Consider the following 72,089-nt stretch of genomic DNA (forward strand, 5'->3'; position numbering starts at 1 on the left):
GAACATTGTCTATAAAATTACTACAACTTTTATAAATGAACTAAATTGGTTACTTTGGAAGGTCTTCACTTTGCAATAATGTAAAACAATGACAACATATTGATCCTCTCTAGTAGCAAGAAATGCATTTAACATATCAACATATTGACCAAATAAAGTACACTCTAGTCGATAACTATTGAATGATGTAAAAATTCGTTAGATAAGATTAATGTTAAACATCATATAAGAGAAGAACAATGCTCTTACCCATCAGATTCAATAAGGATGACATTCATCTTGGTCTTTTTACCACCTTTCTCTAACTCTCTCTCTGTTCCAACACCAATAAACATTCCAATGACATCTACAGAAAAATAAACAATAACCAAATAAAGCATTAATGAATAGTTAAACGAAAAGAAGAAGAAAAAGAAAAGAAGATACTTACTAACTAAGTAATCTGTGTCAAAACCAGGAGCAGTGATGGTTGAAAAAGGGGTGTAGGCAGTACTAATTTTTGGAACTAAGTTAAATTCGACCAAATTGACATTGGTTCCAAATTGGAAGTTGATCTTACAGGCGTGATTTGTAGTTCTATAAGAACCACCATTACATGAAACACTAAAAGATTGAATGGCGTAAACCTTATCCTCTTTGATTTCATATTGGAATTTGTATATCAGTGTGCGTCTAACAGATGCATGAATTAGGACACCCTTCATAAATAGTTCCATATATCAAATAACAATATCATATTGTAACTAAAACACTAAGGAAAAGTAAGAAAATAAAGTGCATTGGGTAGTACCTCTTTGTCTTGAAGAACAATCTCCATGGAAAATGGAGATTTTCCTTTTGTGTAATCCTCAACAAACCATAACCTTACAACTCTTGCAACGATATTCCAGCTTTCCTTCTCCGGGTTCAGTTCTTGTAATGACTGAGTTTATTTTTGCAAAGCAGACATGGTGTAAGGAAAACGGGGAATTAGACAATAATAAAAAAAAGGAAGGTCTGGATAGATGTATATGTAGAGAACTTAAAAAAATAAGAATGGTCTGATGTATTTGTAGAGATCATACATAAAAAATAAAACCAGATGCATGCTGTGATTTATGTTTCACAAATTAAGTAAAAATGGGGAAAAGAAAAAACACCTTTTTACACATGCCTAAACAATCAGCTTTTTCTTTTGGTCCAACAATGCATACAAAATTGTAAGATAACATGGATTTGGCAATTCTCGAAAAACTTAACGCTGATATCTTTCTTGGGTATTTAATTTTCAATGGTAGAAGAATCAATAAAGGACAAATGGAGATCTCATTAACTTGTAAGCTATTGAAAAAGTGACAGCAATATGATGTTAATAGAAATATATACTTTTCATCTACAAAAGCAGCTTTGATACTAACATGTTTTGGTGAAAACTGGAAATATCAGGTATTCATGTCAGAACCAATGTAGATCTCTAGTCCGCCAAAAGTAATACAACAAAAATAATGCTGAACAGAAAGCATGTAAAAGATTACTTAAAAGTATATACATAATATCCAGTCAATCTATTCCGCAGATAAACATTAATTATAACACTAATGTGGAAACAATGCAGATCTACAAATACATATTTGCGTATAAAACATTAAAAAAAAGAATTGAGGAGAGAAGATGTTATCTCAGAATTGAACAAAAGAAGGACAAACTCTAATAAAGAACAACAAATGAAGTCAATACCTTGGTTATTGATAAGTAATCTGGCTGAAAACTTGTGCATAAAAGATTTATCGTCAAAAAAGCAAATAAGATTTCAATAAGGATACAAACTTGCTGAAGAAGCAAACTACAAATGGGCTCCAATTCGTTTAATTTATTAGACTAATAACATGGGTTTCGAAATTTGTTTTGTAAAACAATGCCTAACATGGATTTCAAAATTTCCAATAAACTTAACACTCATATACAGATGAACTCATAGGAAGATGAAGTGCGTACCTTGCGATTGTTAAGAAATTTGGTAGAAAACTTGTGCATACAAAGATTGTGGTGAACAAAACATATCAGATTTCAATTTCAATACTGATAAAAACTTCATGGGGAAGCAAAGTAAAGATCTGATGGAATAAATTTAATACTTTATTTTATTAAAACTATATGATGTGTTGATATGCATTAATTATGAGCAGTGAAAGATCTGCACGAATATATACAAAATATATCGAGAAGTACAAACAATAATAACATTACACAGTTTTAAGACTAGAGTTTACAAATTATTAAAATTGAAAAGACGACGGAGAGTTTGGACGGTTGAGTATGGCATTAAGTAACTGCAAAAGTGTCTTGAATAGCACAAAAAATGAAAAAAATATTACAAGTCATTTTAATCAACAGTTAAAAAATCAAATTTAAAATTAAAAAATCATTTAAAAAAAATACTAACTGATAAGACATTTTGGTGTCTGACATTAAATAAATGGCAAAGATATTTAATTGTGGAAAAAGATATGAAGCAGTGTTGAATTAAATGACAACTTTTTAAACTGGCAATAATATAGTTGAAAATGAACAGCATAAAACATATATATAAAACATCATAAAATAAAATAAAAATTCATACGAACAGTAAATGGATGTTCAGTCGCGATGATAATATTCATCTATATTAAATAGAACAATGACATCCTAGTTTCTGTTTTCACCGTCAACCTCAAAGATAACTATGTCTCTTTCCTCTAGTCCATGAACATCACAAAATTTTTTCCATCCACTGCCGATCTTGACAGACTTAGCCCTTATCAACAACTTGCATTGAACTTGTGCTTTTGGACCATGAAGGACAATATCTGACAATTGACTATTGCAAAAATATTTACATAAGTCTGAATTCAAATCCTGTAGAACAAAATAAGAAGAATTAATATAAAATCAAAATAAGGTATTAATAGAGAATATTAGGAGAGAAAACAACAAGTTTGGTCATGAAACCTTACCAAAAAACTTGATTTGCAGTTTGTTTTAGATAGTCTGAACTCAAAATGAATTAAGTTGGACCTTGTAAGAGGAGCATTTGTTCGAACATGACTTTAAATTTTTTGAACATTTGACTCTGAACAATGTTGGTAAAGGTATATTTCAAAAGTCGAATTTCTAGTGTGTCTTAAATAACAAAGTTTGGGTGGTTGTAAATGATAAAAATTTCTTAGTTCACACCACCCTTCAGTAATCCTTGGATTATAAATATCCATGTTGAAGGTAACATGGTGAACATTACCCTTGTTATCGGAAATAGTCTAACGTTGACCGAGTTCATGGCGTAAACAAACGGTTCACGAACCCCAAATCCTTGTCAAAACAGGAAGACCATCAAAACAAAACAAAAGAAAATCATATAAGAATGGTAGTCAAAATTGGAATATGTGAAATATTACACAAACCTGTTCTTCGAGGAAAATAACAAAGAAACCACCCTTCCACTTGGCAGAAAGAATGGAACTTTCACCAAGTATGCATTGTTTAGTGGTCATCTGTTAACCTAAAAATGAAATGGAGAAGAAGATGGTATTAGGTAATGTATTCTTATATTTGGTGATTAGGACATGCGTACCTTTATGTAATGGAGAAGAAGTTGAAAAAAGACAGGGTGTAAAGTGAAATGTTGAAACGATTGATGAGAAACGATGATCATGAAACATAGAAGATAAAAAGAGTGTTGGTGAAAGAAATCTTGAATAAGAACATACATACCTTTCTAAAATGTAGAAGATAAAAGCTTGTTGTAGATGATGATAAAAGAAGACGATGTAGAAACGAAGAAGATAAGAGCCAGATAAGAGAAGTGAACTGAAAAGACGTAATGGTGATCAAAGAGACTTCTGATAAAAATATGAAAGAGAGCAATTGAGATATCTTGAAATTCGAATGATGATTTTATTGAGAAGTAAAACCTCCACACTGATCAACCATCGTAATTATTATTCATTAGTAGATAATTTAAAGGTTGTGAAAGAAAGAAGTTCAGAATTTTGAAATGTGAAAAGACGTAATGGTGAGCAAAGACGGTGTTGATTAAAATATGAAAGAGAGCAGTTGAGAATTTTGAGATTGCAATCATGATTTTATTGAGAATTGAACACCAGTTGAAAACCTGCACCATGATCAAGAATCTGAATCAGTTCAATAATGAAAATGTGTGGAAGATGAAGCAGCAAATTAAATACATATAACACTGGTTCAATAATCATTACCTCGAGCAGTGCGAATATTAATGACTCTGAATATTGATTGACACTGTAATATTATTTAAATTATTTTATATAAAAAAATTAAATATTAAAGGATTAGGTTAAATTCGAATGATGTAGGCAACCGAATGTTCTGAGAATTAAAATTTCATGTTTACGTTAAACTCTTTTTTAAAAAAGAATAAATAATATTTAATGTTTGGACTGCTGTTTTAATTTTGAATTTAGATGGCATGATAATTAATTTGATTATTTCAAATTATAATTATCATTTATTGAGATTAGTTTCTAAAATCTGATTTCATATTTTTTATCAAAGAACTGCGAAATTAAAATAACAAAATTAAAAAATATACAAAATATATAGCGATAAAAAGAAAAAACACATAACTTGATATATCAAGTTTAAATTACAAAATATACATCCACATACATAAACATATTAAAGTTCAGTTTAAATTTAAAAACACATAACTGCAAAATATATATATATATATATATATATATATAAGAAGTTCCAAAACAAAATAGCTTAGTAAATGTTCAACTTTTAAACCAAATTAAAGGATAATGAACTTTGATATGAATGTTTGGTTTATCGCTTTCAACTTTAAAAAAGAGTTTCACTATGATCCTCTGCAGATAGTTCATGAAGAGCACAAAAATTCTTCCAACCAACTCCTAACTTTACAGACCGACATCTTATGATCAATTTACATTCAACTTGGCACCTTGGTCTGTGTAGAACAACAGATGAAAGTCCACTATTTTGAAAATAACTCGCAAATTCTTTTTTCAAATACTGGAAACATAATGTGAAGGCATATTACTTATTAAGGCTTAATAAGAAGGAATGTAAACAAATAATTAAAAAAAAAATTAAAACTAACCAAGTGGCTGGCTTTAGAGTAGTATCTAGATAGTTGAACTTGAAAATGAATTAAATTTGACATACTGAGAGGACGACAAATGCAAATATGGTTTAGGAAATTCGCTCGGAGTAGTGAGTCTGTAGAACGCTTAGAGACGTGGAGTTGGAAAGAAGAATTTCTGACGTATTTGAACAAAACCAATTTGTCAGACTTATCTGCATAGAAAGATATTAAATCATTCCAACCTTCGGTAATCAGTGGAGTGTGAATATCCATGTTGTAGGTAACATGGTGAACATTACTTTCGTAATCAACAACGGTTCACTCTGAACCAATGTCCTTCCCATATCGTATTATGAACAGTTGGTCGACGTGTCCAAAAGCCTTCACAGATTAGCAAGGGAAGAATAAAGAAATCAAAATAAAGATAAAAAATAAATGTCAAGGAATAAAAAAGAAACCTTGTCCTTAAGAAACATAGTAAGGAATCCGCCAATAAGTTTTGCAGACAGTATAGATTGTGGGGTCGCGATGGATGTCATTGCCATTGCACGATAATAGATTGGTGATGAAGAAGATTAGTAAAAGAATATAATAGTTAAGAGAAGAAAAAGAAGATTTGTCACTCGGTAGTTGGTAATGCGTAACACAGGTTGGGAATATATATAAAGAGAATATGATAAGTCATAGCTGTTCGAAGAGTCCGTACTTACTGGATAGATTGCTTCATAATTAATGCAGTCGCTTGGGAATAAAAAAATTAAAATGAATTACAAATTAAAAAAATATTAATTATAGAATGATAATTATAAAATGATAATTCGTAAAATGATAATTAACTTTTAAGAAGTTAATAAGATTAAGAATAAATAAAATTCGACTTGTTGAAAAAAAAAATAAAACAAAAAAAAGCGTTAACAAAAAAAAAATCGCGGTAATAAAGATAGAAGACTGGTAGCAATTTCTCTGGGGGCAATTTCTCTTCAGGTAGGGTCCGCCACACTCGTAGCAAGTGGGACCCTGAGATGCCTATGGTCAGTTTTAAGGCTTCTTCATGTGCCTCGCCTCTACGACATTCCTCTAATGTTGGATAACCGGACTAGGGCCTTTCTCCAGGTGTTCGGCACTCTTGGCCTGTTCCACCAAGACTGGGAATCTCCTCTCCCTCAAAGGTGTTACCACCTTCTTCAACTCATGTTTGAGTCCCCGCTCAAACTTCAAACACCTCCACTCTTCTTAATATTCTGTGAATAGTATCTCGCCAGATGCTAAAATTTATTCACGTACTCTTGCACTGTCATATCTCCCTGCTGCAATGCGAGGAACTCTGCCTCCCTGTCCTGTCTGGCTGTGTCGGGGAAATATTTCTCCAGGAACCGCGTCCTAAAGCTAATCCACTCCACCTGTTCACCTCGGGTCTGCATCTGCTATTGCATTCCCGTCCACCAATACTCCGCGGCATCATTCAACAGATAAGTGGCGAAAAGTAACTTCTGCTCATCAGGGCAATTCATCACTTTAAAAATCTTCTCACACTTGCGGAGCCAAGCATCTGTTGCATCCGGAGAGACCTTGCCATTGAACTCCGCTGGTTTGTGGCGCAAGAAGTCCTCCACAGTCGGCACCCTGACAGGTGCAATGGCTGTTCTAGGCTGCGCTACCGCAAGTGTTTGCATCGCATCCACCATCCGGTGAATAGCCTCCGCGATGTCGTCAGCGCCACTACTCCTTCTCCTCCTGTTAGCAACCGTAGCCTGGATACGCCACATTCAACTGTTAAAAATCAGTCACTTAGTCAAACAAAACCACTCACACCTTTTCAACATTCAACACAAACACACAACAAACAACCACATCAATAAGCTCACTCCCCACTAGCCCCAAAATATTTAAAAATATTTTCAAAACTTTTGCTCTGATACCACTTGTAACATCCCTAAGGAATATTACGAACTTTTAATAAATAGAAAAGAAAATTAAACACCTCATTTAATATACTGTCATTTCCCAAAACATGGGAAATTTAAACAAAATTATAACTGTAACGTAATCCAAATGTTCACAATTATTCTATTACAAAATTTACCAAAGTTCAACATAATTAAAGTTACATCAAAATCTTAAAACAAAAAAAATGCTTTCAAAAGCCCAGGTAGCCCCTACTCTCCGCCTCTAGACATCTCCTGGCCCACCTGTCAAATCATCTGCTCCCGGATAACGAGTTACCCGATCATCGCCACACACACACAGAAAGGGTGAGCTATGCACAATATATAAACCGATACATGAAATAAATATGACACCCAACCCAAAATAAAGTGACTAAATATGTCATTTTTTCCAAATTACCCAACCATGATCTCATAGTCCTTCATGAGTCATATGCATGAACTAGATCTTGGGACTTCACTATGCTCCCACGAAACTAACTCATTCGTGGTCCAACCCTATGAGCCTATCTCGCTCATTGTCCTGCCCTACAGACTCCTCGTCTGTAGTAAAACATCCAAGTCTTCTCAACTTGGACCCTGACACACACGCAATCACCATATTATGGACTCCTCGCCCAATAGTAGCCGATGGGAACATAATAGTTCCTTGCCCATCATGCGCCCGACACATGTAATCACCATACCAAGGACTCCTCACCCATTAGTAGCCGACGGAAACTCAACCAGTTCCATGCCCATCATGTGTCCAACCATCCAACACATCCCAGACCACTATTGGACTTAGTCCTTCAAGCCCAAACACCACCCCACATGCATATACTTCCTATACTTAGGATAAAACAACCAAATCACACATACAAGCACACATAAACATGAAAATTTGCATAAACTTGCTTAAGCTAGGGACTCTCGCCCAAGCTAAGCCCTCAGCCTCGCTTAGGCTAGTTCACCTTGCCTGAGCGAGCTTAAGACAATGGCTTCTCCACGTTATCTCGCTTAAGAGGCAATTTACTTACGATACTTAGTTGACATTCAAAAAAAGTATCTAATGATTTATGAATTCAATACATCCTGTTTAGTAGAAAGACGTATATTCCTTGCTAATTATCAGACAATTACTTATTCACACACCTTGTGGGGGGCTAATAGTTTGCATTTCCCATCTCATGGAAAACCCTTTTCGCTCTGCTTAGCCCTACCTCCCCCTAGTAGGGGTATTTTAGTGATAGGTTCTATAGGAACTGGACGATCCTATTTGGTCAAATACCTAGCGACAAACTCCTAAAGTTCCTGGATAACAAACGGACTTTGTGAACTCGCTTAGGCGAGCCACTCTCACCTATGTGAGAGTGTCCTTAGCTCATAACTCAAACTTCTCGCCTGGACGAGAAGTTGCACTCAAAATGGCCCAAATTTCGCAGTCTCTGTCGCTCAACTTCAACACAGGTCACCTAAATGCACATTTTGTGATAACCATTATAATCTTATGACTATATTATCACTCACCATTCACAATTACATTACCAAAACAAAATAATAATAAATCAAATGACACATAATTGGCATACATAAGACTTGAACCCAAGTCCTTTGACACAATCAAAGTACTCTCAACCACATGAGCAAACACTTTTCCACATCACATCAAACAATATTTAATGCCATAAAGGCTCTTTCTTCCCACATTTATTAATTAATTAATTTTCACGGGTCTTACACTTTTCGATGGACTAAGAAAGAGCAACAAAAATCAGAAGAAAGTCGTGCAAGAGAATGAGAAAGTGAGAATGAGAAGAATATGAAGCGAGAATGAGAAATGAAAAGTCAGAAAGAGAGAGAAGAGGTTTAAGAGAGAGAATTGAATATGGAATTTGAAAGTGGAGAGAGAGGAAAAAGAAGCGGTGGGATACGTGGAGAAAGTGGAAAGAGAGATAATTGATTTTGTTTTTGAATATTTTTTCCAAGTGTAAAAAAAGGAGAGCGTGACACGTAAGCGTTTTTTCTTTTTTAGATAAAATTTTTTGAATTGAAGTGTGTGATATATAGTATTTAATTGAAAAGGTTGCTATTTGTTAGTTCCCATTTGTATATTGATATAGATTCAATAGAACCAAAACTATACAATAAAGAAAATGATATCATGCTTCTAATATAATTATTTTCATATCATGGATTTAAATATAATTATTTTCTTATAATAAAATATTCATCCTCATTACTAAAATCATTTCAACGAATATAATAAAACAACGTCAATAAAATAAAATATATTAAAGTGTTAATAAGGAGACCACATGCAATAAAATAAAATATACTTTGATCATAATACTAAGAGAACTACTTTTAGTTATTTTAATAGAAGATAAAATATCCATAGTAAGGATTTTTTTCGTTTTTTTTTAAATTACTAAAATGGATAAATTTGAAAAAAAAATATGAAAGTGGATAAGTCATATCAAGATAACACAATTTCAATATGAAGAAGTTGTGTCAAGGTAGTACGACTTTAGTTCAAAACATTTTTAAAGTTGAATTCATGGTAAGTTGACGCAACTTTAGTTCAAAGTATTTTAAACTAAAGTTATGTCATCTTGGCACAACTTCTACCAAAATCAAACTAAGTCATGCAAACTTAGCACTAGGGATATTAATAGGGCGAGTATGGTACGAGTAGTAGCTCTCTTGTACCCTACCCGCTCAATAAATATTTGCCTCATACTTATCCCCATATCATTGTGGGTATCCATTATACGGGTACTCATATATTTTTTTAATATTCACGGACACCTATGGATATTTACAAAAAAAAATATATTTAACAACATATTTTAACCATATATTCAAATAAAATATAGTACCTAACATTCATAAATTTCAAACAAAGTTCAAATAACCAATTTTGGTTAAAATACTTCGTTAGTTCTCGTTTTTGTACCAAAATCTCAATTTGGTCCTCGTATTTTTATTAGTCTCAATTAGGTCTACATTTTTATAAATTAGTATCAATTAGGTACTTTCTGTTAGTATAGAACTAACACCGTTAAGTAGGTGTCACGTGTCAGCTTCTCGTTTTTTTGAATTTTTTGAATTTTTTTTTTAAATATTTATGCCACATGTCACGCCTATAGTGTGCCACATGTCAATCTAATATGGTGACACATGTCAAATTATTGTATGGATCTCAATTTGGTCCTCATATTTGTTAATTTGATTTGATTTGAGTCCCAAATATTTTTAAAAATTTTCAATTTCAGACGCTCCAAATTTAGACCAAATTTTACTTTTATATGATGTTATGATTATTTTTATTAAAATTGATATTTTTATTAAATATTTTAATAATATTAATTGTATTTAATATTAAAATTTTTAATATATTTATTTTAATTTGTTATAAAATTGTTTTAAAACTTTACATTTGAATTTATAAAATTATTATTTTTAAGCCAACTCTAAAATATTGTTGATATAGAATGTTATACAAATATTTCGAATATAAATTTATTAATCTATATATTTATAATTTTAAAATAAAGTTTGAATAAAGTTTAATGTAAAATATAAATAATGACTGCGTATTTTTGCCCTCATTTAATGTTTAATTATGGGGATTTAATTGAATTTGTGTGCTTAAAGAGTGATTTAATTGACAATTCTGATAATTAGGCTTTTTGAGCTTGTGTGATAAAAATGTCTTAAAAAATGATTTTTAGCTGCATAAATTATTTTTGGATATTTTAACGTTTGTTGATGCATCTGAAGTTAAGATTAAGCTCATTCAAAGTGGGAAAATAAATTGATTGAAGAGATTAAGCTCATTCAAAGTGGGAAAATAAATTGATTGAAGTTACAAACCACCTTTAAATAAGGTTGAAATTAGCAAGTTATGGAAAAATCACTTTTGCACCCCCTAAATTACATATACACTCCCCTTTTCCAAATAAGCTGTAAAAAATCTACTTCTACACTCCTATCTTTTTCTATTTTCACCCCTCTTACCACTTAAACTCCATTCACTCAGATGTTGCCATGTGACAATCCTCAACTTTTAAAATTAGCCAACCAGAACAAGCCACGTGGCATTAATCCTTGCAAACACATCTATACCAATGAAACACTGCCATGTCATCATCTTCCTCCATCTCCCAAAATGGAACCCTAACCCTAATTTTCCTCCTCTCCTACCATCACCATGGCAGCTGCCAGCCACCATTCACGGACCTCGCCGGCAGACACCACACACCATCACCATCACGCTTTTTCATCTCTGCAGCAACCAATTCGGCCACGGCAACCACCATCTTCACTGCTAAAGATTTGCACAAACTCCATTGCAGCACCTGCGACTCCAACCATGTCCACCATAAACGCATCAGCAGCGTTCACGCACCTTTAAGCAGGCACGCCGAAAATGAAATGGCAGCAGCCACTGTGAAACCACCATCCTTCACGTTAGCAAGTATGTTGCAGCAGCAAACCCTAAGTGAGGAGAGAGAATTGGCCTGATGTGAGAGAAGAAGGAGATGCCATGTGTCAGCTTCTCAATGGACAGCCAAATGGTCAACTAGTCAAATTCTGGTTAAATATTCAAATCTGGTCAAAGACTGGTCAAAGAAGGGGGTTTAAATGCAAATATTCATCTTTTTGGATTTCCCAGCAAATTTGGACTACAGGATTGAAAATGGGTTATTTAGAAAATTAATAAAAATATTATTTGGTGATAATTTATCAGATATCTTTAAATAATTTATTTATTTAATTATATCATAAATTATTAACCAACTATATTTGTCAAATAGTTTATATCTCTCCAAATATCTTTGAATATTTATCTTTATCTTTATTTTAAAAGATATTTGAGAGGTTTTAGCAACAGAAAAACCCAGTCCAATTCCTATATAAAGAGACTGGGGGAGAAGCAGAAAAAAACAAGCTCGGGACTTCGGAGTCTTGGAACCCTTAGGGGTGCCTAATTTCATTTCCTTTCTCTCTCTTTTCTTCTCTCTATTCTTCTCTCTTTATTTTGCATTCATGGAGTTCTAAACTTCTTGGGTTGATTCAATTGTAATTTCTTAATTGGATTCTTTGTTCTTTTTATTGTTGTTGAGGTTTTCATTCATCTATGTCTTTTATCTTTAAATCACGTAAGAAGTAATGATTTTAAATCTATATGTATGTTGGTCATATGAGTCCAAGGGTTTTTAAATTGAATTGAGACTTTACTTTGATTTTATTTAGAAACTTTCATATGATTAAATGAGTTTTTACCAATAATTGAGACTTTACTTTGGTTAAAGGTATTTACTCTAACTACAATTAATTGAGACTTTACTTTGATTAATTAAGCTTTTTATTTGGTGAGGAGATAAAAGAATAGACATGATTAGGCATAGTAAATTTGATTGAGATTGTACTTTGGTTGAATTTACTGTGGATAATCTAAAAGTTCTCACTTTTAATTGAGACTGTACTTTGGTTAAAAGTGAGAACGCCAACAAATTAATTGAGACTTTACATTGATTAATTTGTAAATATATAACAATAATTAATTGAGCAATAATCTTTAGATAACCGATCATGAATCTATTTTGAAAAAACAATGGAATCAATATATTTTCTTTACTATTGTTTTTTATCTCTTTTTATCTTTTAAATTTTATTTCTATCTTTGTTTATCTTAATCCCCTATATTTTTTATTTTATTTGACTAACTCATTTGTATAGTTTTATAAGAACTAATTTGTTAAAAATCAATTCCGTGTTCGTTGGGAGACGACTTAGGGTTACTTTACCCTTTCTATTTTCTTGACTACTATCTTAGCAATACTGAAGTTGCTATAGTTTAGTAGTATTAATTTGATCACGTCAACGACAGCGTTATCAATAAATTTAAATAAATTAAATATTGTTAAAAATATGTAATAGAAATGTCACTTGTAATAAAAGTATCATCATTACATTTATATAAAAATTAAATTTGGTCCAAATTTGGAGAACATGAAATTAATTTTTTGTTAAAAAATTTGGGACTGAAATCAAATCAAATTAACAAATATGAGGACCAAATTGAGATTCATATAATAATTTGACACGTGTCACCATATTAGATTGACACGTGACATAGTACAAACGTGACATGTGGCATAAATATTTTTAAAAAAAAATTAAAAAAAATTAAAAAAAAATTAAAAAATTAAAACAAACGAGGAGCTCACACGTGGCACCTACTTAACGGTGTTAGTTCTATACCAACGGAAAGGACCTAATTGATACTAATTTACAAAAATGTAGATCTAATTGAGACTAATAAAAATACGAGGACCAAACTGAGATTTTGGTACAAAAACGAGAACCAACGGAGTATTTTAACCACCAATTTTTATAGTGTTTAATGACAATTTACAAAAAAATGAAATATTTTAAAACTAATTGATAAAAAATAACCCATTCAAAATCAATGTATTAATATTTTAATAATTTTTTTTAATTTAAATTAGAATATAGCGGGTACGGATATCCACAGGTACATATACTATGATACGCGTACTTGATCCATTAACACGCGGGTATAAAAAATACACGTACCCGTTACCCGCTGGTATCCATTTATAAGATCAATTTTTTATCCGTTGCGAGTTTTATCCGCAAATACTCGTAGGTACGAATTTTTTTGACATCGCTACTTAGCACAGTTTAAACTGTATTGAACTAAAGTCATGCTAACTTAGTACAACTTCAACTTAAAAATACTTTACACCAAAGTCTTGCCAACTTGAGAGGACTCATTCACAATGAAGTCGTACCAAGTTAGCCCAACTTGCCCATTTCATAATTTTTTTGAAATATGCCTTTTTCGATGATTTTGAAAAAAATAATTGCATCCTTTTAGTGCTTTTGCCCTATAGTAATCACTTGAATTTTTTTTTCTAACTGTCGCAACCGAAATCGCAACGGTACGACGAACCAAAAGTTAAATTTGAAAAAAAAAAGAGTATTGGAGTCGCCACCATAGTTATTATAGGAAAATATGAAAAACCATAAAAAAAAGAGCAAGGTATGCGAAAAACCAGATTTTGGGTCCGAGAGTCGATTACGTGTGGGGAAGGTATTAGCACCCTACAACGCTCGTCCTAAGATGATACCTTTAATTAAACGTGCAAAAAGGATGTGGTTTTCAAAATATTTAATTTTCCCCAAAAGTAACAACAAAAGGATGTACAAAATAAACAAAAATAATTTTTTTGGTTTTTTTGGGCCTGACAAGGATTAATCCTCGCTCCTACGTATCTCCATTCACAATGGAGAATCATGGTTACGTATTTCTTTATGAAAAACTATTTGGAAAATTATTTGATAAAAAATTTAATTTGTTTTATAATTTTGAAAACTTTTTTATTTAAATTTTAGTATTATTTTAAAATTGGTGTCACGTGACGCGAGCGGCAAGACAAACACTTGAAATAAATTCTTTTTTCTAATCTTTTATTTTTTTAATCATTTATAAATTTTTAATATTTTTTTAAAATTATTTTAAAGTAGTTGTGGATGTCATTATGACGTGAGCAACCAAATAAACATAAAAGAGTAAACAAAGAAAATTATTTTTTATTTTTAGATCATTTGTATATATTTTTTAGAAAAAACAAAAGTCTAAATTGGATGTCATGCGACGCGAGCGGTCGGGCAAGCACTAAAGAAAAGGGAAAAAATATTTTTTATGATTAAAAAAAAAGAATGAAAATTAAGAAAAACTAAATCAAAAGAGGAATGAACTGAAAGTGACGTACCTTAAAAAAAAATCAATATCTCCTCACCATTTCTCTTTTCTTTTTTCTTTCTTCCTTTTCTAATATTTTCGTGTTTGTTTTTCCAATAGAAATAAAAATTAGAGGTGTCTATGTGAGTGGTGATGAGAGAAAGAATTAGAAAAGTGTAGAGAATCTATTTTTTTGGTCATGACAGAGTGCATATTTATACTCACACCTTGCAATATCAATGCAATCTCAGCCTTAATTGTAATGAACAATATAAGGAAGGAATTGGTTATGATAGCAGCTCATTATAGAGATCAAATCATAGCAAATCAGAGCACAAAATCAATCAAGATCAATAATATTGATTCTAACCGTTAACAAATCAGAGCACAAAAATCAATCCCAATTAGTAATAGTGATTCTAATTATATGAAGAGATATTGCTTTTAATTATTAGAATCATATCACTAATTTCTCTATCAGAACAAAGGTAAAGATATGTTGAGTTGTTAGGCTCATGAAGAAGGGTGTGATAACAAATTAGGCTCTTCCTTCCTTTTTCCTTTTTTTTTTCATCTCTCTTTTTTTTTCTAAAATTAAAGTTTGAAAATCTTTGAAGAAAATTTTGTTTCACATTTTTTTTTTATTTTCTATTAACTAAAAAACTTTATTTTATTTTATTTTTTATATTTTTTTTTGAAAATAAATTTATTCACCCGGACGAAATTGGGTGTTGACACTAACATAACACTATTTGTTATGTTTTTCACCCAAGTAGCACACTATAGCTTATATTTATATTTACTTGCATAACACACTTTTTTTCACTTGTCAAAATTAGGGGATCCAAATTCTAAACCTAGTTCGTGATTTGTTTCATCCCATTACTAGTCAGAATTTGATTCCTGAGTTGGAATTTATAATTTTACTTTGTTTTTGCGAGTTTAATAAAAATAGAAGGTTGAAAAGAAAAATCAAGAAAATATAAAATAAAATAAAATTAATATAGTAATATTTTATAATTGTGGTAATATTTTTAGAAAATAAATTAAGAAAATGCATAAGGATATGGTTAAACAATTTAAGTTAATAATTATTTTGATGTTAAAATTAGGAAATTAAATTGAATTGATAGGTTAATAATTGTATTTAAATGTAAAGATATTGTTCTAGCCAAACAGGGGTAGGACTAGTAAGCCAGAAGAATTTAGTGAATATGTCTTGTTGCTCATACCTTTCCCCATTCTTAACCACCTCTTTTCCTACCTTTCCTTTTCCCTCCTAGAATTGCCTCATAATGGCCTTCTACTCTCTACATCTTTGGCAATTCAATGCCACCTATCATTATTAGTCATAAGCAAGCTTAAATTCCTTGATACCTACCCACTTTAAACAAATGGAACAACCCTTATCTTATGAGTGGTCAAATCGTACATTGGGCCTATCAATGGTCATATCGGTCATTGGCCCTATAATAAAAAACATAATTTTTAAATATTTTATTATTTTTCTTAATAATTTTTATGTGAAGAATGAAATTATTTGTATTTGATTATATAAATAAATTTTTAAGTGGTTGTAGGCCTGTATATTGTGGTGGTAGGCCCAATGGTCGATCTCCCCATTGGCCTAATTGCAAATCTCCCCAATTGGCATCATAGAAAGGCTCAAGGGGACACAAGTCAAGGACCTAGCCATTATGCAAAATTATTGCCCATTAAAGGAGGCATGATGTTATGGAGTTGAAGGAACGTAAAATAAAGACACAAAGGAAGGAGTTCCTAAATAGAGAAGACAAAAGGCCCTAGAGAGAGGTTAAAAAGGGATCCAAAGTCAGGGAAAAGGCAGATGAACAATTCAATGCATTTCCAAGTGTGGGTATATAGTACAAATTGGTATAGACGTTGAATTTTTTTCTAACGGTTGATCATCTGTGCAACATCAATATCATGTTTGATTTCAATCCTTTAATGAACAAGGTGGTTATTAACTACCCTTACTAGATGATGGTAGTTGATTTCAGTAACTCTTCTACAGACTCTATAATGTAGTTTTTGGGTTATTTTTTCGTGGAGTTCATTAAACGTGCAATTGCGTTAGATTGACATGGTTCCGTGGGTGTTTGATGAGAATGTGAGACTATAACCACATGGACTTTCCATGATGCTTGACTTTTTGAGAGGTCCTCCAAAATAAATTATTACTAGTGAACACAAGATGGGGTTTGGGTTTTTGGAAGAGGCTAAGGGAGTTGGTTTTAAAAGAGAAAGTATTTCTTTAATTGACCTTGTAAAGGTAGCATACAATTCAATTATTATGTTAATGGGAATTTGAGACTTACAAATAATCATTTGTAAGATGTCACAATCTATTACTATTTGAGCTGCATCATACATACTGACTCTTTGTTAATTCATTGTGAGCCTTTGGAAGTACAATTTGTTGATGGATATGTTGGTTGGAGTTTGTAGAGTTGTGCACATTTTTCCTTAAGGAGGTTGAATGTGTAATTGTATGGTATGCGAAAGAGTTTTAGACGTTCACATTGGAAATGCACATTATCTTCACATTTTATGATTTCCCTATTTGCAAATATAGTAAACATTCGCTTAAGTCCGCATTTTGATCTTGAAAGTTTGATGCAGACTTAATTGGGATGCAGACTTATGAAATTTTAAAAGTCGTATTACAATATAGAATATTAGGTGTCATATAAATACAATATGAAATATTACAAGGGTTGAGAATTTGTAGGGATTGTAAAAATATGAGAGATATAAAAGGATATGATACAGAAGAAACTAGTTATTTTGTTTTATTCATATATTTTCTTTCTATATATATATATATATATATATATATATATATATATATATATATATATATATATAACAAAATGTAACATAATATAAATTCAAATGACTTTATGTGATTTTTTGTGAAGATAAAGTCTTAAAATTATTAATCCAAAAATTTTCCCTTTTCAAATGTGGATTTGTACGGAATGCGGACTTAAATGAGCGTGGACTTAAGCGAATGTTTATTGTAAGGTCGCAAGGTAGGAATTTGAATAGTTATCTGCCTTGTTGATACCAAAGTTCTCCTTATATTGATGTTTAAAGAGAGAAGACACTAGTTAAGTTTATTTGCCAAAGTAAAAGTATGATAGTTTATGGTTGGATTGTGTTGTATGATGTTGGTATTTATAGGGGAAGTATTTTAGTGTTTGTGAGGTTGGGTTTTTGAAGTTGTTTGGCACGTTGACCCAATAAAGTTGAGAAGTCTTTTCTTGTTGACATAGTACATGTGAAGTTATTGATTGAAATACTGAGTTTGTCCATCATCTAATAAACGTCACATTGAAGTTACTAAAAGCTAATTTGTTTGGTAGGCTTACCCAATAAAGTTTAGATGTCTTGCTTCCTGGCAGAGTGCATGTTAAATTACTGATTGAAATACTACTAATTCAGCTCATCTACTAATACACATCAGACTAAATTACACTAAAACCTAACATCTCTTTGGCACGCTTACCAAATAGAGCTAAGAAGTCTTGTCTACACGACAATGTATGTAAATTTTGTTATTCTAATATTGAGTCAGTTTATCTCTCAATACACGTTAGATTTAAGTGTACTAAAAGCTCACACACGTTTGGCATGCTTACCCAATAAAGTTGAGAAATCTTGTCTTCCTAGCAAAGGGCAAGTGAAATTATTGATTCAAATACCAAGTCAGTCCATCTCTCATTACACGTCAAATTGAAGGGTGATAAAAGTTAACGTTGTCTGGCACATTTACCTAATAAAAGTGAGAAGTCTTGTCTTGATAACAGAGTGCATGTGAAATTAATGACTGAAATACTAAGACAACCCATCTCTCAACACATGTTAGATTGAATTATGATCAAAGTTGTCATTATTTGGCACGCTTACCCAATAAAGTTGAGAAATTAAGTCCGATAAAGGTGGTAGTAAAGTTTAATCAAACATTGAATTGTGTGTGGAATGATTTTCAAACAAGGGTCAGAAGGGTTGTCATGGTTGATAATGCAAACCTAATTGTTATATTATATCCCTTTGTTGAAAAGTAGTATATAAGGATAGTGGTTGTATGTTTAGAACTTGTGGAGTTTGATAGCATAATAAGTTGAAATGGTGTTTGTTTAGGAAATGAATACTTTTAATTCGTTTAATGTTGGTTTTGATTTTGAAAATGGAAGGTTTGCATTCTATACTTGTCTTATTGGAGTTACGATGAGTATGTGTGGCAGATCATAAGTAGTCATTTCTTGAGCAAATGAGAGTCGAAATTAAGTCATGTGTGGTACTGTATCCTTGGGAAATTTGTTATAGAAGGAGGTTCTGAGTTTATTTTCGTAAGGAATGATAAATATGTTCAATATGTAATTTATTGACATTCAGATATGATACAAAATGGAGATTGTGTCTTTCTATGTGAATTTCATGAAGGTTGAATGACATGATTATGTTTGTGGGCCATCATCCACTGACAATGGTGGAGTTACTAATTGGCGATGTAAGATAGTGGAATGTTATTTAAGTAATTGTTGATTTCATTATGTACGAGTGTTTTGGCTGTTTAATATGAATGTAATGGTTTAAGAAATGCATAAGCATTATTTTTTCAATTATTTTTTACCACTTAACATATGTTAATGGATTTTGTAACCAAAATAAGTTAATAAGGTTTTATAAAAGTTTAGAGAAAAAACAATGTAAACCCTTAATTATAGGTTCAAAATCACATAATTATGACTTTGCAATCGTTATTGTTGGTAAATGGAATGGTTTAAAAAGATTATAAGCATTCTTTTATCAAGTATTTTTTCCACTAAACACAATGAAATGATTTCAGAAAGCAAACAAAGCTAGTTAGGTATTGTAAAAGTTAGTCGAAAACATAACCTAGAGCTTTTTAATTAAGAGTGCAAAAATTGACATGACTATGACTTTGTGATCCTTATTGTTGTGATTAAGGAGAATTTAAAGAGATTGTAATCATTATTTTTTGAAGTATTTTTTCAACTAAATGGAATGATTTTGGAAAGCAAGCAAAGTTAGTTAGGTGTTATAAAAGTTGATAAAAAACATAACGTAGACCCTTAATCCTGAGTCAGTAAGGTGGAAATTCCTGAACATTTAAACAACTTCTTCATAGATGTTAAGTCCATGGTAGGCATGGAGATAATTGCTACAAACATTAGCATTCAAAGAAGTACATGGTACTTATTAACAAAAACTCCCCACGACACAAACTTCTTTAGGCAAACACAAAGAAAAAACACAAACTTCTCGATCTTCAATGTTGTTGCTTGTGCTGGCAATTGAGGTATTGGTGTCTGGAACTTCAATGGGTTTTAGGGTAACCAAGCTTAATGGGAACATCATATGGGATTGGAAGGTGTTATGCCATCATGTTGTTTACATCTTCGTCGGTTAAAATTGGAACCACTTCACGCTCTTCGTGAACTGTTCTTAGTCGTATGTGAACCAAATATAACAACTCTACCATTTGTACAACAATGGTAGCTACCAATAATTTGCTTCAACAATTCCAGATTCATATTCGTTGGAACAAAGAACACACAATTGACGCGTATTTCATAAGTAACAACTACAAAAAATGAATTATGAATGTTAGTTTCATTGACAACCATCGCCTGATGAGTTTGGTAGGAGTATAGGCTTGCTTAATGTGGAAATTTATAAACATTAATAGGCAACATGCCCAATCTCATTATACAACACCTCACAAAACATTGATGGCCAATGGTGGATCTTGACCATATGTTTTAGAGAAGCCAAAATAATAAATTCAAAATTTACACATGCTCCAAAGAGTTAATATGAAACTGCACACTTGCACCTGTAATTCTTTGAATATGAAAAAAATGGTCATCTAATTCAACAATTGGATCCTTACGCTTCAAAGTATATGAAGAATTCAAAATATGTGAAGAAATAGAATTTGTCTTGTTTTCATCTTCACAGATATTTTCCCTTTTTATCATTTTTAAAAAATGAATATATTCTTTTATTCTTTATCTATAAAAAATATTTTATCAAAATCTAATAAAAAATTGAGAGACGTAATTACTAAATGAAAAATATATAATAATCAAGTCACAATTAAAAAAATGGTTATTAAAAAACATATAGTACATAATTTTTCCTTTTATATTCATAAAATATAAATATACAAAAAAAATAATGAAATGAAAAATACTATTTATTAAATTAATATTTCATGATCAAGTGAGAGAAAAGAGAGTTGTTCCTTTCAATAATGGAATATAATACATTAGAAATAAGGATGAGTTTGTGTGTAACTTTATATTTCATTTTTAGAAGAAGAAAAAAGTACAAGAATGAGAATATGTAAGAAACTCAAGATAACTAGAGAGAACATAAAAAATATTTCAATAAATTTGTCTAATTTTTATTGTATTTAATTTATAATTTATTATTTATTAAATTAAATGTTATACATTAAAAAAGAAATAAAAATTTACGTAATTTAATTTTTACTAATATAATATATATTACATATAATTTTAAAATTTTAGGGGAACCAAAGGCCACACCCTATGGAAACAATAAGATCTGTCATTGTTGATGACATCATCATACCTTTTTATAAGGTTGTAGTGCATCGGTTAAAGTTAACCTTTAAATAAAAAATTTAGATTAAATACTAGAAAATGAATGCACACAATTAGCAATGGGATTTAACTGGAATTCATAACATTGTCAGCCTTTTTCTAAACTATTACAATACATTGATTAAAGTGCGCTTTACCTCAACAGTTGTATAACCTATGCTAAAAAAATAATCCACATAAGTTGTAGCAAAAGGGTTTTATTTATGGAACAAAGTTTATCATCATTACATGAACAAAATACATTTGATGCATAACAACAACAATGACTAAAAATTATTCATTTTAATTCAATTCTCATAATGATGTCCAGTTTTACATCAGGGTCACTGTCTGTTCTGAGTTTGATTTGTTCGCTCTATGTGGTTCTTGCTCTAAAGGTGGTGATTCATTCATCTTCAACTTTGGCCCTTGTTCCATGTTGCACATATACCCCTACACCTCCTTCCATTTTCAACATTGGCTCTTCTTCCATGGTGTGCATATATCCCTATTGTGTGAAATGAAAGAAGATGGTTGGAAAACACAATGCACAAGTTATGGATATAAAACTATATATCTTAACTTTATGCTTTACCTTTCCACGAATTTCTTGACCATGATTTAAGTACAAACAAGATAGATCATATTCATAGAATTTTTCTTGTTTGGCAAACTATCCATTCCAAGCTAATTTGATGGTTCTTTCTTTCTTGTGTGAACGTAGAATGGCAAGCCAACCTGCAAATAATGCAATGCCACCGACAATGCAAATCAGGAGACAACCAGTTGCATAGAAAGTAGATAAAGAAAATGAAATGTGTGCTTGGTCAATCGAAATTAGATGTCATGAGAAGAAATGGTGCATGCATTCCAATCTACCATTTCGTAATATATGTTTTTTTATACATTCTAGATTAAGTATTTTGGAAGATATTTCCATACTTAGAAAGTATTTTTCAAAATACTCCATTCATAATATAAAAATATTTTTTCAAGTTGAATATTGTAGAAGATATTTTCAGAAATACCTTTAGAAATACCCAATCTAATATAAAAATATTTTTAAATTAATGGTTCTAAAAAGCATTTTCAAATTTCAAAATACTTTCTAAAATATCCAATTCAAAATGTATTTTTATACTTATTTCAAAAGTATTTTCTGGAAATAGAAATATCTTCGAAACATTCAATTAAAAAAATATTAAAAGTTGGGAAGTACAGGGGGTTTTATTATAATTTTAATGAAGTGTATTTTGGGAATTACAGATGTTTAGGATGCAGAAAAAAAAGGGGTGCAAAAAGAAATACCCTAAAAAATTCTGTCCAATCTTACAACATTAAAAAAGAATACAGAAACTAAGCTCGAATGCAAATTACAACATCACACAAGTGAAGATGGCTTCATCCCATTCAACAAGAAAATAATATTAAATAACCTCTTCTTACACAAAACTCTCCTCTAAAATTTACACACAACTCCAACTAACCTAACTCTGTTGAAATTATTCTGTAATATTATTATTAATTAACTTATTGGGTACAATATGCTTGAGTAAATTACTCAACTTCTAGTTCAGACCCTTCTATTTCAAAAATCTACAGAAAACTGGATTTATTAGTTTAAAAAATACAAAAAACCGAACTAAACTGTTTATTTGAGGAGTTTACAATATTTTATCTTCCAAAATTATTTAAAGAAAATAAAAATATCAGCACGAACATGTTGACAGTAGGCTTGAGATTGGAGTTTTTTCATAAGATACCATTACCACTTGCCTTGCGTTTTTCTTTCTAGCTAAACATATATTTGGAAAAACATTGAAGGGTTTTAAGCTATTATTTATTTAATGACGGTATCTTGAATAATTTGACATGAAGATACCAAATGAAAATTGAAAAAACGGCTAAACCAACCATGTAAAACTAGACTCAAGAATACAAATATACAAAAACAAAAAATACATGATTATATTTTGTCCCAACACTTTTAAGTATTTTCAATTAAATCTCTACTAGATTTCTTTTTCTACAAAATACTTAAAATTTTTCAATTTTTCAATTAAGTTCTTTCATTTAATTTTTCGTTAACAGAATAACATAATTATTATCTTGTTAATCATTTTATTTGTTTGTACATTACAAAAATATAAAATTTTATCATTAATATAAATTAATATTATCATTAATGTATAATAACATATGACTTTCATTATTTTTATTGAAAATATATTAAATAACGATGACCTGGCCTAGAGAAGTTCATCACCACCACCATCGATGTAAATGACAACAACAACCTCTTGTTATTCAAAAAAAAATAAAAATCACTAATTAATTTATACTAACCATGATATCGTTTTATATTAACGATAAAATCTCACATTTTATACTTAATATACTAAAAACATTTAATAGACATTCAATTGAAAATATCAGACCTATAAAAAAGAATGGAGGGTGTAGTTTATGAAGCACAAAATAGAAAGGGAGTATCAAAGCAATTTACACAAAAAAAAAAAAAAAAAAAAAGATTCAAAAGCAACATGGGCATAGGTAATTTTGTTAAATACCAGCTTTCTAATTGACATCTCAAGCATAGCTACATAAAAAATATAACTAATGGACAAAATAAGGCGGCATCAAAGGATGAACACAACAGACAAAAGACCAACAAAAGAGTAATCAAAGGAAAGAAATACTGCAAAATCCAACTGTTCAGAATCTTTTACTTCAACTTATCGGTATCCATAATGCAATGGAACCACAAGTTCTACCCACAGAAAGAACGAAAATAACAGCACTTATTTTCTATGCCTCTACCAACACGACCAAATAAGTTTCTTTAAGTCAATTTCAAAGTACAATCTTACACTAAACTTCACTGCCAGAGAACATTTTTAAACTGCAAAATTCTCTAGTAAATAGGCTGTCAAGCACAACATTGCCGATGCACGCACTTTTTTCAACTACTATATGTAAGTACACATAATTATATTATACATCCTAAAATTTCAGCACCTCTATATTTGAGAACAATCATAACCCAAGTCCGTTATCAGAAATACTGCCAACTCTGTCTTCTACTTCAGATGAAGAATTTGTATGAAAAACCATACACAAGCTTGTATGACAGACAACATGCAAATGCTTGCAAGCACTGGAAGAATTCAACCCATTGAAAAAGAAAGTCAAGATATCAGATGCAAACATTTCACTTCTAACAGAAGCAAATTTTAAAATCACGAAGGTATGCACCATCCGTCCATATACAGAGATATAAGTTGTTTCACAATCAGTTGACTAATGTGTCCTTTTGGGGGAGGGAGGGGAGAGGAGTGGGGAGAAGGCCCAATTTAATAATAACGATGAAAGCACTGTAGAATGCTTTTCATCTAGCCTATATTGTCTTCAGAAATTTTTAATCGTAAACTGCTTCTAAAATGAGAAATATGACCCAATTAGAAAATGACAGCCAAAGGTCTTGTACATCCATTTAAAGAATTTGCTTCAGCACAGGCAACCAACTGGTGTCTAGGGAGAACATGAGAGTATGAATAAAAAGAGAGAACAAGACCACCTACGTCCAGCACACCAACAGCATCAAATGCAAAATCAGGTCATTTAAGCAAAGAAGACAATCTCTACAGTGGCTGGCAAAGACCCCCTAATGAATTTGATATTCTCAAAAAGTGATTTTAAATTACCATGGCTATGGGAAAACTGTACGGAAAGAAGAGGGCACAAACAAATAACCTCTTGTTTGCTTGATAGATAAGAATAAGGAACTTATTACCAAAGTGCATTCTAGATAAAATAGAAATATAACAGAGCCAACTGACTCACTAGTCAGTTAGTCACACAGTTACATGGGGCAATAAGAAGTTAAGTTGCAACTATAGTGTATAGATAATGCAGAGGCAGATTTTGGAAATTCATTATGCCGAGTGCTGAAACTCCAATTCTCAAATTGCTGCCCTATAAGATGCACTTCTCTTGCGAGAACACCCAACCAAAAGCTCAGTCACGTTTCCATGGCCCTCTTCAAGTTCTAGAAAGAAATAGGTCAGGTGGCATGTAAGCTGGCTTTACCAACCCACCCAGTTTTCATGTATCATTTATAAAGAAGATTGTCAGCAAAACTCTACCCTGGCCTTAGCACTCCAGGTTCAACCAGCATACTTGTTGGATATCAGATAGGCAGTAGCAGCAAGTGACTTAGAAGTGTTGATCATGGGCAAAACCTCCCTCCTTGTGAAGAACGCTGTGAGGAAGAATCTACTCTTCTGCGGGAGGGGGTATTGTTTAGAATAAGGACCAGAAAAAAATCCAGAACAACTGAGTCATGCCAATTAGTTTGGCACTTCATGGTTAAGTGGTTAGAATTAAATTGCTATATACTGCACCAGTTTTCGGAAGTCATTATAGTGGAGATTGAATTCCATTAGTTTCTCTTTCATCCTCTCTCTGCATGTACAGTTGTGCAAAAAATTTTCCCGTTCTGTGGATGTCAGCTGGATCAACAGGTATTAAAGCTCCAGTCTTGGTGTTGTGGATATCAAAGATCTAAGGGATGAGAAGGACTAAATATTAATAGCAGGTGATGGTGACGGCAGTGCCGTATCATCGGAAAATGATCATTTGTGGCAGAAAGTGGTTGAAAATCGGGTTTCCTGTGCCAGCCCATTGTGGCCACTTTGGATGTCGCGGAATGCCACCACAGAAAGACAAGGCAGAAATGGGGTGGTTCCAAAACACTATAGAAGAATGGGAGTGATAATTGTTGTAATGGAAGTGGGGTGGTGAGAGAACATGAGGAAGGTCAATTTTCTATCCTTATATCTTCTAAACCAGCAACCCCTTCAAGATAAGAAATACATTGCACCAACAGGATAAGAAAATCATATGCTATTGTTGTCACTACAACATTTTTGTTCGAATCAAGATTCTAACCATGGGGCATTGCAAGAAATGGTAGCTAGTTTTTGGCTGTCTGGTGGAATTGGCTTGAATATCATGCTTCAATTGATTGAACATAGATGCAACTTCCTTCCAGCAACCACAGGTTTCCCTGAGGACAATGTGAAACTTTTGGCTTTGGAGGACAGTATAGATACCCCCATTGGAAGTAGGTTAACTATGTCAAGTGGGTGAACTGATATGGTATAAAAAATTAGGCATATTGCCTGTGACTAAACTGGGGAGATTAAGAGGGAAATTATCTTGTCATTTAAGGATCATATTCTTAGAGTGCAGAAAATCCTAATCTCTCATATCCAGGGAAATACTTCATTTTGTATCTTCTAAACCCAACAGGGATTTAGTGTTCATCGATAAAAATCCACTCTTTCCGTTGATTCTGAAGCATTTCTATCATCAATTTTCCACGAGAAGGAATGGAAAAAGCAGAAAAAGTCATAGATGAGGAATTCTAGTAGTTGCTAAAGTCTACAACATTACTGAACAAAATTAGGAAAGCAGCATACTTTTAGTTGGTTTCTAAGCAATTTTTTCAATAAGTAAATTATTAGTTGGTTTCTAAGCAATTTTTTCAAGGTATTTCAATTCAACAATCATGGGTGAAAAAATAACCAAAATAGAATATACATGAAAATAAAAATAAAAAAAAAATAGATAAAAGACGAAAAACACTACAAAGAAAATCTTGAATACCAAGTAGAAGCTCAATGCTTCACAGAAACATAAATTTCAAAACATACTTGGCTTTAACTTGGATTTCTCATAATACAGATATAAACTAAAACTCATTGTACTAAAACAGTTCTTCAAGGAAATTTTGAACTAAAAGTGAAATACTACAATATTTTATAAGGGAAGTAAATATAAAAATAAGTACGCTGTGAAAACAGAACTCATAAGTAATATTTCATTATAAAGACGCCAATTGCATTTGCATCAGCTCCCTAAACTTCAGAAGAATCACCAGGCCAGTAATAAAAGACTGATGCTTAAGTAGAATCTGCAAAAATGAATAAAAAAGCATGAAAAATAATTTCAAAGTGGGAAGAAAATGAAAGGTCACCCCTACAAATTAATTTTTGGCAAAATTGATTGGAGTTATAAAAAAGTTGAAGATCAAGCTACAAAATGATTTGACATTTCAACAAAAAGCTATTAAATGCAAGACAAATTATGAATTTCAAGATAATTTTAAATAGTGAATTATAAATTGTATCATACTGAATCTTAAGATTATAAACACAATGAAAATAGCTTGAAATGCATCATACAGGCGATAATGCTCAAAATCTATTACAAAAAGTCTTAGAAAACAAAATCATTTCAAAAGATCATTAAAAGTCTTAGAAAACAAAATCATAAGTTCTGGTGAGTGTGAGAAACATCTATTACAAAAAACTGAAATGGATTAGCCAAATATAGGCCATACAATGAGTCAGTAACACTGTGGAACTCATTTCAAAAGAATGAAATTTGAACAACTGAAGAATTAAATTGAGTGTGTATTTATCTAACTTTCCAATTTTACACCTCCACTTGTGCTCAATAAGATGGTGGATGTCCATCTAGTACAACTAAAAAGAAGTGATTTCTTGCAAAGGTGTGACACATGTACATCAGCTGCCCCACTGGCCTTAGGTCCGTACAACCACAACAAGAACTAGGTCATTCCTAGAATTTCTCCCACTTTGGTCCATTGTGCTTCATGCAACTATAACTTAAGTCTGGTTTGTGTGCCCAAAAGTTATCGTGCTTTTCTATGCAATAGTAAACCAAACCCAATAACAACTCAACAATGGAGATGATAAAAGATGAGAAAGGATCAAAGAAGGAATCGAGAATATGAAAAGGATAAGGTGTATTTTATGCCGGTGTCACCTCAACCCTAATGATTCAAACACATGAGATTTTCAATGCTAGTTGTTTGACATTATTAAATTATCCTTCTCTATATCATTTGAGAGCAAGTATGCATGGAGAACAAACATTGTGTTCCTTTAACATGCACATCTTAAACAGGGTATAGGATAAATTAAAATATGTTTTAGACCTTCCTGAGTCCGACTGGTCTTCAAACTTAAACTCTAAACACACCATAAGTTATAAGAAAATTATCAACACAAACAATGGTCCTCAGCAAGTATTAACAAATTAAATTTTAAATTCTAGAAAACTGAATTGACATTCCAGCATCCTATGCAATTAATGTACACTTACCATATTATCACCACCATATTTGCAATACCCTTTGTATCATATTATCCAAACTTGAACAGTTAAACCACAAGAAATCAAAAATGCAAGAGAATTTCTTTCAAATGCAGGAAGAGAAAAATAGTTTGAGTTTCACGTAATACAATCAACATGTTCAATTTAACAAACAGCACCCCAAAAAATTGTCACTAAAATCTCCAAGATGAGATCAGAAAATTACAGACCAAAATCCTTTACAACAACTTTGTGAAAGGCTAAGGACAGAAAAAACAAGCCAATGCAAAAAAAAAAAAAAAAAATCAGGAAAAGAATATGAATGCATCATACCCGAAGCAGAGCTAGTACCCTATACATTAGTCAATAAAGTTAACATACTTACACCGACTTAACAAATTTTCCATATTTTCTTTTGTTAATCAGCGCACGAGTAAAGTAACAAAGCAAATGCATAATAATAATAACAAGAAGCAAGAATGATAATACTAGTAATAAAATAACAACAATGATCTAATTCCTTCTTGTTGACGTCATTTGGACCTCCCCTCAATCTATAAATGCATAAGAAATGAGAGATTTGTCTTAATGGTTCACAAATCTTCCATATCTATTTCCTTACAGTATATACCTATTAAACAGATTAGCAACAGGAACCTCAGACCGGTTGCTACATAATCATTTACAAAACTTGAGGGGGGATGTATAGGGTTAAAATGGGAGGTGGCAAGTGAATATAAAAATTTCGTTAAACGTGAGTGCGGTTCTCATAATGATTATGGCAATAATTTATGATCAAAGAATACCTGAAAGCACACCTAGTGGCCCATGTAAGGCACAACTCCACCATACTGTCCCACACCATGAGGCTGCTGCACTCTTCCAGATCCACCTATCCCCACCTGCTGCTGGCTTGCATATGAACTTGGCAACGCTACTTGATTCCCATACCCACCAACACCAACAGCCCCAGGATTCACACTCCCTTGTCCAACATAACTGCCAGTGTTAGTCGCCGGTGACCCAATACCCAAGAACCCATTCAATTGCAACCCGGCATTCCGAGATGCCAGCAATGCCGTCAGTGCCTGCCCAACTGCCGGATTAACTGGCTGCACCGCCGCCCCTGCAACACCTCCTCCTACCGCTGGCCCTGCCGGAGCCATCAAGTGCCCCGGCATTGGTACTGCCCCCATACCAACAAACCCACCGCTCTGAGAACTACCCTGCACCACCCCCACTCGCTGCTGCTTCGTACCATCAATTGCCTTCTGGCAGTGCAAAATATGCCCCTCAAACTTCTTGTGCGGCACCTCCAAAGCCCGCTTTGCACCCTCCACACTCTTATAAACAAATAAACAGAACCCCTTCGGTTTCCCAGTTACCTTATCAAGCCCTAAAGGTCCTTCCTCAATCTCCCCAAACTGCGCAAAAAACGACAGAAGCCTCTGCGGGTCCAATTCCGCACTCACATTGCTCACATAGATCTTCCTCTGCGAGAAATCCGAAGCCCCCGGCGCCGTCGAAATCGTCGCCGGCGACGACTGGACTGGGCCCACGGACGCCAGCTGGCATGCGGCAGTGCGGTTGCCGATCCTTTTCTGCGGCTCGCGGAGCGCGTTGCGCGCAGCGCGACGGGTCTTGAAGAGGACGAAGCCGTAGCCCTTGGACTTGCCAGTGGCCTTGTCCACGACGGCCTTGCAGTCCTCGATGTCGCCGTAGGGGGAGAACGCGCTGGTAAGGGTGTCTGCGGTGGTGTCCCAGCCGAGGCCGTGCACGAAGATTTTGCGGTGCGCGGGGTCGGCGTCGGCGGTGCGGCGTATCCGGTCTGCCACGTCGCGGTGCTTGGAGGCGGCCTCGATGAGAAATTTCGCGATCTCATTCTTGCCGAGAGGTTCTAGAAGGTTCTGGATTGGCTCCTCATCGTCGCTTGGAGAGGATGAAGACGTGGTGAGGGGCTTCGAGGTTTCATTGCTTGGCGCTAATTCTTCTTCAATTTCCTGGCTTTCTTCTTCTTCTTCTTCTTCTTCGTATTGTTCCTCTTCTTTATACTCTGATTCTACATTCAACTGGGGCTGTTCTTGTTGTTGCTGTTTGAGAGCCGGCTCTGCCGATTTGGCGGGACGAGGTGGCTGTTTTCGCTTCCTCGCCATTGTCGTTGTCGAATAAGCGTATTTCAACTGCTGCTGGAACTTCAGGTTAGGGTTTGATGATGTTCCAAATTATGAATTTTCGGTCTTTGTCATATTTGCGTCTTTCTTTTATGCTTTCGAACTAAGATTTTTTTTTTTTTCCAATAAATCTAATAAAAATAATTCCTCATGTAGATTCTCGGGCTACAATTTCGTTGCAGGTTTTCTTTAATACCTTTATATTCTATATTAACATTTAAAACATGTTTAATTATTTTTAATTTATTTTATTAAAATAAATAATTAATCTATTTAATACAGTTAACAGAAACCATATTTATAATTAAGATCTAAAGTGTATTTTCAATAATTTTAAAAAATAACCTATAAAGTCTTAAAATATCATAATTAATTTTGATAACTGATTTTCTATATTTATGAGTAATTTTTGAAACAAAATATAAATAATAACAATAATAATTTATAAATATTTAAAAATTATGTTAATAAAAAAATTAAAATATTTAAAATATTAAATATTATAATTAATGATTATTAAAATTTAATTAAATGTTTTAGTATTAGTAAAATTGTTTTAATCTATAATTATTATGAATAAAATAATAGTTAGTAATTATTTTAACATATTGTTAACATCTCTCAATAAAAAGGTATATCAATTTTGTAACTGAAATGATTTATTATTAATTTTACTCTTATTAATATATCTCAGAAAATAATTAATTATTTTCTTATACTTAATTCATTATTTATAATAAAAAATTATTTGTTATAAAGTTATATGAATTATCTATTTTATAACTATTTTGTTTACACATATTCTTTTGAATTTAATAATATTTTTAAATAATTATAACAAAATTTAATTTTTTGCTTGTTGTTATCGTAACAAAAATAAAGATAGGAAGGCTCTGAAATATTACAATAATTAAGAAAATACATTAATGAAATTAAATAAATATTCTAATAAAAGATACAAAAATTAGTAATTACTATGAGATATCATTAAATATTTTATTAAGTTTACTCTTATTAATATATTTTAAAAAATTTTAATTTTTATAATTATTTTTTTAAACTCAATTCATTATTTATAATAAAAAATTATTTGTTATAAAGTTATAAGAATTATCTATTTTATAACTATTTTGTTTACACGTATTCTTTTGAATCTAAAAATATTTTTTTAATAATTATAATAAAATTAAATTTTTTCCTTATTGTTATCGTAATGAAAAAAAAATATAGTAAGACTCTAAAAAATCATAATAATTAAAAATATAAATAAAAGAGATTAAATAGATATTTTAATAAAAGATAAAAGAATTTAGTAGTTATTTAATTTAAAATATATTAGATATCATAAGATATCATTAAATATTGCTAGATATTACGAGATCTTCTTATACCATGTAAATTGGGGCCTTACATCCCAATTGGAACCTTAAAAGTAGATATGACAATGCAGATCAGCTTAGTTCGTTTAGGCTTGTCTCCCATGGCAAAATGCAGGCTAGGCTAGCCGCCTCGCATTTTCAACGCGAACAAAAACGCCTGGGCCACCCCGCATAAGTGCAGGCCTGCGAGCCAACCCACCTTTTAAAATAAATTTTTACAATGAAGCTTTCAATGTTCAACAAATTGGAAAACTTTAACAAGTTCATAAAATTAAGCAAAAACTTTGGGGAGTTGGATGATAAATTGATAATTCAACATTTTCATCATATTCATATTTGTACTTTCATATACACGATGTATTCTTCAAATTTTAGCACATTTAAAAATGCATAATATTTGTCTTTTCTAGTCACACAAGAATTTGGAACGTTCATGCAGAAGTCTAGAAGGAAAGTGATTGATATACATAAGTATAAGTTTTTTTTATTGGGTTGAGCTTCTACAGGCCAACGGGTTCAATATTTAGACCCATCTCGCATTTTTTTTGCGCACGACCTGCCAAGCCAAGGCCACGTTGCCACCCCTACTTAAAAGGGAAGATTACCCATCTAAATCCACAATCTAAATCCACATATAGGTATGAAGTGTGAAGGGATAAGAAAAAGGAAAGAGAAAAATAGAAACAAAAGCCTTCTAAAGAAACTAGAGCTTTAGATGTCTTGAAAGAGGGTACCATTTTAACTATGTGGCAAAAAAAATAATGTTTTTAAAAGAGCACAGCTTTTACAAGATGAAGTTCTTTCTTTTTCACCTTGTGAAGACAACATTTTAAAAATCGAGGAATAAATTTTGCTATATGAAAGAGACATATTAATAATGATAATACTTCCTAAAAGTCAACCTTATGAGTTAAAACAATCACAAACATAATGTATTCTACATAAGATGTAAAGTTTTTGAAATTATTTATTCTCTCGTTGTAGATAATGGCTCTTGTTCTAATTATCGAAGCTTAAAACGATTGAAAATGTTTAACTTTGACTATTACACCTCATCCAAAACCTTACACATTTAAGTGGATTAAAAATGATGGAGGTATAATAGTTAATACCTAGCAAGTATACTTATCCCCATTCGAAAGTATCAAAATACAATTTTATATAATATAGTTCTCACATAGGCAAAACAGATCTTACTTGGTAGGCCATGTTAATATGGTTGCAAATATATTTATGATTGTTTCACAAATAAGATAAGTTTTACTCACCAAGGAAGAATAACAACTTTGTTTCTAAACCACTTTTAAATAGAATGAGATTGAAATAAACTTTAAAGCATTTTCTTGTTCTTTAAAATTCATAAAAGGAGTATTTTTCCTATTTTTTTCTTTGAGCCCTTATTTCTTTCAGGGTGATTACTACTAGGAACAAAACCAAGGCAAGTGTCATGCATATTTGTATCCACTAATTTATGTTGATTTACAAGCGTGAAATAATAAGTGGGTGGAGATTGAACTTCTTCGAATAAGAGATTAGATTAGTGAGAAAGACAAATAATATTTATGAATTTACACTTCTTTATTTAAATTGCACATGCACATGCCCAAATGACCATGCACAATAAGCACAAGCAATCACAATGCAAATTCCTTGATGCCATGCATAATTTTTCCTCAAGAGATTTATTTGTTTTTGCCGACCATGATAGGTTCACGCTTTGAATGTGGCATTAAAAACCCCATGGAGCATAGTGACTACCTTTGCATTGTAAGAGCTTTGTGCCCCTTGTGAGTAGGGGTGGTCATGAATTGGATTTTTAATGATCCAATCCACATCCATTTTAGATCCAAATAATTGCATCAGATTTTTTATCCAAATCTATTTTTTCAACAAAACTAGTTTGGACTTTTTTAAAATCCAGATCCAAATATTTGGATCAAGATTTAAATCCAATTTAAATAGTTAGATCAATTCAAAATCCAAAATCCATTTTTTATATTTAAATTGAATTTTCTAAAACTTATGTCCTTAAGGCCGACACGATATAATTTGGTTAGAGCCATTAATTTGGCCCAACCCACAAGGCTAGGGCCAAAATATCCCACAGGGCAAAAAAGCCTCGTCCAAGTATAAGACCTGTCCAAGTCATTAGGCTGGGCCAAGCCGAACCGTCTAGGTTGTCGAGTCGGCTCGGCCCGTACAAGTCGTCGAGCAAGACCCGTTTGAGTCTGAATTTAGCTTAGTCCATCTCAACCTTTAGCCTAACCTAACTAAAATTTTAAATTAAAAATTTGGATTGGATTTTTTGGATTATCAATATTAGAAAATCTTGATTTAGAGAATGGATATCCAATCCATAAAATATATAAAATGTAGATTAGATTGAAATCCAGATCCATTAAAATGTGTCTAAACCACTTTTAAATAGAAGGAGATTGAAATAACTTTGAAACATTTTCTTGTTCTTTAAAATTCATTAAAGGAGTACTTTTCCTATTTTTTTCTTTGTGCCCTTATTTCTTTCATGGTGATTACTACTAGGAACAAAACCAAGGCTAGTGTCATGCATATTTGTATCCACTAATTTATGTTGATTTACAAGCGTGAAACAATAAGTGGGTGGAGATGGAACTTCTTCGAATAAGAGAGTAGATTAGTGAGAAAGACAAATAATATTTATGAATTTACACTTCTTTATTTAAATTGCACATGCACATGCCCAAATGACCATGCACAATAAGCACAAGCAATCACAATGCAAATTCCTTGATGCCATGCACAATTTTTCCTCAAGAGATTTATTTGTTTTTGCTGACCATGATAGGTTCACGCTTTGAATGTGGCATTAAAAACCCCATGGAGCATAGTGACTACCTTTGCATTGTAAGAGCTTTGTGCCCCTTGTGAGTAGGGGTGGTCATGAATTGGATTTTTAATGATCAAATCCACATCCATTTTAGATCCAAATAATTGCATCAGATTTTTTATCCAAATCTATTTTTTCAACAAAACTAGTTTGGACTTTTTTAAAATCCAGATCCAAATATTTGGATCAAGATTTAAATCCAATTTAAATAGTTGGATTAATTCAAAATCCAAAATCCATTTTTTATATTTAAATTGAATTTTCTAAAACTTGTGTCCTTAAGGCCGACACGATATAATTTGGTTAGAGCTATTAATTTGGCCTAACCCACAAGGCTAGGGCCAAAAAATCCCACAGGACAAAAATGCCCCGTCTAAGTATAAGACCTGTCCAAGTCGTTAGGCCGGGCCAAGCCGAACCGTCTAGGTTGTCGAGTCGGCTCGGCCCGTACAAGTCGTCGAGCAAGACCCGTATGAGTCTGAATTTAGCTTAGTCCATCTTAACCTTTAGCTTAACCTAACTAAAATTTTAAATTGAAAATTTGGATTGGATTTTTTGGATTATCAATATTTGAAAATCTTGATTTAGAGAATAGATATCAAATCCATAAAATATATAAAATGTAGATTAGATTGAAATCCAGATCCATTAAAATGTGTCTAAACCACTTTTAAATAGAATGAGATTGAAATAACTTTAAAGCATTTTCTTGTTCTTTAAAATTCATTAAAGGAGTACTTTTCCTATTTTTTTCTTTGTGCCCTTATTTCTTTCAGGGTGATTACTACTAGGAACAAAACCAAGGCAAGTGTCATGCATATTTGTATCCACTAATTTATGTTGATTTACAAGCGTGAAACAATAAGTGGGGTGAGATTGAACTTCTTCGAATAAGAGAGTAGATTAGTGAGAAAGACAAATAATATTTATGAATTTACACTTCTTTATTTAAATTGCACATGCACATGCCCAAATGACCATGCACAATAAGCACAAACAATCACAATGCAAATTCCTTGATGCCATGCATAATTTTTTCTCAAGAGATTTATTTGTTTTTGCCGACCATGATAGGTTCACGCTTTGAATGTGGCATTAAAAACCCCATGGAGCATAGTGACTACCTTTGCATTGTAAGAGCTTTGTGCCCCTTGTGAGTAGGGGTGGTCATGAATTGGATTTTTAATGATCCAATCCACATCCATTTTAGATCCAAATAATTGCATCAGATTTTTTATCCAAATCTATTTTTTCAACAAAACTAGTTTGGACTTTTTTAAAATCCAGATCCAAATATTTGGATCAAGATTTAAATCCAATTTAAATAGTTGGATTAATTCAAAATCCAAAATCCATTTTTTATATTTGAATTGAATTTTCTAAAACTTGTGTCCTTAAGGCCAACACGATATAATTTGGTTAGGGCTATTAATTTTGCCCAACCCACAAGACTAGGGCCAAAAAATCCCACAGGGCAAAAAATCCCCGTCTAAGTCGTCTGGCTGGGCCAAGCCGACCTGTCTAGATTGTCGGGTCGGCTCAGCCCGTACAAGTCGTCGAGCAAGACCCTTTTGAGTCTGAATTTAGCTTAGTCCATATCAACCTTTAGCCTAACCTAACTAAAATTTAAAATTTAAAATTGGGATTGTATTTTTTGGATTATCCATATTTGAAAATCTTGATTTAGAGAATGGATATCCAATCCCTAAAATCTATGAAATGTAGATTAGATTGAAATCTAGATTCATTAAAATGGATTTTAAATGGACTGAATTTTTAATAAAATGAATTTTAAATGGATTGGAGTAGAGCAAAAGTGGATCAGATCAAGAAAATTATATTTTTCCCACCCTTACTTGTGAGGGTTATGCTTCCTTTGGAGTTGAAGAAATTGGTGTTGCATTTGAGTAATTTTGTTTTGGATGTGGTCGTGTGTGGTCCTTAATGTGTTGGTTAGTGGTGGAGTTGGTGTGCTGGTTGTTGGTGGATGTAAACACCTTGTTTTGTCCATTTTGTTTTCAAAAATAAAATAAAACAAAACAGAATAAAAATAAATTACTCTTAATAAATAATCCAAAATAATGCAATACAATAATAGAAGATCAGTTTTAAAATTAAAATAATTAAAAATATGAAAACAAAAAATAAATAATAGAGGTAAGGGGAAATGGCATTCTACAATGAGATATGCGTTCTGCTATGACTGTTATCACATCTTCTAGATTCTAGGCCATCATCAAAAGCACTTTCCATCAACACCTTTTGTTGCAGAAGACAATACCGTAAAACCAGGGAAACCATCATTCTTAACCACTCTTGCAGAAAGATAGAGTCACAGAAATCACCAATCGTAGTAGAGACTAGTCTCTTCTATCAAACAACCATTGTCATTGCAGATTTCATATACTAATCCATTAAAGCAACAAAATCTCCTGAAATCATGAGATTTCATCTTCTAACATCATCTAAAATCATTAACTTTTTTAGTAACAAAAATCTTTTATAAAAATGAGAGGAGATGGATGGATAAGGGGTTGGGAAAATTGGTTAAGAAGAGAATGTTCCAAAATGGAGGTCGGGGTCTAAGCTCAAACACACCACAACGGTACAACAACACGACTCACAACACGAATCACACTTCCCGTTTGAAGTTGGTAATAAATGATTTTTACCCTCATCATGGAATGCTCTACGTTCCATTGTTGTTATATGCTATACATTATAACTCTCCATTAATCTCCTATCTCTGCATATTGAATCATATTTGTTTGTTTGGGACCACTATATTCAGTATGCACTTGAGATCTGTATGTTCAAAATGCCTTTAAAACCAGTATGTGAAATAAGTGACATTTTCTTATCTTTTTGTTTCTCTCGATACGCAGTAAGCCAAATAACCCTTTGAAAGTAAACATGAAAATGCCTTGATTTTTAGATGTCATAAAATTTCATACTTACCATCTAGACAAACTCCCGTCATAGTTAAAGATGATCCCTTTTGAATTGTATTTGATAAGTCTCGAATTTGTGTTGTGACCATCCCAAAATCGCATATGAACCACGTCGGAGCATAATCTAAGTCGTTCCCTCTTGAAATCGCACCTAAACCTTTTTCGGTAGACCATCAACATCTAGTCACGTCTGAGACTGTGTTCCTTTCTCCTTCAGATCCGCGTTTGGACGGTCCTGGACAACTTCACACCAACCTTTGCAACCAGCATTTTCTGCCTTTTCGTAGACTTCCCTGCAACGTTCGAAATATGTTTGTTCCTTCATTTGGTAGATTTAGGTTTCAAGCCATTCCCTCTCAAACCATGGGCCATCCTTGAAATCAAGCCCAATCCTTTCGTTTTCTCCCATTTTGTTATGGTTTCTTTTCCTTTTTTTATTATTTATTTTTTCTTTTCTTATCTATAATATATAAATCTGATGCATGTGTTAGTTAAATTCTATTAGTATATTAACCTCTATAGCAATTTAGACTCTGGAAACGTACGTTTTGTTTCATTCTATAATTATAAAGTAAAATTTTAATAATAATTATTATATATGTTTTTAGTAATTATAGTAAAATCACTTTATATATTTTATATTAGTTATTTAAAAAATATATATATTTTTAACCACTTTAGATACACTTCTAATTTGGTTATTTCTATTTTTGACCACTTTGAATGCACTTCTAATTTGGTCATCTTAAAATTATTTAAAATTATTTTATTGATACTTTTTATAAGGTTATTTTTGTTTTAAACCACTTTAGATGCACTTCTAATTTGGTTATTTTTATTTTAGACCACTTTAGATGCACTTCTAATTTGGTCATTTTAAAATTATTCAAAATTATTTTATTGATACTTTTTATAAGGTTATTTTTATTTTTTATTTTAAACCACTTCAGATGCACTTCTAATTTAGTTGTCCCTATTTTTTATTTTAGACCACTTTGGATGTACTTCTAATTTGGTCACCTTAAAATTATTTAAATTTTTTTTACAATTTTAAGAGATTTTTCATTTATTACAAATTTGTAACCACTTTAGATGCACTTTTAATTTGGTTATTTTATTTTGGCTTAAATAGTCATTTGGTCCTAGATTTGGTCAATTAGATCCTTTTCCTTAATTAGTCATTCAATCAGATCCTTTTCCTTAATTTCGTCTAAATAATTAACGAAATAGTGGCCATCGTGATTCGTTTCTGTGACGTGGAACATTGTTCAATGATGTGGCCATTATTTTACTGTGCTAGCCTTTTAATTTAGTTAGAGAGTTTTAGGGTTTATAATTCGTCGAATTTGGGTTCAGGGATTCCTTTGAATTGGGTATTTCAGAGGCTGTGCATGACCCATCATCAAAGATTGCTTTTCGTTCTGTGAAGATTTTGTCGTGGAGGGTTTATATGTTCATCACGGAGGTAGGGTTTGTTTAATTTTGTGGTTTAGTGACAATGAGACAGAGCACGATGGGATTAGCAGTTGTGGTGGGTCATGCACAGCCTCTGAAATTAAACAAACCCTAAACCACAATTTGACAAATTATAAACCCTAAAACTCTCTAATTAAAATTAAAAGGCCAATACAGTAAAATAACGACCACGTCACTGAACAGTGCTACACGTCACAGAAACGAACCACGCTGGCCACTATTCCATTAACTATTTAGACGGAGTTAAGAAAAATGATATAATTGAATGAAATTAACGAAAGGTAGGACCAAATTGAAAACAATTTCAAAAGTAGGACTAAAGTGAAAAAACTTGACCAAAACTAAGACGAAATGACTATTTAAGCCTTTTATTTTAACCTTCTTACAACCACTTAGATGCAATTCTAATTTGGTTATCTAAAATTGTTTGAAACCATTTTTATATTTTTATATATCACCAAATATTATATAAAAATTTAAATTTATTATTTCTACCCGCAAATATTTTCATCAAGAACTACGTAACTCTTATTCTCCATTGCACCTGGAGATACGTAGGAGCGGGGTATCATCCTTGTTGAGCTAAATAAATAGAAAAATATTGCTATTTTATTATAATAATATTAGTTTTTTTTAGAAAGTTTTTTTTTGTTTGAGGTGAAATAAATTGTTTTAAGTTAAATAATTTCCTCATTTAATTATAGGCAATCGTCTTAGGACGGACGTTGTAGGGTGCTAATATCTTCCCTACGCGTAACTGATTTACGTATCCATGTTAATTTTTAGGACCAATTCTCTTTTTAAAAGGTTTTTTCTAATATTTCCCTTAAATAAATATTAGTGGCGACTCCATTAAAATCGTTTTTTTAATGATGGAAAGCGATCACGTCGTGATTCCAGTTGCGACAATAGAGTTTGTGTGAGGACGAATTAGTAAGTAGAACATTGATTCTAACTCACACAATGGTAACCAATTCTTGGAGGTTTTCAAATGAAAGGGGAATTGATTATATGGACATTCATATTTGAAGAATCAACTCTCCACTATTTTAAATTAATCGATTCTATGATTGGTGTAACCGATTCTCAAACTTGAATAATACACAAAGAATCAGTTTTATAGTAATATTACAACTAATAACAACAACAACAACAACAACAATAATAATAATAATAATAAAGAAATAATAGCTCGTATTTCATTTTAGCGTAATTTACACCAGTAATATTTATTTTAATTACTTCACAAGGGTAAAATTGTAATCTTGCAATTTTATATTTTTTACTAATATAATTTATGCAACACAAATTGTTTGACCAATGCTTTACTAAGACTTAAATCCTGCGGACTAACGCCGTGTTCGTTTGGAGAGATTTGATGGTGATGGAAAGAGTGATTTTGTGGGATGTAGTGTTTGCAATCTTGCATAAAGTGGGATGATTTGATGATACTAATAATATAATAACCAAATTATCTTGGTTAAAATCACACCTTCATTTCACATCCATGGTGGTCATAGAACAACATGGTTCAAATTGGGTTTGTAATGGTGAAATTGTTTATAAGAGGGTGGAACTTGAGGAAGGGAACCGATTCTAGGGCAAGGAAATTAATTCACATGGTTATATATATATATATATATATATATATATATATATATATATATATATATATATATATATATATATATATATATATATATATATATATTGTCAAGGAGTAAGCTGTTATGATAAACAACATTAATTGTAGATTTTTTATTTATCGTGTCTTAATTAGTTGAGATTTTGTTTTAATATTAGGAAGATTGTAATAAGAATAAAATCCCGTAGTTATAGGGATTTATCCTTTCTAATTTATTCTTTCTAAGAATATGGTCTGTTACATATGTATATGTTTAAAAAGGTCAGCTGACCTAATAATCATTAACAAGGAATAAACAATTATTCCATTCTGTTTTCAAGATGGTATCAGAGCTCCTGATCCTAGGAGTCTCTGATTGTAACCCGAAACACTAAATTGCAGTTGCCACTGTTGCACAGCCTTTACCCATTCTGTTTCATCACCGCCTCTGTTTTTTTTTTCACTACAACCTTCAACACTGTTTTTATTTATTACTGTAGCCCATTGTTGTATCTTCAAGCAGTCTTCATCGCTACCTTTGCGATTGTCTTCCTGTAGCCTTCATTGCTGCACTTTATCTTTTCCATTCCATTATTCTTGCTTCTATAGCTAAGGCGGTGAATTTTATCCCTGATTCAGGTGACAAATTAGTCCCTAATAATGGAGAACTGTAGAATATTCACTCTGCATACAGATTCAACGGAAATAACTATCTTAAGTGGTCCCAACTTATACGAACCATATTAAAGGGCAAAAGCAAGGGCAGTCATCTTATAGAAAATCCTCCTTGTGAAACAAAAACCAGATTCAAATCATGGGAAGAAGAAGATTCAATGATTATGGTGTGGCTTTGGAATTCTATGATACCTGAGATTAGTGACACGTGTATGTTTCTAAACTTAGCCAAAGAGATTTGGGAGGTAGTCGAACAAACCTACTCAAAGGCTAAGGATGCTGCCCAAATATATGAAGTGAAGGTAAAAATTGTGGGAGCTAAACAAGGCAATAAATCTGTCACAAAATATGTTAATAAACTCAAGTCCCTGTGGATGGAATTGGATCATTATCGTGTGATAAAAGCAAAGTGTTCAGAGGATTCAGTTCTACTCAAAGAGTATATTGAGCAAGATCGTGTATATGATTTCCTAGTTGGCCTAAATCTTGAATATGATCAAGTTCAGATTCAAATTCTAGGCAAAGAAAGAGTTTCAAGTCTGAATGAAGTCATAGTCATTATCCAAAGTGAGGAAAGTAGAAGAAATTTGATGTTGGAAATTCCTACTGCTGAGAGTACCGCAATGAAGGTAAAAGAGGGAGCAGCAATGGCGGTTAACCAAAAGAAAAACAATTTTCCAGCGGGGAAAAAGAAACAAGAAGAAGTGTGGTGTACATATTGCAAGAAACCACGTCACACAAAGGAGAAGTGTTGAAAACTACATGGGAAACCACCAAGCCGAGAATGGGGCAGCCAAAAATTTCATAACCAAAAGAATGGAGGCCAAGGACAAGTAAATTTTATAACCGGACAAAATGAAGAGATGGGGCAACTGAATCATGAAGAGATATAAAGAGTAAGATCCTTCCTAAGTAAGATGGACAAGTCTACAGGTATGTGTACCTTGATACATTCCAGTAAGATTCCATATTCTTTTGGCTTTAATGTTTCGGATACAAACTTTTCACACTTGTGGATATTAGATTCAGGAGCCACAGACCATATGACACCTCTACCTCTATATTTTTCCACCTACTCACCCTGTCTTAGCAATAAAAAAATTTCTACCGCTGATGGAACGCTTATAACTACAATTGGACAGGGAGAGATCCACATAAACCCATCCCTCACATTAAAAAATGTCCTTCATGTTCCTAAATTATCCATTAACCTCATTTCTATTAAAAAAATTACAAATGATATCTCCTCTACTGCTATATTTGACAACAATATGTGTATTTTACAGGACAGGAACTCGGGGAGGATGATTGAACGTGCTAAAGAATGGAATGGTCTCTATTACATAGAAAATCCCAATTTGTCTACCAAAAGTCACTCTCTTGTTACAGAATCCGCCATGACTGATAAAGAAAAAATTCATCTTCACCACTATCGGATGGGGCATCCTTCATTTCAAATTGTAAAAAATATCTTTCCATCTTTATTTAAAAACATAGATATAGGGAGTATGAGTTGTGAACTTTGCGAGTTAACCAAACATAAACATCTCCCTTTTCCTATTAATAATAAACTGAGTGATCAACCTTTTTCTCTTGTTCATACTGATGTCTGGGGTCTTGCGAATTTTCCAAATTTTTTGGGTACTAAATGGTTTTTAACTTTTATTGATGATTGTACTAAAGTTACTTGGATTTTTTATTAAAACACAAATATGAAGTCAGTTCCATGTGTATAAATTTTGTGTCAATGATCAAAACTCAATTTGGTGTCACCATTAAGAAAATCAGATCTGATAACGCCAAGGACTATTTTAACATAACTCTAAATTCTTTTTGTCAAAAAAGAAGGTATTATTCGTGAGTCTTCGTGCGTTCACACACCTCAACAAAATAGGGTGGTTGAGAGGAAAAATGGGCATCTTCTAAATCATACTAGAGCCCTTCTTTTTCAAAATCATGTCCCAAAAATTTTTTTGGGGGAAGCTATTCTCACTGCAACATACCTAATCAATCGTTTACCCTCAAAACTTTTAAATTTACAAAGTTCTATGCAGGTCCTATCCTCATTCTATCCCTACATAGAGTCCTCAAACAAACTTCAACCTAAAATATTTGGGTGTGTAGCATTTGTCCATGTTCACAATAATGAAAAGGGAAAACTTGATCCTAGAGCTGTCAAGTGTGTTTTTATAGGTTACTCAAACACACAAAAGGGATATAGATGTTACCACCCTATATCTAGAAAATTTTATGTATCTAGAGATGTTACCTTTCATGAACAGGAAAGTTATTTTTAGGAATCTCATCTTCAAGGAGAGAGTATAACAAAGGAAGATGAACCATTAAGGGAAGATGAGCTTCCAATATTCTCAAGACCTGAAATTAATCCTAGTGTGGTGAACATGGACAGACCTGAAAATAGTCCAACCCAACCTGAAATTGAAATACAACCAGAGACTGAAACTACTATCACCAAAACTCAACCTGAGATTGAACCTCAACAAACTGAAAGCCAATTTGAAACTGAGATTACTAATGGTAGAAAATTTGGGAAAAATCTGATGTATTCAAGGAGAAAAACGAGGGCCATTCCAACTTCTAGTCATGTTCAAGAATCCAATCCAGTACCACTATATGAGGTAACATCTACTAGTCCTGTAAATTTGTTTAATGAATGTGATGTTGGAATTTTGGAAACCTCAGAAGTACAACAAGAAAATCTTAGCCTACCCAATGAGCTTGACCTACCTATTGCTCTTAGAAAGGAAACCAGAACATGCACTAAAAAACCTATTTATCCTTTATCAAATTTTCTATCCTTCACACAATTATCTCCTACCCATAAAACTTTCCTTACAAATTTTAATAACATATCCATACCATCTTTTGTATTTGAAGCATTATCTAATAGAAAATGGAAACAAGCCATGGATGTTGAAATGGAAGCACTGAACAAAAATAAGACCTGGAAGCTTGTTATCTTACCTAGAGGGAAAAAGGCAATGGGGTGCAAATGAGTATTTATTGTGAAGTATAAAGCAGATGGAACAGTTGAACGATACAAGACAAGGTTAGTGGCTAAAGGATTTACACAGACGTATGAAGTGGATTAGTTGGAAACTTTTGCTCTGGTTGCAAAAATGAATATGATCAAAGTCATATTATCATTAGTAGTGAATAATGGTTGGGACTTACAACAATTTGATGTAAAGAATGCATTCCTACACGGAGATCTTGAAGAGGAAATTGACATGGAGTTACCCCTAGGTTATGATGAAATGGTAGTCTCAAGAACTGTATGCAAGCTAGAAAAGGCCTTATGTGGATTAAAGGAATCTCCTAGAGCATGGTTCGGTAGATTTTCTAATGAGATGACAAGTTTGGGTTATAAACAGAGTCAGGGAGACCATACTCTTTTTTTCAAACAATCAGTTTGAGGGGAAGTAACTATTTTGCTGGTTTATGTAGATGATATTATTGTAACCGGAGATGACAAGAGAGAGCAGCAGAAGCTGAGTGAATGTCTTGCAACAGAAATTGAAATAAAGATATTAGGGAAACTCAAGTAATTTTTGGGAATTGAAATAGCCCACTCTAAGAAAGGAATCTTCATTTCTCAACAAAAGTATGTTACGGATATGCTTAAGGAAACTGGCATAACGACGTGTAAACTAGCAAGCACTCCAATTGATTCAAATATGAAATTAGGAAGTATGAAGGAGGATGTGGCTGGATAGGCCATTAGTATAGCTCATAATCCAATACAACATGATAGGACTAAACATGTTGAACTGGATAGGCACTTTATTAACGAAAAATTGGAAAGTGGGTTGATTTATACTCCTTTTGTATCTACATAAGATCAACTTGCAGATATCCTTACTAAAGGTCTACACAGTATCACGTTTGAAGGAATTGTATCCAAGTTGTGAATGAAAAATATTTATTCACCAGCTTGAGGGGGAGTGTCAAGGAGCAAGCTGTTATGATAGCCAACATTAATTATATATTTTTAATTCATTGTGTCTTAATTAGTTGAGATTTTGTTTTAATAATAGGAAGATTGTAATAAAAATAAAATCCTGTAGTTATAGGGATTTATTCTTTCTAAAAATATGGTCCGTTATATATATATATATATATATATATATATATATATATATATATATATATATATATATATATATATATATATATATATTAATTTTATAAAATAATAATCTTATATTTTAAATTATTAAAAATTTATTTTTTAATGTATCACATAATTTAAATCACATAAACTTTGACAAATTTTATTTCTAAATTTACTCATTTTATTTCTCAATCTTTAAAAAAGAAATATAAAAATTTTACTGTCATATTTATCTACCCACTTTTTTTCGAATTCTTCTTAAAAGAAGAGACACCTTGAGAGATTAGAAGAGTTATTGCTATGACACTTCATATAACACCTCATCGAAGGAAGGCATAGTTGTAGAAAATTAAAGAAAAAGGAAAAGTCCAAAAGTGTAAATAATGATTAAGATCCCTCTAAGAGTCAAATTTGTTTTTTCTTTATTTTTTTTATTAGATCTCCTTCATACTTCTAATTGTAGTACTTTCCTTTCTAACTATTAGATCTCCCTTCATACTCCTAATTGTAGTACTTTCCTTTCTCTTCAACGAAAATATTATCTATTGGGGTTTTCTTCCTACACCCCCATTATTTCTTCTGCACCTCCAAATTTTTCTTAAAATCTAAAATTTCCCTTTGACCAGTTTGAAATTTTAAATCAATCACTTCTCTCACTTCTCTCTCTTATTTAATGAAAATTACTCCCTCACTTTCTTTTAATCTAAACCTAGCAGTCATCCTCCCCTCACCCTCAAACCCTCTGCCTCATTCTACTCACTCTCTAAGTTCACCCCTCAAGCCACACTCCTCACAGTTTTTTCTCTGGTCTCCCTCTTTCCTTCGCCATTCCTCTACATTAACATAGGTAATGATATCCATTCGTAATTTTTCATTTTTTATGTTGTTGTTGTCATGTTTGCCATGCATCTATAGGTATAAGCATCATTTAGTTGATTGGAGAATAGATATCTAAGTATCAATGCCTGAAACGTAAACCACAAACCGAAAGTCGACTTTCGCAAGTGATTTAATTTCGAAAGTCGACTTCCGTAAGCTACAAAATGACGGAAGTGGACTTCCGTAAACAAAGATAAGTTTCAAAAGTGGACTTCCGTAGACCACTATGAACAACATGAAAATGGCACAACCGAAAGTTGACTTCTATAAGCCATCAATACCGGAAGTTGACTTCCGTAATTAAAATCGACTTTCGTAGTGGTGACTTCCGTAGTTGGTGACTTTCGTAGTTGAAAGTGACTTTCGTAATTGGAAGTAACTTCCGTAAGTGATGAGTGATTTATGTAAGAGATTAGTCACTTCCGTAAAAAAGGGGTGACTTCTGTAAGTGTTGTGCTCGGAAGTGGACTTCCATATGTGTGCGAAAAATATCACCGAAAATTGACTTCCGTAAGCACATGGGCGACTACCGCTGAATGGTATTAGCAACGTTGGCTTAACTCACCAAATGTCGACTTCCAGAGATATTTGATTCCACATATCGACTTCCAGTTCTTTTTTTCAATATAATGTTTTAATATTTATTATTTTATCATTGTTGTTATGTAATTTTTCTAGGTTACGATTGTAATATTTATTGTACTTAACTTTAATGTAAATAAGTTTTAATATTAATTAATTATAATTTAAATTAATTATAATTTAGAATAATTAAAATTTTAATTATTTACGATTTTGAATAATTTTAATTTTAATTAATTATATTGTTGAGTAAATATAATTTAAATAATTATAATTTTGAACAAATTTATTTTAAATTAATTTTAATATTAATTAAAATTTTGATTAATTTTATTTATAATTAATTATAATTTTGAATAATAATAATAATAAATTATAATTTTGAATAATAATTATTATAATTAATTATAATTTTGAAAAATTATAATTATAATCATTTATAATTTTGGATAATTTTAATTAATTATATTGTTTGAATAATTATATTTTTAATTAATTAGAATTTTAATATGTTTTTAAATTTTTTAATTATAGACATGGCTAGGACAAAAGGAGCATTTGTACCTCGTGGTGGCTCAAGTTCTTCACATGTTGAGGCTTTTGAGCAAGAGCCTAGGTAGAGACCTACTGCATCTGTTCGCAGAAGAGGTAAGGGTCATCATAGAGAGAGTGTTCCATCATCTCATGGGGAAGCTGGTTCATCAACTGGTCATGGAGAAACTGGTCCATCATCACCAGCTCCTGTTGATATTCATGAGCAACAAGAAAATGTAATTCCCCATGAGGAGGTTGTTGCAGGCCAGGACCACGATGTTTTAGGAGGATTTCCCGGAGGGCCCGAGGATACGTCTTTGTTGACTGGATTCACTAATCATTTGCGGCACAAGCGTTTCAGGAAACAGATATAGCATACCCTTACTTACGACTCCACTAACAATGACTTCCTTAGTTCTTCAAGACAATCATAAGATCCCACTAATCTTGCGTATTCATGTCGGATTAGGGGCCACGATTTCTCACCCATCCCTAACAAGGCAGCAATACATCTATACCTACAATGGCCATCAACAACCACATCAACAACATTGACAATGTAATGGTGACAAATAGGATGAAACTGATCTAACATCGAAATTGCACTTTCTTTACAATTCCTTTTAGATTTTGTGTCACTTTTCAAGGAATGACCACTCTAGGAGGAAAAGAAGGCATCGACATGCTCAAAGTAGGATGGATCATGCTTAGTGGATTGTTCTGATCGATGACCTTTTTTATGTTGTGCACCTTTGGTTTTAAATTTTTGCATTGGAGCCATCATTGATGTCATTGCAGGACACACAATTTACATGTAATTTTTATTTGATTGTTACTTTCCTGCAATGTCGACTTCACTGAAACGATTCAATACCATATCAATTTCCTTGTTTATGCATAACCTAGGAAGCGATTCATTTGATGAAATATTTGAGAAGCTTAATCTAGTCCACATTATATGAAAAACAGTAAGAGGAATCACCCCATAGACATATCGTGCTAATTCACAAGCACATGGTAGACCATATGTCGCTCTCCACACACATCCACAACTCTCGCTTTCAAATCCTATATGATTGACTCGTTCAACCTCATCAGCAATGATTCCTAAAGCATGTCTTGATACAACTCCAACCAATCTTTTATACATGCCTCCCTTATACGCGTCACTGATCAAATTTATACTTTTTTCGAAAGACGCCTTGATTTTATTATGTTGAAGGATAATAACGTTATGGATTGCATCCCAACACGACCATAAGTCTCCCATACTACTTCCTAGAACTTTCTTCAGGCTCCAGTGGGCTGATTCAACCCTATTATATTTAACATAAACAATATCATAAGTGAATTAAGAAGATACCTGATGAAAATAACAATGAAACATACTTGTTTGATGTTGTGTTTTCTAAATGCATTACTTGATTTGTCCATGCCTTTACAAAGAATTTTTTGTAAGGAATTATCCAACTTTCATTGACATACTCAAAGAATAAAGAACATGAAATACAAACATGACGAAGGTGGTCAACACAATTAGTGAAGGTTTGAATACATAACATTTTTCCATGCTTCCATCACAACATCCCATGCGTCAACATAATTTACTAATATTATGCACTTCGCTTGCACATTTTTTGAATATAGAATCGACAGAGGAGATGATAACAATCAGGAAAAACACTGCCAATAGCCTTCATCAAAGCAAGGTCTTTGTCGCTCACAATTACTTGTGGACCGCCCTTAGAGGTCATGAATAATCCTCTAAATCTTTCAAAGGCCCAAGTAAAATTAGATTCTCATTCACTAGATATGAATACAAACCTAGCAGAGAAAGTCAACCCTGTAGATGTCACCCCCACTATCTCAAGTAATGGCAATCGATATTTGTTGGTTTTGTAGGTGGTGTCCATCAAGAATACGATATTGAATCCATTCAACAATTTATTAGAATTGGGATGTGTCCAAAACAAATCACTAACCACCTCAGATTCTACTTGACATCTACTCCAATGGATGTAATTATCACGATCTAACAACGTCATCAAGTGTTGTAATTCAGTTCTTGAACCTCTCAATGATCATTTATAAGTGTATCTTGCATTATAAAATTGTTTTATCGTTGTGACATTACACTCACTATTTTCTTTCAAAGTGAGTAGAATATTTGTTGGCTTGACTTGACTCTTAGACATGTCAACAAGCAAGGACTGTTCAAAAGATTTTAACCTCCCAGCAAATGAGTGACCAACTAATGTTTGAGACACATCATGGTTATGATATATGCACATTACCTTCAACATCCAACCATCTCCATTACTAATTGATTTGACTCTGACACTACTAGAAATTTGTTAATTACCTGCCAAATTTATTGCAAATTTTTTTTATAGAAATTTGATGCAAAATTTGTTATGAATTTATTGTTACATTATTCTTTTCTTGCGAATTTAAATTTTTAAAAAAATTCACATAAAACTTTTATATTTGTTACAAATTTTCCTGCAAATTTAAATTACTAAAAAAATATTAAACTTTTTTACTGATTTTCGCTTGACATTTTTTTTGCAGGAACTTCATGCAAATTTTACTGCAGTTTTACTTATTATTTATTCATTTGATTTTATGAATTAAAAGAAGCAAGAAAAGTCACAGGTATTTTAAAGTTTTTGGTGCATGTTTTCTTAGGAAAAGAAATTTGCAAATAAGCTTTATAATAAATTAAAATTGGCAGGAAATCTATCGTTATTTTATGGCTATTTTTCCGCAGAAAAATAAAATAAAATATAGAGTATTTTGTTTTCTCTAACAAATCAACTATAACACCTACACTCAACCAAACTTGCTCATTCTCTTCACGGTTTAGATTCGGATCGAAAGCGAATAGAGAGATATACAACATGTGCGAGTGATTGAGAAATGAGGAAAGCATTGTCAATGGGATTCGAAGGCATTAGCGTCGTTTCTCTGTCACCACCGCAAGCTCTCCTTTAAGAGACTCAAAGACTTCGATCAAGAAGATGCTTTTGACCTCTGGTATGAGCACTCCCCGAGGAACACCGACACGATCTTCTCGCCAAGGATCACCAAGGATCGTTAAGGACATTGAGGTAATTTACTTTCCTCCGATCCAATTCCTTCTCTTCGCCTCCGATTATAAAGCTTTAGAAGATTCGATACTAGATTTCGTTACATTTCTTATTTTCTGTTCATTTTTTTTTTTTTTTTAATTATTGTGTTCTGTGTTACAGAGTTTAGATATTTCAAGAATTTACCAGACTATTCAATGCTCCATGCGATCTCAAGGTTTTGATGTTACTTATTGATTGTGTGTTTGTTAATTAATCCAAACAATTTCTTCTTTTCATGTGCATGAGTGTTATTTAGTGGTTGTTTGTTTGCCTTTTGTGGCTGAATTGTGATTGCTTTCTAGGGTTGTCGTTCGTGGCCATTGAGCTTGTGCCGGAGAGCAGTGTGTCCACGGTGGAGGAGAGAGAAGCCATGGGTTAGTGAGAGTTGGTGGAAAATGGGGTTGATGAGTATTTAAGATGCTAAATAGCTCTATTACTTTTACAAGTGGTCGACTATACCTGAATTTTTTTTGGATGATCGTATGCACATTTTTCTTAAGTTTTTTTAGTGAGTGGAAGCTAATTGTTTGCATTTTTATGTAAGATTTTTTGGAAGGTTATGGTATATTCTTCTTTTTAATCATTTCTGTTAAAGATGCAATATAACAACCGTTCATGAGTCTTCACTTAACACCTTTACATTTGGGATTGAGAGCTCGTGACAATTTCAAAATGCAGAGTTCTATATCTTAATTTTTTATAGTTCTTATGAACTTTGATAAAATGACACATGTTCAAGATTAAGCAATGAAGATTATATTATTATTGTTTGGATTTTATTAGAATGAATTGATATTAATTTGAAGTTTGAACTACATTTGAGTGATGACATATGTCTTTTAAGATAAATTGTTCTTTGAACCCATGCACTTCATACAAACTACTGTATTTCGTTTCTCCTTTTTGCTATGATATAAACTTTCTTATTTGCTTTACAAGGGAAAAATGTGAAAACAAAGTTGGCTCTAGGTCATTTTGTGACTTATAAGTTATTTGAACTCTACTAATCTTTGTAGCTGAGGTCTCTTTTTGCATTTTTTTTGAAATTCCTAAGGAACAGATGTACATATTACAGTTAAGATGTTGCTATTCTTAAGCTTAAGCTAGAAGAGGTACAAAGGCACTTTAGCAGTTTTCTCAAGAAGTTATATCATGAGGTTTGTTTGCATGATTGAATGTAAGGGTGGAGCTTATATTTATCACTATTAAGATATTTATTTCTCATGCTTTCCTTCTGTGTTTCAACTTCCACTACCGTGTTTATAATTATTCATTTTGTATTGTATTAGATAATATTCTGGCTTGCCATAACCTATAACCACAGTGGAGGATTGAAAGTGATGGAGGACTGAAGGTTCTTTGATAAATTGTGCTATTAGTTGCTTATTTTCTATTGAGGATTATGTCTATCTTACTATTCCCCTAAAATATGAACTGGTTCGACATTAGACTTGTAGCTAGATATTTTTTGTCTTAATTATATTTCAATTTGAAAACTAACAACCCCTGGCATCTTGATACACATGCACACACATGTAAACAATACTTTATTATAGCATTATAAATACACAAACTATGACGCAGGCATGGAAGTTGTGAGTTTCTCTTCTCTTGGCCCAACACAAAGCCAAACACATATCTTCTATCTTGTTATGCTTAGGTTGCTATAATTGAAACCAAACAGGGGAAGGACTACTCTAAGTTCTCCTCTAAGCTTACTGCTTCCAAAATTTATGGGATAGTCTTTGCCCCACGGGAACAGTCTACAACTACTCTAAGTTGTTGTCTGGATAATGGCCAAGATTAGGGCATAATAATTAAACTAAATAAAATATAATTGTATATTATCTTCATGAGGAATTAAAAATTCAAGTTAGAGCTTAAGAAATATAATTGTTTTGGTATTTAAATCTAAACAAATTTATTTGAATATATATATATATATATATATATATATATATATATATATATTATTGTTGTTTAGGGTTTAGGCTAATCACTAGGTGTGAGATGTGTATACACTTTTCCTCTTCCTCAGTTAATTAGATATAGAGTTCTTTCCCCTCTGGTTTTATGGTCTTTATCATGTTAGAGTGATTTTCTTTCAGTAATTTTTGTTTATGCTTTTTATAAGGACATAATCTAGGATCATTCTCATATAAATTTGTACTCTATAACACTATAATTTTCCTTTTCTAGTAAGAAAGGAATTGATTAAGATAAAAGGTTATCGTGAGCATAAGGGTAGAACACCACATGAAGCTAAAAAAAGACTTAGTCTCTAACTGTTGGAGTATAGCCTGGATAATTATTATGGTTCAGTAATCTAGGGAAGCAGAGTTGGTTACAGTACCATTTGGTTATAAACTTTTGTTTCAATTTTGGTGAAGAAAGAGTTAAGCCCAATACTGACATGAAAGTAGAAAGCTGATTCATAATCTTTTTGTTCACTATTCATGTTGATGACTTTATCATTTCTATATCATGCTCCTCTGTATAGCTAAGTTATTCATCTTCGGCACAGTACATTATACAACACTTCAGGGCTGCAACAGGGTGTAAGAAGCTGGAGGGGACATTATCTATTACCTTCGATTGCAGATTTTTCAAAGAATACACTTTTGGTGCATACTTGAAGAGAAGAAACCTTGAGCATCACTGTAAAATTATTGTTATATTATATATTTTCAGTGTAACCTCTTTTAGTTTTATTAAGATCTTCATACTCCAAGTCCAATCTATGAATTAGTTATGATTCTTTCATATAATTTATTTGGTTATGGAAGTGAATTATTTTCAAGATTATTTACAAAAAGTCTACTCTTTTTTTATCGTTGATCTAAAGTATTCAAATAACTTGTTCATAAAATGAAATATAAAATATGTTTTATTTTATATAAAATAAAATATAGAATTTATTCAATTAAAACTATAAGAAATATTTTATTTAATTAAATTGTAAAATATAAAATATATCAACATATACAAAATTTAAAATAAAATAAAATTCCATTCAAAATATATATAAAAAATATATAAAGAGTATAATAACATCATTAGCCCCAAAGAATAATATTATATATATATATATATATATATATATATATATTAAATTTATAAAATGTTTCTTGCGAATTTTCTTGCAAAATTATTGGTAAAAAAATTATATTTACAAATTCATTTTGTCAAGAAAAATTACTTGCGATATTTTTATAAGAAATTACTTGCGAATTTAAAATACATAAGAAAATTACTTGCGAAATATAAATTCGCAAGAAAAAGTACCTGCGATTTTTTAAATTGATTTTTTCGCAAGAAAAATTGCTGCGAATTTTTTTCATAAGAAAATTTGATGCGAATATTTTTCATAAAAAAATTTGCAAGAAATTTCCTGCGAATTTTTAAATTCCACGGTAACTAATTACCCACGAAGGTATTACCTACCGATCAAAATTCATACAAAAAATGGCAAGAAACTCTTTTCCTGCAAATTTTTGTAAAAAATCTGCAAGAAAATTTGTATGAAATAATAAAAATTCTAGTAGTGTGAGTTTAAATGGACAATCACATTTTCTTGTGCCAGAGACACTAGGCTGAACATCAGATTTATACTTCCTATACTTACCACCCCTTTCACAGTCTAACAATACATACGTTTTCATCATAGGTTGACCAGTAGCTTTGTCAAATCTGATAGTGACAACCACAAAACCAAGATGAAATGTTATCCCTCGAACCCACTGAATCAACTCATCTCGTGTTGAAAATATCTGATCAATCGTAAAATTATTTGTATAGTCTTTGTCACACATCTCATTTATAAAAGAAGAGAAATATGAGATGAAACTCAAATTTACTTGTGATTCCATGAAAGTTAAAGAGAGATTGTCCATCTTAGATAACTTTAACCACTTATAATCTAACATTAGTAATCAATACCACTTTTTTCAAAATAAAAAAAAATATAAAAACAAAATTAAAATATTCCTCCAACAATAAAATAAATATAAAAAATACAACATACATAAACAATAAACCATAAAAAAATTCAAAATAAATAAAATTAAATCAATAAAAAATAAAAATATTCATTCAAAAATATAAAGCAAACAAACAATAAATAAATAAATAATAAACTTAAACAAATAATAATTAAAACACACAAAAATATAACAATAAAAAATATATAAACAAAAAATAAATATTCATGTAAATAAAATTAAATAAATAATATAAATAAATAATAAATAAAGCATAAGTTATTACTCGAACCATAACAAAATTACAAAATAAAAAAAAAATACAAAAACTCACTTAATCTATCTGCATTACATTTCCTCATCCTCTGGAAGTGGAAAAAGAAAAGACAAAACCATGTTATCTCACTTAGCTTCATGCATCAGGAAGGAAAAGAAAGAAAAAAAAATATGCTACCACATCCGGAGAAACAAAAGCAACTTACCACTTCTAGAAGAAAAAAAGAATCTACTCACCGGAAGCCGACATCCGTTTAATTTCATTTTCGGATGTCCACTTTTGTAATATTGCGAAAAAATAACTTCACTTTAAAAGACCGAGAGTCCACTTCCGTAGGATTGCAAAAAAATAACTTCACTTTCGTACCGGAAGTCCGCTTCCGTTTTACACAGACACTTTCAGATGTCCACTTTCGGATGTCCACTTCCGGAAGTTGAGATTTTTTTATTGTGTTCCGGAAGTCGACTTCTGTATATGGCTAATGGATGGAAAATGACTTCCGTAAAAGCTATCTCCACATTCGTAGAACATTAAAATCCCAACTCAGTTTTTATTTTTATTTTTTTCATCTAACATTTCGGTACCTCAACATAAACTTATCAAATATAAACTTCTCAGGTATATGCATTGTAATGCATACCTTTTTTCTGAGAAGAAATGAAGCAAAGTGGTGAAATACTAGTGGACCCTGAATTGCAAAATTCACACTTCAGACAACAACAAAAGTTCTTTCCAGACAACAACAAAAGTTCTTTTACTGCAAGTGGAAGTAAAATTAAAAGAAGAGGGAAAAATATTTGGGGATGCAGCGGTACATATACAAACACTACTATCAATTAATTCAAACAGTCAACTACTTTTGTTACTTCATAATTGTTTAATGAGTATGAATCTTTGGAGGTGCAGAAGAAATATCGGAGGCGCTGGAAGAAAACTCCATATCTATTTTAGGGTATAATCAGAAGTGCATGTGTTAATCTCGGGTTAAACTACTTTTCTTGGTAATTTTATTTCTCAAGGACTAGTTTCGTGTTCCTTTATATAAACATGTGATCTTGTTTAATCTTGCTTTTAATAGATTCACATGGAGTTGGAACACGAATAATACTTTGTTTCTTTTCATGAGCCATTTTGGAAATTATTTACACTCTTCACTCCCTTGATAAATAAATAAATAAATAAATAATTAAAAGACCCCTTAGAATCCAAAAGCATAAAAAAAGTCAACGTGAGAAATATTTAACTATTAAAGTGAACTCCTACTAAAAGTGTCACAAAAAAATTTCAATAATCCATTTACATAAGAAATTATTCAAAGACATATAATTCAAAATCTCAATCTTCTAGCGATGAAATTAATCATTTACTCATTATATTCTTAACATCTTTATTAACTTCACAACCCTATCTGGCTTGTGGTGCTTCCACCATCCTTTATACAGTATTTTTGTGACCTTTCCATTTGTTCAAACTCATCCCAGGTCAGTTTGGTAGAACTATGATCTATTAACTAAATTAAACATCACATGATTGATGCCACAAATGTTGAAGTGGCAAGTCACACCAAAAATAACAATTTAGAAAACAACCTTGGAAACTAGCCTGCATTCACCAAAAGAGTTTAAATACATGAAACACCAGTAATGTGCCTTAATCACTTGTCACTTCAAGTACAGACATGTTGCAATTTATTAGTTGTCTTAAAACCATTACTGAAAGTTAGTACAACCACATTATTACTACTCTCATCTCTAATCCTTTCCAACATTTTAGCCTGGAGGCCAGTTCATCTGTCTCCCCCCAAGGAGGTGCACATGAATGTGGTAAACTGATTGGCCTGTCAAAAGTAAAATAACAACTCAATATACCATAGAAGAATAATTTTTAGAATCAAAAACTCAAATGGAAGATGATTTATCAAAGCTCAGGAGTTGGCCTGGAGAGAAAAACTTACATCCCTTTGGCCCGTCGTTGATCACAATCCTGAAACCGTCATCCAAACCTTCCTGCTTTGCAACCAGCTTGGCGGTGTAAAGAAGGCGGCCGAGAATATCGAAGTGCCTTTCCTCAGCCTGCAGAAAAATCAACAAGTACATGAACAAGTACAATTGATACCAAAGTTTCAGTCATTGAGTTTGATTAGTCAGAAAGAAGAAAAAAAGTTGAATCCTCTTCAAGTGCGTGTTTGGTTGATGTAGAATTGGTTAGAATTGATTTTCTAATGTAGAATCAGTGTATGTTTGGTCTCTAAAATCATTTAATGGATAAAAAATTCACGTTGAATGAGAAACAACTAATTGTTGCTTCTGTGTCAGATAATTGATCAGTGTTGCACCAAACACACACATGTTGGTGAGAAAGAGAATAATGAATGTAGCATCACACATGTGCAGTATATAGTTATCATTCTTTTGCTCTTGTCGAGAGATATATTTGCAAGAGTGTAAAGAATCTTAACAACAGTACATGATTTCAAACTAATATCTCAACTTTGCAGGAACTGGAGACACTACAAAAATGGTAAATTGATTCACTAAAGTTAGTGTGATAACTGACGAGTCATGCATGAATGTGATTGGTGGTGATAAATTATATAAAGAGATTTCATGATCTTCCATTTCCATGGATGTAAATAAATCAAAACTGTTTGCATAATCTACTTTCCCAAAAAAAAATACTTCCTTCTATGACTCCAATCATGCTTTTAGATTTCTCTTTAACCATTTAATCAAACTATCTTCTAATCTAATTTTCTAATTGGAGATTCCATCAATTGTTTCAGGTAACCAAACCAGTTTAGCCAATATTCAATGCACAGTATCTGCAAACATAATCATAAGTGGGTGCAATTGATTTTCCAGGTGTTTGAGACACCAAAATAAGGCTATGTACACAGAAAGTGTCACTAATAAGTACCTTGGATAGACCACTTAACCCATCTTTCACTTTAGGAATGATAAGAATATGTGTAGGAGCTTGAGGAGTTATGTCCCTGAAGGCAAGCACCTGTCAAAAAGGGGAAAATAATAGAGCCATTAATATTTATAGTAAACTAATATCAGAAGTCTGGGCTACCAAGATTTCACTGATACCTAACTGAGAGAGGCTAAAATATAGATTAGAAAGATGAAATATATTTGAAATGTCATAAAAGAAGAAATTAGAACATTTCTCGAAGTCTATTTCCGCAAGTAGTACTTAATGCGGTAGTCCTAACATAATCAAAATGTCCGACAACCACTTTTATGTGTTCAAGAACAATATATCTAGGCACTAAACGACAAAGAAATTGAAAATGAAAAAGTAAAAAAAAAAAAAAAAGTAAAACTTAAATGTTCAACATATGTAGATTGTACTGTTTTCACCATGAACTGCATGTTTAAGATTTTCTTCTCGTACGCTCACCAAGAAACATATTAGCACAGAACAAAACACATCAGGCATCATTACATTACCTTATCATCCTCATAAACCACAGTAGAAGGAATCTCCTTATTGATAATCTTGTCAAATCTGCGCACCAAAAAAATCAACATTAATGATAGGTATTCATAAAATTCTCAAGAAACTGAGATGCCTTGTCAGATCCTTTTCCAACTTCCAGCACAAAGAGGTAGAACCCTCTAGCTATTGCAAATAAACATAGGTGACTGCACCAAATCCACCACAGCCATATATAAACATTGAAAAATTTTCATCAAACGAAAACCGGCGAAACTAAGGAAACAATCAGATTCAAATGGAAATGGGCTACCCCATCAATCAAGCATACATCTTCACTTCAAAGCAGCACCATTAAGGACATACCTAACAGATTTCTTCCGAAAACAAATTGTTGAGAACATAAAAATGCAACCTTTTTAGGGTTTTTGCCAACGCAAAAACATCAAACAGATAGATGGGAAGGAATTACGTGAAACAAAGAGATACCCATGAAAGATGGAGAATTGAAATACTGTTGAGGACAAAAACCAAGTAAGGAGAGAAAGTGTGGAGTAGTAAAGATGGAAACTTTAAAAACATACATGGTTGGAGCATCAGCATCAGAGGGAGTGGCAGCAAGAGCGGCTTCCTTCTCTGAAGCCATGGGGCTGGAACTAGTGAAATGTGATGACAAGACACTGATTCTGTCCCTTTTATTGTTGTCTTTGCCACTCATTCATGGAACAATGGTTGGGAAACCCAAAATCCAATGAGTTTTGGGCTGAATCCAAAAGGGTTCTTTTTTGGTGCCGAAGTGAAAATCCAAACAGGTCTAATTCTTAGTACTTTAATATGAAAGGGCTCTGATGTTATTTCCCTTTGGTTGGTCTATTGTACAATTTTATGACATGGTTGTAATTTGTGTTTGACTTTAGCTTTCGAAAAATAAATTACATAATTAATTATGTTTATCATTGTACTAGAAGCACTAATCAGGATTACGCTTATCTATTATATTATATTTGATTAAAAATAATGTCTAAATATAAATAATTATTTTTACCTTCAATCATTATTTTAAAAATTATATCAAATATTACTTTTTATAGATTACAAGATATCTTACAATGGTGCTATGTTTATTGAACTAAAAACTTAATTAAAATATATAGATAATGAAATAAGGTTAGAAGTGCAGTGTACGTACGTAGATTCAAAATATGCAATTTATTTATACAATATTTTTTTAAATATTTTTTTTAGTATTATCTTTTGAATGTGTGGATGTAAATATTAATATTTTCTAACGTATTTAGAATAGATGTAATACATTGGAACCAAGAAAGATGATTATTTTCTATTTAGAACTAGATTAAAGTTAACTATTTAACTTCAACTTTTCGGATTCAGAAAAAAAAAAAGACATTTATGAATTTTTCAAAAAAATTATCAATTATTTTTATTTTATTTAATTCACAAAACACTTATATTTTTTAATAGTTTATCTAAACTCATACTCACCTCCTTCCCTTTCTAATTCTCTATTTTCTCTACTTTTTTTTATTCATGTACCACGAAAACCCTTCCACACATCAATGAGAGTGAGAGAGAGCTCCATGGCCAATAGAGAAAAGAGAGAGTTGGAGAAGAGAAAGAAGGAAGAGAAAGGGGAACATTGTAGATCTAGAAGATAGAGCAAAGCAAAGCTTGGAGGAGAGCAATGTGAAGCAAAAAGATAAAAGCTTTTTGTATTACTTTCAATATTGTGTGTTTTGTTACATAGTTGGGGGAAAAACCCAAAGGGATTTTCATAGATATGGTAAAGGAGTTACAAAAACCCTAGATTACTGATCTAATCAATAATCATTCTACAAAAAGGGGAAAAAGGAAACCCAAAAAGGGGTTAGGATTTCAACTAGGGTTTCAATACCATCCCCTTAAGTTGGATGGTGAATGCTCAACATCCCAAGCTTGTGAACCCTGAGCTTGAAGTTGGTGCAGTGAAAGGCCTTTGTGAAGATGTTGGCAAGATGATCGTCGGAGCAGACAGGAAGGAGATGGAAGAGGTTGCTCTAGAGCTGTTCATGAATCACATGATAGTCAATGTCAATGTGTTTCGTTCACTAATAGAAGGAAGGATTTTAAGCATTGTGTCTAGCTAACTGGTTGTCACAGTAGAGAACTGGAGAGAGATTGAGTTGTATGCAAAGATCACAAAGGATATAACTAATCCACTAGATCTCACAAGAAGTAGTCGCGAGTGCCTTGTACTCAACTTTAGTGGATGATTTGGAAACAGTACTTTGTACCTTATACTTCCACGAGATGAGGGGAGCTCCTAGGAAAACACAATATCCAGTGATACTACGTTTGGTCTTAGGGTAAGTGGCCCAATCGGAGTCATTGAAGCCTTTAATCTGTATGTCAGTTTCTCTAGGAAAAAATAGTCCATGACCAGGATCAACCTTGATGTATCTTAGGATATGTTGGGCAGCTTGGTGGTGATAAGTAGTGGGTCCTTGCGCAAACTAGCTGAGAAGATGCATAAAGTAGTTGATGTCAAGTCTAGAGTTGTCGAGGTAAAGGAGTTTCCCTATCAACCGTCTATAGGAATCAGCATTGCACGTGGTTTTGTTGGTATTAAAGAGAGGCTTTTTATCACTCATAAGGGGGGTTTGACAAGGTATGTTGTTAAGCATTCATGTCTCATTTAATATGTCCAAAGTATACTTCCTTTGGCACATATGAATCCCTTTCTTAGTCCTTGAAATTTCAAAGCCCAAAAATACTTCAATTTCCCTAAATCTTTGATTCTAAAAGTCTGATGTAGAATACTCTTGGTTTTGTTGATAATCTCCATAGAGTCCCCTGCTAGAATAACATTATCTACGTACATAAATAGAGCAATGAAAGTACTAGTAATTTTATATGTAAAAGGGGAATAGTTAGAATTAGATTGAACAAAACCAAGTTTTAAGAGAAAAGAAGATAGCTTAGCAAACCATTGTCCGCTGGCCTGATTGAGACAATATAGAGACTTGGTTAGGCGAAAAACTTGCCTTTGTTTAGGAACCTTCAGCCTTGATGGAGGTGTCATATATACTCTTCATTCAAATCTCCATGTACGAAGGCATTATCAACATCAACTTTATATATGTGCCAATCCTTAGCAACTATTAGAGCTAGAATGATCCTTGTAGTCGTGAGTTTAGCCACAAGAGAGAAGGTGTCAAAGTAGTCTATTCCTTTAAGTTAAGAATATCCTTTTGCAACCAATCTAGCCTTATGTCTTTCTATGGTTCCATCTGCATTATATTTGGTCTTGAAAACCCATTTACATCCTATGGGCCTTTTTCTATCAAAAAGATCAGTGAGGTACTAGGTCTTGTTATTTTCTAGAGCTTGTATCTCTTTGTTTAGAGCATCCATCCAAGTGGTCTTGCTAGCTTCAATATAAGATTATGGTTCATGATTGGCAGAGATATCAAGGGTGTAGTTAAGATGTTCCTTTGATAAATCATCATAAGATACAACATATTCAATAGGGTAAGTAGTCTTATAGTTGGGTTTAAGTTGATTGATACATTTAGAATGGCAAGAATTATCAATAGCAAAGGAACCATTAACCTGGTAGTCCTTTAGGTAGTGAGGAGGCTTTTTGTCTCTTTAGGATCTTCTCAAATCCTGAATGTCATCCTCTTTTTTGTGCTGCTCATAGGTTGTGCTGCCATCTTGATTGTCCTGGTCGTGAATAGATTAATTTCCTATATGTTCGAGTTTAATTTGTTCAGAATTGAGGTCGTTGGTTGTCCTATCTTCTTCAGAATTAATAGTGTTTTCATCATCATCCACTACTAGAAACTCTTATATTACATGGGATTTTTCTTGCAAATTTGTTAAAAAAATTTGTAGGAAAAGACTTTTTTCTGCCATTTTTTCTAAGAATTTTAATTGGCAGGTAATTCCTTTGTGGGTAATCATTTCCTACAAAATTATAAAATTTGCAAGTATTTCCTACAAAATTTGTTGCGAAAAGTGTTTTATACAAAATATTTTGCAAGAAAATTGGTAGCAATTTCTTGCAAATTTTTTTTCTCAACAAAATTTGTAAGTATTTCCTAGAAAAAAAATTTCAAAACAAAATTGGCAGGAAATATAATTTTTTTAGTAGTGATCCCGATTTTCCTTTATAGAATTTCTGAAAGTGGCATGTTTTTCCTTGATATTAATTTGAGAATTATTCAGGAAACTTAGATCTTGAGTCATGTAATCAACCCCCTCAACAATGTCATTTTCCAAAGAACTTCAAGGGAAAATGGTTTCATAGAACAAAATATTCCTACCTATAAAAATCTATCTAGTTCTCAAATTAAGAAGGATGTATCATTTTATTCCATTTTTAAAACCAATAAAAACACATTTTTTTACTGTATGATCAAGTTACTTCTATTAACATCAGATGTAGATGCAAAACTCAAACATCCAAAGGTTTTTAAATCAAGATAAGTAGGAGGTTTTAGATAAAGCATTTCATAGGGAGATTTATTTTTTCAAGACAGCAGAAGGCATCACCAGTGCAGTAAGGGCTTTTGGCCCCGATTATTTTCAATATTCTGCCCTGGCTCCAAAACTGAGACATATTGGAGCGAGGCAAAAAGGGGTAACGTTTGGCCTTGGGTGTCAACCGAAGCCAAAACACCCCATTTCTGCCTCGGTTATAGTCAATCTGAGGCCATATGGGAAACTTTTCTGCCCCGGTTGTGGTCTAACCGAAGCCATATAGTAAAAAAAATTTAATTAAATAACAATTTCGAAGACCTTTTGGCCTCGGTTGTGGTCTGAACCAAGGCCATAGACCCCTTTTTAACCCTTGTTATGGTAAGAACCGAGGCCTAATGCACAATTTTTTTTTAAATACGTTTTTTGTTTTATGATTATTCCCACATTTAAACCTGCATATTTTTTCCAGAAACCAGTACAGACAGAACAAAATATTTTATGAAACGTTCACAATCCAAATACATTTAAAAGACAATTAAAAATCATCCACAATTCAAATACTATCATAACCAATACTATTGTACATTTGAATTATAAATTTTGCACATGCTATCCTACCAAACTTTATGGACTTCGTGGGAAATGGGACAGAACTCTTGAATGTCTTCAAAATAAGACATTAACTTAAGTTAGTATATAGAAAGACAATATTGCAAAGTATTCGTTTTAATTTAAATATATATTACCATTTCCCAATTAGTTGTAACACGCATAATAGTTGTCATCCATTGCATTATATAGTAACTACACTCATATGAGCCAGTTTGTCTATTACACTACATTATATCAACAAAATTACAATTAATTAATGAAGAAAATCAAATCAAACAATTATAAATATATGGATAGAAATATCAAACCTAGAGGGAACACCATGCAAGACATTTTGCCTTAGCCTCACCCTCAGAAGGTGGGGGCCTAAATTTTTTCTTTTCTGACATTATCTTCTCTTCAAGTTTTCTATACCCACCACGAGACAATATGTGCGGGTTTTTATTTTGAGCACTTATACTTTGAGCCTTTTTTCTCTTTTCCTGTAACATAAAAAACCCACTTTATGAATTAGTTCAAATTGTCCAGAATTATTAATTGAGCAATTGATGATTTCAAATAAACATACATGCCATCCATCAGATGTCTGAAGCTCAACAAATTGACGCCAGGTGTCTTCATCAATCCATGTGTATTTCAGCAATGAATTTTCATTCCTTTTAGATCCAAACACATAACTAGACGTCAACTTGGTCTTAAAACCACGAAATTTCTCAGCAACCGATGACAAACACTTGTGTTTAAGCGTCGCCACAATTGGAATATCAAATGTTAGCCACAATATAAAAAATGTAGTCAATAATATTTAACATATTATCATCAAAATCAAACTATAAGGTTAATAAAATTAATATTAGTTACCAATAAATCCTGCCATATCATGTCCCGATCAACTTCAGTGACATGATCAAAAGATGGAGTAAGGATTGATATTCTCTCTTGTGCCAACATTCCTAAATAGCTTTTAAAGATGTCCGCATAACGACCTTTAGGCATTCTAGTGTTCACGTTAATATCAACCAGTGTTTTCTGACCTTTAGCTCTTCTAACTAAGAGTTGTCTCAACCTAGTGGCTCCTCTGGTGGGTCTCTTAATAGGTGCTTCATCCTCTGATGAAGTATGATGTTCAACCATATATCTGTGAAATGAAAACATAAAAAACATTAATAAGCAACATATAAAATAACATATAAAACATTATTTAACAAAACACCTAAATTTTAACTACTAGAAAGTGATTAATCTTCTTAAACTGTCCAATCAGACAATTCAAGATTCAATACATTTAAATTATTAGTATTGTATCCCCTTATATTAATTTTAAAAAAAATGTAGCTTTTTCAAAATGAAAACTCGGGGATAATAGATAATTTTCGTATTGAATCTCAAACGGGAAACTAAGGCTAACTCACACTATAAGAAAATCAAACAACATGTTTAAACAAAAAATTAACCACAAATATAAAGCAATTTAGAATGGAACCTGGGAGCGTGAAAGTTGAATAACAATTGAGAATCGAAATCAAAGAAGATGCACAATTTGAGAACTCAAAAATCTACAATGCAAGAGTACCTAATGATAAAAAATGAAACCATAAAACTCAAACTACTATAATTCATAATAGAAAGAAAAATTAAAGCAACGTAAACGAACCAAAACAGCAAAAAAAAAAACCAAAACGCGAAGGGAAACCCATTTTTCAAACTCACTAGTAGCGAGAGAGGAAGATTCAATTAGCGGTAATGGATGGCGAGACGGAGGCGACGACACGCGACAGATGGCGGCGACAGCTGATCGGCGACGACGTTGGAAGGTGGTGGTAGAGAGAGTGTAGAGGTTTTGTGCACAAAGAGAATTGTGGGAGACGATGAATAGTGATGGTTTGCGAATTGGGGATTATAATAGGCTTTATGGCCTCAGTTCAATTAATAACCGAGGCCTAAAGTCCTTTATGGCCTCGGTCAATAAAAACTTGAAGCCAAAAGTTACGGTGCTGATGACATTTTTGAAATTAGGGTTACTAGGCTGGCTTATAGGCTTTGGTTCTTTTTTAACCGAGGCCTAAAACCTATTATAAGGTCCATAAAAACTCGAGGCCAAAAGTGCTGATGCTGGTGGCATTTTTGAAAGTTTGGTTATTGGGCTGCCTTAAAGGTTTTAGTTCTTTTGTAACCGAGGCCTAAGACCTCTTACTACACTGGTTTTTCGTAGACCCGAGGCAATATAGTTGGACGAAATTGCAAAAATGTCACCGCCTCCTTATAGGCTTCGGTTCCGCTATAACTAAGGTCTATAAGACGAAGTAAAATTTCAAATCTGCACCAGTGCATTCTGTTTATAAGATGAACAACATGGTTGATAACATAAGATCAATAACAACATTTAAAATGTGTTGGTGTTTTCTTTCAATAACAGAGTTTTGTTATGAAGTACCAACGCAACTGCTTTGGTGAATAATGCCATAATTGTTATAAAGATCAACATACTCAAATTTTGGACCATTGTCAAATCTAATGGTCTTAATATCCTTTTTAAATTGATTTTTAATATAGATGACAAAATTCAACAAAAGGTTTCTGGTTTCATTTTTAGAATCCTTGAGAAACGCCTAAGTATGTTTAGAGAAGTCATCAACCACAATTAGAAAATACTTATGTTCAAGTATGGAAGGAATAAAGATATAGCCCCATATGTCAACATGTATTAAATCAAAACAACTATCAAAAGCGGTAGTACTGTGAGGAAAAGGCAATTTATGTTTCTCTGAATAATGGCACATATCACATGTTCTTACATGAATTGTGAACACAAGGAAAATTTCTACAAATTTGACTTAGAACATTATCACAGGGATGTCTAAGTCTATAGTGTCAAACATTAATATCTTTCTTAGAGTAATTCACAGTAGCATTAACAAAGACATGATCTTGTAAAATGGAGGTATTTTCATCGAGGTAGTATAGCCTTTTCATCATGCTAGCATGCCCAATCATCTTTGATGAATGATTGTCTTGTATCTGACAGTGCTCACAAGAGAAAATTAGCTTGTAGTTCAAGTCTCTATGAGAGTTTGAACATATATTAGATTAAAAGAGAATTCAGGAATGTAAAGAACATTAAAAATGACTAAAGAATCTGAAAGGTAGAATTACTGATTTGGTCCCCTAATTTTTTGGTTTAGTTCAATTTGGTTCCCATATTTTTGGTTGGTCCAATTTAGTATCCCAATTATTTAAAAGAGTTCAATTTGGTCATTTCTGTTAAGTTGGAGTTAACATCGTGTCCGTATAGGACATGTGTCAAGCTGTGAAATTTTTTAATTTTTTTAAAAATTTTTAATTTTTTTTCTAAAAATGTATAATCTGGCACGTGTCAGGTTTCTGTCGTGCCACGTGACAGTTTACTGTCATGACACGTGGTAGTGGTAAAACTTGTTTTCAATTTAGTTCTCTATTTTAAATTTTTTTTATTCAATTTAGTATCCCTATTTTAAAAACGATCCAATTTTATTCTTTCCAAGTTGAGACCAAATTAATAAATAAACTTAATTACAACTTATGTATACATGTTACAATAATTTTTTTAATATATGCATCAAATCATTTCACCTAAATACTCAAATTATTTTATTTTTATATTTTTATCTTTATAATTTTTTACACTTGAAATTTTTTACACTTATAAAAAATAAAATAATTTGAAAAGACATATGAATGAAAAACTCTTAACAATAAAAGCATAAATATTTTATTTTAATTGTAGATTGTCAAGACATATGAATGAAAAACATCTATGCTCAAAATTCGTCTTCAAAATAATACAAATTATTAAACAAATCTCTCCACAAAAGAAGGAAAAATGACGTGGGAAATTATAACATATTTAATAAAAAAATATTAACTTTATATTTGTTATAAAATAAATACTTTTAATTTTTAAAATAATAATAATAATAATAATAATAATAATTTTAGGAGTGATGGTGACGGTCAAGATCATGATGAGATATTAGAGTGACAAGGACAATTATAAAATTAATAAAATTGATAAAATAATAATAAAAATGATAATAAAGATAGTGACATTAACAATAATTATTATATTAGATATTAATAATTATGAAAATTAAAAATAATTAATTGAAAATAAAAAATAAAAATAATCGTACAAAAGTAAACCATAAATCCTAAATTTAAATTACGGAATTTTCGAAAGATAATAGGATTTAATAGGATAGTCAAACTCAGGGGCTGAAGAATTAAATGGAAACAAATATTGCAATTTATCCTAATATTATTGGTTAGTTGCGCAAAAACATATGTTAAAATCAATTTATCATTATTAAATAAAGTTATTATTATTATTATTATATAATTGATATTAAGTCTAAATATGTTTAAGTCCTTAAATTTGTATTAAGTTAATTTTTCCCTTTGAAGTTTACAAATATTCTTTAATTCATCTAATTTGAAAAACAAAATAGTCATTTTATTCCCACGTGTTGTATTTAAAAGTTGATAAAAGAAATTCTTTGAGAAAAAATAATTTAATGAGCTTGAATATTTTATGATACAAAATAAAAATAGATAGTCATATAAATATCATGTAGCCGTTATGTCAAATCTTTAATTCTAATTAAAGAAAAAATAACTAATAAAAAATTTTAAAATTGCAACAACTAAAACTATCAATTTTTTTAAATGAGTTAAATATATTTTTTCTCTTTAACTTTAATAAATTCTTATTAAATGAAAAATAACTGTAATACAAAATTTTAAGATTGCAGTAACTAAAACTATAAAATTTAAATGAATTAAATGTTTTTTCCTTAACTTTAATAAGTGAAAAATTGTAATTAATTCTTTTTTTGAATTTTTTGAACTAATTTAGTTTTCCATAATTAGAAATGGGTGAATTTAATTGTTTGAACTAAATTTTATTAAGGTTATAGAAACGTTCAAAAAACTTACTAAAACTTGATTAGGATAACTAAATTCACACAAATTTTTTTTTGAAAGATTAGATTAAATAAAGTTTTAAAAATAAATTAATTTTAAATTTCTCTGAAATTAAACGACCAAATACATTCCATTTTTAACTTAAGAAAATATTTAATTATAAATATTTTTAAAATTTTAATTGATTAATTAATATTTCTAATAAAATAAATTAAAATAATTATTATTTGTATATGTTAAATTATTTTATTACAAGTAATAATTGAACTTAAATTTATAAATGTTCATCTTGAAATAATATAATATGTAAAAATTAATGTATACTTTTTTTTTATTTTGAAAAAAAAAAAAATGTTGATGAACCAATCCGTTCCGTCGCATTCCTGACCCGTTGTTAGTTTGGTGGCCGGCCTAGATATAATAAGCCATAGGATAAAGCTCACTTTATCATCCAATAATAATGTGCCATATTAGATATAGGCAAAATTAATTTTATAGATATTGTTTCTTCCTCATTTATGAAACAATGTTGTTCCCAACAACCCTAACTACTTTGGTGGCACAAGACCAAAATTTCTCTTGTATTAATGAAAAGTACAAAGAAGAAAAGCATGTACAAAAGAGTCATGGCTCCTGTATTTTGCTTCAATTCCTGGGTGGCAACACCATTTTCTTCACTTACACACCAAAATTGCTTCACTGTGATCTCTTATCTGGTGTGCTAAATTGAAGATTAGGTTTCCTTTTCCATCCATGGCTTCTCTTGTTCTTATTTTGTCTTTTCTATTACGAACCAAGACAGAAACCCAAGCTTCTGCTGTAACTGCTGCCTCGTTTCACTCTTTTGAAGATGATTCGAGTTTGGTTGCAAGAGGTGAACAACTAAGAAAGTATGAAAGAATGTTGGAGATGAATGTGGAACAGCCAAAAGTTTGTATCTTTTTAATTTAGGAAGAGAGATGAATGTAACTCAGTTATTTGTTCTTCAAATTTTTAACTTCATTTATCTTTGCTGCTCATAAATGGAACAATTTCAGGTTACCTTTCTATTCTATGCCTCTTCTCTTTGCTATGTTTTCATTTGCAAATTGTGTACCTTTTCATACAACTATATTCTGCTTCGATTATTGTGATAATGGTTTGGTATATAGTATATTAGAAATAGAACATAAAGTTATCAGTGTAAATTCACAGTTTTAGCAACACAGGTAATTTTGATCCATTGGTTTCTTTTTTTTTAGGAAAAAAGGTTAAACATGGTGATAAGACTGCTGGAACAAGTAATTAGAAATTTGAAAACATATTTGAACTAAAATCAGAATATAATGAGATAAACAAATTCAAAAGAAAGATGTTCTCTTTTTTAAGGAAGGATTTATATAATATGATGAATATCTCTTTGATGGGTTAATGAAAAAATAATACCAATAAAATATAAATTCAATATATATAATATATCGGCACCACTTTTAATAAAAAAATTCAAGATAATAAATTTTATGAGCTGATATTACTTTTAACTTTCAAATCAAAATCAAGTACCGAGTGATTCAAATAGGATTTTTTTTTTTTGTACCCGACTAACTCTTAATAACTATATTAGAACTTTAAATAAAATGGAATTGACCGAAAGACGATAATAGATGAAATATAAATTATACAAAGAAATGTAAGTAAAGAGGTGTCTTAATTAAAACAAAACATTGTACATTTGAATGTTACCTCATGGTTATATAGATTTTTTCAATAAGTTATGATTATAGTGTTACTGAGAGATTGTGTTTTTAGTTATATATGACATTAGTCTTATATATATAAGACATTTGACACCATTTTTAATCTAAAACTTTAAGGTAATAATGTTATGAATATTTTATTTTTATATAGTATTTAACTTTGTCTATTTTATCTAATATGAGACTTTTGACTCACACTTCTGACTATTTTCAACATTTTTAACCCAAACCAAAAGGCAAATTTGAATAAAAAGTTCTAAAATTTGGCTATTTAAGTACAAGTCACATTTTAAATTAAAGAATGATAGAAGTGTCCCATGGCTATTAATTGAATAAAAACGATCCAGAGTTATTATTACACGAACGTGTAACAAAAGAAGATTTATACTAGAAATAATTGTTACTATAATATGAACATGTAAGAGGAGAACTTTTTGAGCAAAAACAACTAAAAAACATATGCAACTCCCGTTTGTTAGTTTTTAAGTAAGTCAGTTTTGCTAGTTCTATCTACTTTTAAAAGTTATGTTTATGTTTTTATCGTTTTAGTGTAACCTGTTGTATATATAAATACAACATGAACTTTTCCATTTGAGTGTAAAATGACAGAAGTGTCTTTTTCTGTACATATTCTGTGTGTGCAGCCAAAGACTAACATGGTATCTAAAACTAGGTTCATGTAGAAGTTGTGAGAGTTAAAAAGCCTGTTTTCTCATTTTGGGTAGTCTTGAATACCATACCAAGGAAGGAATCCGAAAGAGTAATTCTTTAGTGAAAGTATGGTTTCTTGGATTACCAAGAAAGGATATAGAAGAACCGCAAGGTGGGTGGTGTTGACTAAAACTTTATGCGTGGTTGGAATGGGGAACACTATACAGGCTTGTCATTTGATGATTGAAAGATCAAAATGCTAGTCATCTTTGGCTTCCAAGATGTTCGGAGGTTGTAGTAAGCCAAGGTTCTATTTGATTTATTTCATATTTTCATATGGTTATATAATCATATATATATATATATATATATATATATATATAATATTGGTCTTACACATATAAAGTATTTAATATCATTTTTAACTCAAAATCTTAAGTCATGGGTTATGGACCTTTCATCTTATATAGTATTTAACTTTGTCTTTCCTACCAAATGTGGAACTTTGACTTACATTTGATACAACTATTGGGTTTATATCACTACAACAAACATGACTTTAGACAACAGTAAACGAGACCACGAGTATAAAAATGTGGTTTAAACATAGTAAAGGCAACATTTATTTAGATGTTAATAAAAAACTATCTTAAGCAACATTTATATAAATGTTGCTTGTAAAAAGTATGGGCTAATCCATAAAAATATGATCTAAAATACACTAAAAATTAAAGCTTTTAAATTAGAAATATTCCTTCCATCCTTTTTGGACTGAAAATGCAAAACTTAGTTCCAAAAATACAAAAAATTGAATTTCTTCACTCCTTTTGATTTTAGACTGAAAATGCCAAAAGCTCATAGTGTTGAAAATGTGAAGTTTTGAAAGATAGTACATCAA

The 72,089-nt window shown here is 31.8% G+C and overlaps 1 protein-coding gene and 2 pseudogenes across 7 annotated transcripts; 1 reads left to right on the plus strand and 2 right to left on the minus strand.

Moving 5' to 3' along the window:
* Positions 1 to 21,625: 21,625 nt before the first annotated feature.
* LOC114181908 (UBP1-associated protein 2A pseudogene) lies at positions 21,626 to 30,892 on the minus strand (annotated as a pseudogene). 6 transcript variants are annotated; one of them, XR_003603960.2, is made up of 3 exons: positions 29,469 to 30,892; positions 22,061 to 22,203; positions 21,626 to 21,973 (listed from the first exon to the last, which is right to left on the minus strand). The product of XR_003603960.2 is annotated as a UBP1-associated protein 2A pseudogene, transcript variant X4 (transcript). The 6 variants fall into 6 exon arrangements; XR_003603959.2 differs by having other exon boundaries at positions 21,629 to 21,973; positions 29,457 to 30,892; XR_014994568.1 differs by lacking the exons at positions 21,626 to 21,973; positions 22,061 to 22,203 and adding an exon at positions 24,127 to 24,622.
* A 10,108-nt stretch (positions 30,893 to 41,000) lies between these two features.
* On the plus strand, positions 41,001 to 44,809 carry LOC146886792 (uncharacterized; annotated as a pseudogene).
* A 12,077-nt stretch (positions 44,810 to 56,886) lies between these two features.
* LOC114181234 (14 kDa zinc-binding protein) lies at positions 56,887 to 59,593 on the minus strand. Its single transcript, XM_028067629.2, has 5 exons — positions 59,336 to 59,593; positions 58,766 to 58,823; positions 58,227 to 58,316; positions 57,265 to 57,382; positions 56,887 to 57,147 (listed from the first exon to the last, which is right to left on the minus strand). Exons 1-5 carry the CDS (start codon positions 59,467 to 59,469, stop codon positions 57,080 to 57,082), a joined length of 468 nt encoding a protein of 155 aa, XP_027923430.1. The 5' UTR covers positions 59,470 to 59,593; the 3' UTR covers positions 56,887 to 57,079.
* Positions 59,594 to 72,089: the final 12,496 nt, after the last annotated feature.

Source organism: Vigna unguiculata, chromosome 4, assembly GCF_037176805.1.
Source record: "Vigna unguiculata cultivar grain cowpea cultivar isolate G323 ecotype 2 chromosome 4, ASM3717680v1, whole genome shotgun sequence".
NCBI lineage: Eukaryota > Viridiplantae > Streptophyta > Magnoliopsida > Fabales > Fabaceae > Vigna > Vigna unguiculata.

Bases quoted from the DNA above. Each gene is read 5' to 3' on its own strand.
- LOC114181234 (XM_028067629.2), bottom strand. From the start codon at position 59,469: ATGAGTGGCAAAGACAACAATAAAAGGGACAGAATCAGTGTCTTGTCA. The intron at 58,824-59,335 runs GTATGTTTTTAA...TTTGGTGCGCAG, and splicing joins GATGCTGATGCTCCAACCAT to ATTTGACAAGATTATCAATA. The intron at 58,317-58,765 runs GTAATGTAATGA...CCTTTTTGACAG, and splicing joins TGGTTTATGAGGATGATAAG to GTGCTTGCCTTCAGGGACAT.